Here is a 72,089-nt window from a genome sequence, read left to right as displayed (position 1 = left end):
AGGGTACCGTAACGTAGCGTGTAGTGCAGGGGATCACCTTCACTACAGTAGCAATCTCAATAGGGCTTATTTTCGGGGGAGGGCTTATTGTTAGAGGAATCTTACACAGTAAGGGGAGGGCTTATTTTCGGGATAGGTCTTATTATCGGGGAAACACGGTATGTAAAGGAGTGTGTATGTGTATATAAATATATATGTGAGTGTGGGTATATGCATGTTCATGTGTACATAGACAGAGGGCACAGGATGAGTTGAATAGGAAGGGATGATATCTAAAATATAAAATTAAGAGGTAAGAGAGAAATTTATTGGGAGAAGGAGAAAGGGAGAGATAGATTAGGGTAAATTATCTTATATAAAAGAGGCAAGAGAAAACTGTTACAATGGAGGGGAAGAGCAGGAAGGTGAAAGGACAACCTTATTTTGATTGAATTTGGCTTAAGGAGGGAATAACACACAGACTCAATTGGGTATCTTACCACAGGAAAATAGGGTGGTGGGGGATTAGATGGGGGATTATAGAAAGGAGGGCAGATTGGGGGAGAGGGTAGTTAGAAGCAAACATTTTTGAAAAGGCATAGGGTCAAAGGAGAAAATAGAATAAGTGGGAGTTGGGATAAGATGGAGGGAAACATAGTCTTTTACAATAAAACTACTACAGAAATGATTTGGGTATCTCCACATATATAACCTATATTGAATTGCTTATCTTCCCAGTGGGTGTGGGTGAGGAGGGAAGAAGGGAAAAAATCTGGAACTCAAAGTTTTACAAACAAATTTTTTTTAAATTGTTTTATTTACATGCAACCAAGAAATAAGATATACAGGAACTGGGGTATAGAAATCTATCTTGCTATCTACCAGAAAGTTAGGGGAAGGATGGGGGAGGATATAAGACAGAACAGATTGGGGGAAGTAGTATTCAGTAGGCTTGCTGTCTTTGGGTGGGGTTAGGAAAAATGTGGGGAGAAAAATTTGTGACTCAAAATCTTGTGGAAATGAATGTTGAAAACTAAAAATAAATAAATTTTAAAAATTAAAAAAGGAATACAACACTAAATTACAGCTAAAATTCACAAGTACAGCCTGCAAAAGTTGAAAGTAATCTACTTTCATTTTTATGCCATTGGATTTTAACTGATTTTGGAAGTATACTTTAAATGTGAGTGTGTGTGTGTGTGTGTGTATTTGCACATGTTAGTCCATGAATGCACACAGGTTTTTAATGAGAGTATGGTTTGGGTGTTTGTTGAAATGTTTCTACATTGTCATACATATATATATACACATATATATGTATATATATATGTATGTATACATACATGTATACACATATACACTTATATGTATATAAAAATTCACATACACACAAACTATGGGCACCTAGATGGTACAGTGAATCAGGTCTGGAATCAGGAAGACCCATCTTCATGAGTTCAAACCCAGCCTCAAACACATGTTAGCTGTGTGACCCTGGTCAAGTCATTTAACCTTGTTTGCCTCAGTTCCTCATCTGTAAAATAGGTTGGAGAAGAAAATGACAAACCACTCAAGTATCTTTACCAAGAAAATCTCAAATGGGATCACAAAGAGTAGACTGAAACAACAGAACAATACACAAAGCATCCTGTACTTCTCTCATGGTAAGCAAATCCTCCTAATAGTACATCACTTTACACTTTTGTAGTTTGTGTTGTATGTATTTTTGCAAGTATGAAATTATATATCTTATGTGTGCATGTGTAATTACTCCAAGCACATCTAACAGAAATATTCTTAGAGTATTACAAAGTTAAAAAACACATCTGTACAAGGGAAAAATGTCCTCATTATTGATGTGCTTGATACTTACCATGGTGTTATTGAATTCCCATTGGTTTCAGAGTCTAAGGACTTAATTTGGAGTCTCAAGACTTCTTTTTTTTCCATGAAAGGTGAAGTTTGTTACATCCTCAAATTATCCTCATACACTCTTCTTGTTTTGGTGCCCAGAGTCACAGAGCTAATCACCAGGGAACCAAGACTGTTGTACTTCTCTCTGAGTCTAAACATTCTCACTATGACTGTGAGACCCTGGGCAAGTATGTGACCTTTCTGAATCTCAGTTCTCCTCTGCAAAAAGAGGATGGTATTGACTACATCTCCTGGGCTTGAAAAAGGAGAAGACATTCTTACTATATCAATGGGAAGCTCCTATTTTTGCTAGTATCATTATTATTACTTTAATGTTATCTCAAGCCTTCACCCTGTCATCAAAATTTAAAATTATCCATTTGGAATAAACTCTCAGTATTAAGTTAATTCAATAAGTTAAGAAGGTAGGAAAAGGCCTTGCAAACATTTGCCATTCAGGAACCAGTCAGATAAGCTCTTAATCAAAAGGAAAAGTGGGAAGAATAAAGGAGATAATAAAAGGAAAATGAGAAAAAGATCAAGAAGTCTTTGTCGGACCTAAGGATTTTTCAGTAGTTTCATCAATAAATTAATGAGCCCCTTAGCCTCCATAATGATCAAAGCTTCAGAAAAGAAGGCATGTTTTGAGGTTGTTAGATTGCTCTTTTTATTTTTAATTTTTTGTAAAGTTCTATCTGGGTACAGCTTGAAAAGACCTCTTAATATCTCTTCCACTGCCTGCTTTTTTTTCTTAATATCATGTGTAATTGATGTCTTATTTAATACAGCATGACACTTGAAGTGATTAAGGGCCTGGTGGGGGCATTAACAATGTAAGACTTTATTTGCATTTACGCTAATGATTTTATAATGAGACTTTTATTATATTAATGAAGACAACTGGGAAGGGGGGAAAAAGGCATAAGGAATCCAAGAAACTTCACTCTGAAAAAATAGCTGCTTCCCCTCCCTCCTCTTTTGTTGACATAGGTGGTGATTTGCATGAAGGAAAACATAAGTGTTTGTAACTATTCATCATCCTCAGCTTGATGTACTCTGTAGTTATTACTAAATTAATTTGCCCATTATTGCTGAATTTGGGTGGAATATATTTTTCTCCCTTTCTCCTCCCTTCTCCCCAGCATGAAAGATATTTGCAATATATCTTTGGTCACCCTCCCAGGTACTGAGTTGGCATGGAATAGTCAGGTTTTGCACTGTTTGCCATCCCCACTCCCATTCCTCCACACACACATACACCTAGAGCAGAACTATTAGTTCCAGTTCATCCCATAGCCAGTCCTTGAATGTAGCAGAAGCCCTCATGAAAGTGAGAATTGCTAAGGAAACGTTTGCAAAGCTTTTACTAAACTCCACTCCCCCTCCCCACCCCCCATCTCTATTTGGTAATGAAGAAGCTATCTGAAATCCCTGCAGCCATTATGTATGGAACCCAACACAATTTACTTGCTGACAAACCCTCCTAATTAGAGAGATTCCATATAATCTCTGGCTCTTTTGCTCCCTGGAAGGCATGATATTGGGGATTTTCTGATAAAGCTGTACTTCGTTAAAAAAAAAAAAACATTTTCTAGATGCAGGGATTTCTGAGGATGCAAACAAATCAAAAACAAAACAAAACATCACCTAAAAAAAAGTATGATAAAGGATCAGTCATCCATACCCTCAAGCATACCATGTACAGGGGATATTGAATTTTGGAGCAGTGAAGAGAAGGGAGGGCAAGGGAGTCAGTGTTTTTGGATAATTGTAAGTTACACCCCTGTTTTCTAAAAGCTTCAGTGAATAGGAAATGGGCTAATTTGCTATGACTGTTATTCTTGCCGATGTGCCTCTTGTAAATAAGATTTCACACTTTAATTCATCTGAGAACCTTGTTGTGTTGAACAAGCTCTAATTACCAAAATTCTAAAATGTTTAATGAGACAGGTGAAGACCAAAACACAAATCCATTTTATAAGCAAGTAAATAGGGACAGGGAATCCAATATGCCCTGGAGAGAAAGGACAGAAGTAAAACTTGAGAGAGTTAGCTATAGTCTTTTATATTTCCTCTTTTCAGTTATATATTCACCATTCAATTCAATAACCATTTAAGCATCTATACTCTGTGGCAGGAATTGTGTTACGTTCTGAACATACAACAGCAAAAGCAAAGAGGACAAAAGAGGAAAAAAAGACAAATGTTGGAAGGGTTGTGGGAAAACAAGTACTGTTTGATGAAGCTTTGAATTGGTTCAGCCATTCTGGAAAGTAATCTGGAAACATGCCCAGAAAGCTACCAAATGTGCAAATAAACTTTGACCCAGCTAGGAAATGATATATATGTACAAATATATGTTTAGCAGCTCTTTTCATGGTAACACCAAACTGGAAACTAAAGAGGTATCTTCATATTGGGGAATGGATACATAAATCGTGGTATATGAAAGTAACAAAATGTTATTGTGCCTTATGAAATTATAAAACGGACAATTTCAGTGGAAACTGGAAGACCTTTGTGAATGGATGTAGAGCAAAGTGAGCAGAACTAGGAGGCTGATTCATATAACAAGGAAAAAACAAGTTTGAAAGATTTTAGATCTCTGATCAATGACAAAAAATCTCACTTCCTGACAAACAGGTAATGAACTTAAAATTCAGAAAGATACATTGTCAGACAAGGCTAATGTGAGTAATGTGTTTTGTCAGACTATGTTAATATGTATTAAAGGATTTTTATTTGCTTTTAATTTGCTCATGGGATAGGTGGAGGCACAGTAGTGGGACAGATTATTTTTTAATACTTCTTACTTGGAAAAAATGCTGCATATTTACATATTAGAAATTGGAATGGGGCATACATTTATTAATTAACTTAATAACTGCTCAAATCTTAGACTAAGACAGAAATACAAGAGGCTCTTCTTCTAATGCATGAATTAAATAGTATGTTACTTTTAAATTATTCCAGATACTTGGTCCTGTAAATCAGCATTATAATTTAGTACCATCTACATCTTATTAATTAGTATGGCCTTGAACTTGATCTTTAGCAACTTCTTACCCTGTTAAGAAATAATAATGGAAACTTTTTTATGCTTCCAAAGGAATTAAAAGCAGATTGCCATTGTAAATTGAGTTCTGTATTTTATCAAAGGTAAATGTTTCCAGTCTTTAAAAAAGATATCCTGTCAGTTTTCATTGATGGCTTTGGATAAGTTGGGCATTTGGAGTGGAATGTAAATGTTTCTTTCTGCAGAAGTTGGGAAGCTATATGACAATGAAATGTGTTTATACTGTCTTTCCTCCTGTTTCCCCCCACTCCACTCCTTTCAAAAAAATCTCAAGATTAGTTTAAAGTTCTCCAAAGACACTAGAAAGCTACTATTGAAGAAAATGAAAAAGAGGTGTGCCAAGCAAAATGACATTTCTGTCACTGTTAATTTGCTCTAAATTGCTGGGAAAAGCAGTCCCATTTTATGCTGCATTTCTCATCGGCTTAAAAACAACTCGTGAATATGATAGTTCATGAATTCTGACATGAAGTATATGGCTAAATATTCATCTTACAAATGAATCTGCTTACAGCCAGAAACTTGCACCTAGTGGAGAGAGTAAAACCATAAAGGAAGTCTTGGTTCTTTTAAAACTACTCAATTAAAGACTGGGGGTGGGGGGGCAGAGTATAAAACAAGAATAAAATAAAAAGATTCTTCCCAGTCTCATTTGATACACTTACAGTTTTCAAGGAAACCCACAACCTTTCCTCAAAATCACCTCCTGGCTGAGGCAGGTCTTTTAGGTAGATAGTACCCCTCCCTCCTCCTTCTTATTACTTTTAGTGGGGCAGAGTGAGCTGCATTGAATAAGCTGACAAAGAAGGGTTGAAATTTACATGATAAATCTCATAATCTTATTGATTTTTGCCAAATCTACCCCTCTTCTGGATTTCCCATCTTTTGTCAAGGACACTATTATCCTTCAAGTCCCCAGGTTCTCAGCCTCCTCACTATCCCTGGAGTACTCACTCAATTAAAATATATTTTTTAAAGTTACACACTAATCTCTCAATTGTCATTTCTGATGGCCATTAAAAAAAACAGTCCTTAGTCTTCTTGACTAAGTGGAAATTTACTACACAGATTTGAACAACAACAAAAATCTTTACATAATTGGTGGGTGAGGCTGAAAAAGAATATCATGATTTAGTAAGCTTAGCCAATGATACAATTCTTCCATTTGAATTTATCTATCTGTTTTGTAGTTGGAGATGTGAGATTGGACTTAATCTTATTAGATATGCCCCTCCCCCATTTAATGTAACTACATTCTTGTCTAGAAAAGTGGTCTCCAAACTTTTTTAATCATATACTCATTTTTGTAAACAAACATTTTTGAGTACAAATCTAATAGATACCTATTTACTTATGCATAAATGACAGATGTACTTCTGTATTAATAATTATGCATATTATATAACTTATATAAAACAATTTTAAAAGGATGAAATGGAATTTAATATTTTTAAAATTATATACATATATATTAATAGTACAAACATTTGGACTTACACTAAAAATTAATACCAATAATCATGCTTTTCTTTTTAAATGAGACCAATGTGATTGGATGCATTTGAGTATCTCTGACAATTTTGGCTTGACCCTTTGTGATACAGTAATTTGAATGTCTGGTTCTAAGTTCAGTTTATTTTATGCTTCATTTTGATAGCTGTCATAGAGAAAGAAAAAAAAATACCAGAGACAGGTCCAAATTTTTTCTTTGACAAACTAGAATTCTGGGCCAAATATAATAAGATTAAGTTCAATTTCACATCTCCAACTACTTTTTATTGATTTTGAACTGGACGTGTATTTTAAATTCAACATGTCCAAAAAGGAACTTATTTTTCTTCTTAAGCCCTCCCCATCTCCTATGTTGCTTATTAGCATAGAGAGCAACACCTTCCTCCTACTCCCTCAGGATCCTAATCTAGGTATAGCCATGCCTGTTTCATTTTGTATTTTTGGAGTTAATTTTCAGCACTTCTTTCAAGTACCTCCATTAGTCAGTCAATAAACATTCCTTAATTACCCACTGTGTGGTAGGCACTGCCCTAAGTATTGGGGGTACAGAAAGAGTCACAAGATCATCCCTGCCCTCAAAGAACTCACAATATAATAGGGGAGACACCAAACAAATATATATATATATATATATATATATATATATATGTATATATATATATATGCAAACAAGCTATATGCAAGATAATTAGGAAATAACAGAAATGAAAGACACTAGAATTAAGAGGGATGGGAAAAGGTTTCCTGTAGAAGACAGGATCTTATTTTAGTTTTAAAGGAAGTTAGAAAAGGCAGTATGTGATGATGAGGGGGAAGAGCATTCTAGGAGTGGGGGGAGGGGGAGAGAGAGACAGAGAAAATGTCCTCAGCTGAGAAATAGAATGTATTGTTCCTAGAACAGCCAGGAGGCTAGTGACACTGTATCAAAAAGTATGTGGACAGAAATAAGAAGACTGGAAAGGTCAGAGAGAGTTAGGTTATGAAATACTTGAATGCCAAACAAAGGATTTTGTATTTGATCCTACAGGCAATAGGGAGCCACTGAAATTTACTAAGTGGAGAGAGGGGGAGGATGGACTAGAGTGGAGAAAGACTTGAACAGGCAGGCCCATGAGTAAGTTATTGCAATATCCTGAACTGGAGTGACAGCAATATCAGAGAAAAGGTGGGGTGTATTGGGGAAATGTCACAAAGGTGAAGTCAACAGACCTTGGCAACATATTAGATATGGGGAAGTGGAGTGGCCAATAATGAGGAGTTGAGTATGACACCTAGGTTGTGCGCCTGAGGAACTGGAAATAAGGTGTTGCCTTCTAGAGCAGAAGAAATTTAAGGAGGAAAGACAATGAATTCAATTTAGGATATGTTGACTTTAAGATATACAGTTCGAGATGTCTGAAAGGCAGGTGTAGATGTGAGATTAAAGGTCAGTAGAGAGAAGCATAGGTCGATTTGAGAATATCCAACCTAGTGATAATAATTCATCCATAAAAGCTGAGGAGAACATCAACTGAAGTATTATAGAGGGAGAAGAGAAGAGGGCCCAGGACAGAACTCTGTGTATACCTTTGGTTAGAGGTAGAGATATGATCTGAGTAGGGATTCAGCAGAAGAGACTGAGAAGGAAAGGCCAGACAGGAAGGTGGAGAACAAGGAGGGAGTGATATCTCAAAATCCTAGAGAGAAAGATATCAAAGAGAAGAGGGTGGCAGAGAGACCAAGAAGAATGAAGATTGATGAAAAGCCAATGGATTTGTCAATTAAGAGATTACAAGGTCTCTGCTAATTTTGGAAAAAGTAGTTTTGGTGGAATTATCTCAGAAGCTGATTATAAGGGTTTAATAATAGAGAGATCAAGGGATAGGGTTTTTTTTTAATATGTGTTGAGAAACCATGAGCATGTTTATAAACAGTAGGGAAAGAGTCAGTTAACAGGAAGAAATAGAAAATAAGTAATAGAGTGAGGATGACAAAGGGGTCAGTCTGTTGAAGGAGATAATATAGAATGAGATCTATTGAAAAGGTAGAGGAGTTCACTTTGGCAAGACAGAAGGCCACTTTATCATGTGAGACAGGAGTAGAGGAGATGATAGTGGCAGAAGGCATCTAAGTGATAGAATGTATGGATGGAGAAGAGAGAGATCATAACTAATGGTCTCAATTTTTTTCTGTAAAATATGAGGCAGAATTAACAGCTGAGAGAGTGGAGACAAGGGGAGCCATGAGAGGTTAGAGAAAGGATGAACAGGTTTAGAAGAACTGCTGTGGGGAATGGAATAGTGAGCTCCCTTATATTATAAATTTTCAGTGTGTGACAAATTTATAGTGAATGCAGTTAGAAGGATTGTGTAACTATCTATACCTTCATTTAGTAAAATATGGGTAGGAGCAAAAGTGGAAAATGGTGGGAGTCTTCCAAGGCTGAAGCTTGGCAGGGTATAATCAGTGAAATGATAAGGGAGGTGACTAGGGACTCAAAAAAAAAGGAGGCACCAGAGAATTGAATTAGATCAAATGGGGAAAAGAGGAGGGAGTGGCTAGTGCATGGGGAGATAGTCTGGGAGAAAAATCAAGGGACTGGAAGTCGTGGTGTGGACAGAATAAGATTTAGTAAGAGAAGGCAGAAGTCAAGGTGGAAACTCAATAGATTATGGTGAAAACAAAACCAGTAGTAATGAATAACCCAAAGTCCCTTTTTCTGCTGGAGAAGTTTGAATACCAACTAGTGTCCATTTCCCTAAGAGTCTTCTTTACTCCACTTTCCACCACAAGCATGAATCAGCAACTGTCTCCAGGTTCAGATTCTTCACTCTCTTACTCCAGTGCCCAGATAAGAATCTTATAAAAATCCATCATACTTTACTGCCTAAGCACAAGTTGTCCCATTCCTCCAAGGCCCCTGTGACATACTCAAATCCACCCAGAGTTTAAATCAGACCTGTCTCCATCATTGTACCTGACGGCTTTATTTTGTGAGTTATCTTCCCTCAGGAAAGCTGGCTTGCTTGATTATTTTCTGAGCCCCGTGTTTCATTGTTCTGAGTGTTTTTTTGTTTGTTTTGTTTGTTGTGTGTGTGTGTGTGTGTGTTTTGTTTTGTTTTTGTATTTTGAATCTTCCTAAGTCTGTATTAAAATGATATGGATGGAAGCAATGGATGATTTTGCTTTCATCCATACTGATATTGGAATTTTCCTTAATTTTCTTCAATTCAATCATTCTTGTCCTCAGTTCTCAATGCAAAGGCAGCAGACCTCTACACCAGCTGTGCCATCTGAGGAAATGCAGTATATGAGTCATCATTCGGGATTCTCTTAAGGAGCCTGTGATTCTGTGAGGAGAGAGATGCATTGATGTCATACAAAATATTCTCAAGATTTATGGGAACTGTGATTGTGGTTGAGGGAGCCTGTTCAAGGGGACATAAATCTTGCTGGAAGAGTTAGTCAAATGATATAAAGACACCACTAGGAAAGCCACAACTGTCAAATGTTGTACTTATTAGTGTGACAATATCAAGGAAATCTGTAGATCTAGTCCTCATGTAAATACTACCATCTTGTTTTAGAACCTCATTGTGTTTAGCAACTTTGCCATGAAAACCAATGGAAGGTAAATATGGCATGATGACCAGAAGGACTTGATATCATGATTAAAACATGGGGTCAGGAGTCTGAATTCTTTAAGATGCTTATCAACAATGCTATGAAGACCTTAGATTTCTTCATGGCAATAATAATGATAAAATAAAAATAGTTAACATTTATATAGCATCTACTATGTCCCAGGCACTGTGCTAAAAACTTTATTATCTCATCTGATCCTCACAATAATCTTGGGAGGTGGATGCTATTACTATTCCAATTTTATAGATGAGGAAACTGAGGCAAACAGAAGGTAAATGACTTTGGCCAGGTCACACAGTTAGTAAGTGACTGAGTCCAAATGTGAATTCAATCTTCCATACTCCAGGTCTGGTATTCTATCCATTGGGCCACCTATGGGTCCCAATAGTGCCTAATGAGGTTAAATGGCTTGCCAAAGGTTACACACAAAATAAGTGGAGGGTCAGAATTTCAAGGTTAGATCCAATAAACTACAAATCCAGAATCATTTTTACTGTCATTTCACTATCTCTATCCTGCCTTTAACCTGCTAAATGATATTTAGAACAAAAATAATGATACTTCTATTGGACAAAATCTCACCACCCTTATAAATTATCAAACCATAAGTTTCTTCCATGCCTATCATTCTCTTATATACATTATCTCTTCCACAAAAATGTAAGGTCCATGGAGAAAAGAAGTGACTCTATTGTCACTTGGAACATGGTAAATGCTTAATAAACTTTATTCATTTATTAGTTTATTTGAAGGCAGGGTTGACAATATGTTTTAGCATCCTCAGTGTGGTCCTTGTGGCTTTTTCCACTGTTTTTCCTTTTCTTATCTTTTCAATTCTAAACTTGTTGTAAAGACTTCCTCTGAAATGGTGACACCGAAAACAGAGACATAAACTCCACTGTACCATGAGTAGCCATAATGCTGAGACACTGTGGAACAAAAGGAGAATTATTTCAGACTGAGGAGAATATGCTATGTTATGGACTACTATCAAAACTAGTGAAATCCAAGTCTGCTAGAGCCCCTTTTGGTTAATGGATGCAGTGAAACTGCTTTCTTTTTTTTTTTTAATAATAAGCCTTTAATTTGGATTCTATGCCACTTCAACCTATTTCCTTCTGTAAGCTTCAAGTAGGTGAAATCAAAATCCACCATCCTCTCCTCTTTCATCACCATCTGGAAGAAAAATACGAAGAAGACTCAGATAGATAAGTGGGTTAGTGGTGAAGTTGTTTGTCTCATTCACATCTCTGTTCTGTGTAAAATAATCCACATCAAGTCTCTACATGTGGGAATGCAGGAAAAAAATAATCTATGAAAAGGGATTGTACTGTGTCAGAATTTAATACAGATGACAAATTTCATAATTTATTTTATTCCATATTGATATTTTGTTTCAGATATTGAGCAATTCACCCCCTAAACTAAATCGGAACCTAGATGATAAGAGTTTGACTACAATGACTTTTGTTATGTTTTCAGTGACAGTGTAAGTATTTTCAGGCACACTGATCGCTAGTGTTCCACAAGAATTCTGTGGTCTATTTAGAAATATTTTTTCCTTCAAAATCACCAGAACATAAATAACAAGGACTAGGCGACTAGGCTAGTGGCTCAAAGTATAGCATTCCCAGTGACTAAATCACATATTTCACAGAATTGATTGAACTCCCTTGCTGGATAATTAATACAGTAGCACAGCATCTTCCTGAATGATTAAGGAAGAGAGTTTAATCTGAAAAAAAATTCATACCTTAAACCTGTAATGTGACTAATAGTGAATATTTCCTTTTGTTGTATTCAGGAGGAGAGGGGATATGTTTGAGCAGGCTCCTACAATGAACATTTCAGTAAGTAAGCCCAAGTTAAGCACTAAGGATACAATAACAAAAAAAGAAAAAGTCTATATACTTAAGAAGACATTTTTATTGTGAAGCAGAGTTAACTAAAACATATTTAGAGACAAGTAATTACAAAATCTATAGAATACTGCAAAGGACATCTTCCCTTTTTGAAGATGACGTGGTACATACTATTAATAGGTAAAATGGTGGGGAGGAATACTTCTTGGAGCCAAGATGGTAGAGTAATCAATAAATCACTGCAACTTTCCAATATTCCCCTCCAAACAAGCATAAAATAGGGCCCCAAACAAATTCTGGAATAGCAGAACCAGCAAAAAGACAGGATGAAACAGTCTTTTAGCCCAAGAAACTTGGAAAATCAGCAAGAATTTTCTATCCCACTTGAGTAAAAGGGGATCTCATTCCAGGACAGAAGCATCCCAACAACCAAGTAGCAAGCCCTACTTTAGCAAACCAGTGGAAGATCCTGAACCCCAGTGTGGTGAAGAAGGAAAATGCCAACACCAGGACCCTCCACATGCCTTAACACACCCAGGGGAACCTGCATCTTCCAGCAGCCAGACCTCCACCTGCTTCAGGGTAGCTCTGGGAAATACAGAAACACCCCACTGGGCCTCCGCACATGCCAGACAGCATAACTAGGACCACAGTTCAGCACTAGGTAAGCTGCCAGACCTCTCCACCAGCAGCACAACTGCTCCACACCACACCCCTTAGCACAACACCAGACAGGAGCATCCCCTGGGGGCCTCAGGAGAACATCAGGACAGGTAAAAAGTCAGAGCCTATAATCACTGGCATAAGAAATCTGAGACAGTGCTCCTACCACCGTAGATGCAGAGCTCAAAGTTAAAAGAGTAGGAAATGGCCCAAAAAAAAGGTGAGCAAAAAACAACAAAGAAGAAGTTGATCATAGAAAATTATTATGGTGACAGGGTAGACCAAGACACAAACTCAGAAGAGGACAAAAATGTCAAAACACCTAGTCGGTAATCCTGTGTATTTCTTTAATCTGAGTTGTGACCTTGGTCAATATCCTATTCTCCCTGAGAGTGTGACAAACTTGGATACAAGGATTCAGGAGGATCTGTAGGTGCAGTCCTCACTTCTCTATTCCATCCTTATATTAAATCTCTTTTCTTGGTACATTTTGTATAGTTCATTAGTTGGAATACCATCAATTCTTCCCAAATCTACCCCTATTTTCAATAGAGGAGTAAGCAATTCTTTTCTTGTCATCCTATTCTGACTTTGAATCCTCTGGGCATTTACTTTCCTCTCTTGAGGAAATTTATCTTTTTCCCATTCTCCTAAGTCACTTAGCTGTGAAATCTTATCCAGTACCTCTGAAAGAGGGTTCCCTATTTCACCAATTCTAGAGTCAGAATCAGGTTCTTATAAGCAGGAGGAGCCATCTTCACTATGATATTTCTATGTGAAACTGCTCAGGGGATGTTGGAATACACATTTGAAGCTCCAACCATGATAGCAGTTTTCATTACCTGCTCCTCTAACTTTTACATACCATCTCTAAGCGAGTACCAGGGTCTCTCTCCACTAGGTTACACAGAATCAGTGGGATACGTTTTATTGCATCCATTAGCAGCTAAAGCTAACAGATTGGTGAAATTATTACCTCCTTAAATATGGTAATCCCTAAAAGCTTACTGAACAAAAGGATTCTGACCAATGCCTATAATTTTTAAGCAATTCACAGTGTTTACCCATACTCCTCCAGCCCCTTCATCACTGATTTTCACCATCCATGACACTAAATATTCTCCCATCCTTTGAGTGAATCTTCTTAATATATCAGTAACCTCCTGCTGAGTGAAATCCTCAATTATCTCCCTTAACTTTGTTTTGCCTCTCTGGTTCTCCTTCTTTCTTCTTATTATGGGGAGAACTTATGCCCTTGTAAAATCTGGTCATGTAACTTTGTTTCATTCTCTGAGATAGTCTCCTGGCAGTAGTCATCATGGCAATTAAGTGCAGCCTCTGCCAAAACTGTATGAAACTTCCTCCTGTTACTTTTCTGCTTCTTTTTGAGGGCTGAATTAACAGCTTTTTCTTCTACCACATAAAATTTTACAGTTTGCTCTTCTAAAGGAGACTGGACACTATAACAAAGCCATCTTCTCATTCAAAACAGCTCATTTCTTTTCCATCTGAATTTTCTCTTGTAACAGCTAATCTCTGCTGTTACATACAATATGGTAAACCCAGCTTCTTCTACACATCCCTTCCAGTTCTCTCTCTGATTTATTGGTATTCCAATTCCAAACAAACATGTTTCTAAATCTCTAAGTTCTCCCTTCTGTAACCTCAGTTCCCAGTTTTCACAGAGCCCTGTATTTTTAGCCCACTCCCTTGCTAGGGAGGAATAAGATAACTCCTCCCACCCTGAAATATTCATTACTTCTTCTATATCACTTCTAGCTCTAAAAAGAGGTCTAATATTTTGTGATCCCATCCTCATCACCAAATTTAGTGCCAACACAATATTCATAGCACCGATGAGGACTGCAAATAAACTTGTATAGAGGTCAATTGCAAAATATAAGAGACTCTCCATATAGAAGACAGAAGCAAAACATTTATTCAGACACCAAAAAAACCAAATCCCCAAACCAGAAAGCCAAATCCATCATAGTAGCAAAGAAGTTAATAAGCCATAACACATCAGGGAGCCACACCATCTTTTAGCCTTCCCACAAACCAACTCTCACAAGACCAACTGTCTGTCTGGGTGTTATCTCCTCCCTGTATCTCTAACAGCTCTGACTCCCAGCTTCCTGTGGGCTCTGCTGCACCCTTTAGCAAAATCTTCCCACCATAAGCTCCATATGATTACATTCAGCCTATTAGGGGATAGGGAAGATCTTCAAAACAGAAAAGGTCTTCAAATTCCCTTAGGCTCATTAAGTGTCAGAGAAGATCTTCAAATTACCATTACCATTGCAAATGCCAATGGGAAAAATCCCAAAGAAAAAAAGGAAGTTGTCTCAAGCCCAGAAAGAACTCATGGAAGAGCTCAAAAAGAAGCTTAAAAATTATATAGAGAATTAGAAGGGGAAAAAAAGGAAAAAGAAATGAGAATGATTCAAAAGAATTATGAAAAAAGAATAGATAGCTTGGAAAACTGCTTAAATAGCAGAAATGATCAAATGGAAGAGGAGTTACAAAAATCCACTGAAGAAAACAAGTCCTTAAAGAGTACAACTGGCCTAATGACAAAAAAAAGTACAAAAGCTAATTGAAGAAAATAATACCATAAAAGTCAGAATTCAGCAAGATAGTGACTCCAAGACATGAAGAATGAGTCAAACAAATTAAAAAGAATGAAAAAATGTAAATGAAAGAAAATGTAAAATACCTCATAGGAAAAAAAATCACCTGGAAAGGAGATCAAGGGCAGACAATATCAGAATTACTGGACTACCTAAAAGTTCTAATCAGAAAGAGGGTCTGGATGGCACCTTTCAAGAAATTATCAAGGGAAACTGCCCTTATATCTTGGAACCAGGGGGCAATATGGGAATTGAAAGAATCTATCAATCACCTCAGGAAAGAGATCCCAAAATAAAATATGAAAAAATGGAAAGAAAGCAACAATTCAAATATTGGGGACGCATAAAAAGGATTACATAAGACTTGTCAGCTGCAACATTAAATGATTGGAGGTCATGGAACATGATAATCCAGAAGCCAAAGGAGCTAGGACTACAACCAAGAATCAACTACTCTGAAAAATTAAGCATAATACATCAAGAGGAAAATAATGATCATTCAATGAAATGGAAGGATTTTAAGCTTTCATAAGAAGACCAGAACTAAATAAAAAATTTGACCTCAAATATCAAGACCCAAGGGAAGCATAAACAGTTGAAAGGGAAAAAGAAAATATAAGGGATTCAATAGAGCAAAACCAGTTTTATTTGTTTATTTTAGCTTTCAAAATTCATTTCCACAAGATTTTGAGTTACAAATTTTTCTCCCTATCTTTCCCCTACCCCCACCCCAAGACAGCAAGCCTACTGAATACCTCTTCCCCCAATCTGTTCTCTCTTATATCCTCCCCCATCACCCCTTGTAAATTTCTAATAGGGCAAGATGGGTTTCTATACACCAGTTCCTGTATATCTTATTTCCCAGTTGCATGTGAAATTTTTTTTTAAACATTTGTTTTTAAAACTTTGAGTTCCAGATTTTTTCCCCTTCTTCCCTACTCATTTTCCCCCAAAGTGAAGATAAGCAACTCAATATAGGTTGTACATGGGGAGCTACCCAAATCATTTCCATAGTTGTTATATTGTGAAAGACTAACTATATTTCCCTCCATCCTATCCCACCCCCCACTTATTCTATTTTCTCCTTTGACCCTATCCCTTTTCAAAACTGTTTGCTTCTAACTACCCTTTCCCCCAATCTACACTCCATTCTATCATCCCCCCTCTTATCCCCTACCCCCCCATTTTCGTGTAGGGTGAGATTGAGGAGGCATTTTATTCCCTCCTTAAGTTAAATTCAATGAGAATAAGGTTGTCCTATTCCCTTTCACCTTCCTGCTCTTCCCCTCCATTGTAACAGTTTTTTCTTACTTCTTTTATATGAGAAAATTTACCCTGATCTATGTCTCCCTATATCCTTCTCCCAATAAATTCCTCTCTCACCTCTTAATTTTATTTTTTAGATACCATCCCTTCATATTCAACTCATCCTGTACCTTCTGTCTATGTATAAATGAACATACATATGCCCACATTTACATATATATGTTTATATACACATATACCCTCCTATTCATACATATATAGGCATATATACATATACATTCCCTTAAACTACCCTCATACTAAGAAAAGTCTTATGAGTTACAATTATCATTTTACCATGTAGGAATGTAAATAGTTCAACTTTAATAAGTTCCTTATGATTTCTTTTTCCTGTTTACCTTTTCATGCTTCTCATGCTTCTTGTTTTTGAAAGTTAAATTATCTCTTCAGCTCTGTTTTTTTCATCAAGAATGCTTGAAAGTCCTCTATTTCATTGAATGACCATATTTTCCCCTGTAGCATGAGACTCAGTTTTGCTGGGTAGGTGATTCTTGGTTTTAATCCTAGCTCCTTTGACCTCTGGAATATCATATTCTAAGTCCTTCGATTACTTAATGTAGAAGCTTTTAGGTCTTGTGTTATCCTGATTGTGTTTCCACAATACTCAAATTGTTTCTTCCTGGCTGCTTACAGTATTTTCTACTTGACCTGGGAACTCTGGAATTTGGCTACAATATTCCTAGGATTTTCTTTTTGTGATCTTTTTCAAGAGGTGATTGGTGAATTCTTTCAATTTCTATTTTGCCCACTGGTTCTAGAATGTAAGGGCAATTTTGCTTGATAATTCCTTGAAAGATTGTGTCTAGGCTCTTTTTTTGATCATGGCTTTTGGGTAGGGGAATAATTTTTAAATTATCTCTCCTGGAATTATTTTCCAGGTCAGTGGTTTTTCTAATGAGATATTTCACATTGTCTTCTATTTTTTCATTTGTTTGTATCTGCTTTGGAGCATCTTGATTTCTCATAAAGTCATTAGCTTTTAGTTGCTCCAAACTACTATTGAAGGAGTTATTCTCTTCATTGAGTTTTTGAAATTCCTTTTCCATCTGGAAAATTTTGCTTTTTAAGGAATTTTTCTCTTTACTGGCTTTTTGGGCCTCTTTTGCCATTTGAGTTAGTCTATTTTTAAGGTGTTATTTTCTTCTGTGTATTCTTCAGTATATTCCTTTATCAGGCTCTTGACTTGCTTTTCATTATTTTCTTGCATAATTCTCATTTCTCTTCCCAATTTTTCCTCCACTTCTCTGACTTGATTTTCAAAATCCTTCTTGAGCTCCTCCATGGCCTATAGCCAATTCATATTTTTCTTGGAGGTTTTTGATGCAGGAGTTCTGACTTTTCTCTCTTCCTCCTGCTCTATGCCTTGATCCTTTTTGTCCCCCCAAGAAAAGGATTCTATGATCGTTTTGTGCTTCCTCTGCTTGCTCATATTGCCAGTTAATTACTTGACTTTTGAGCTCTTTGCCATGGTAGAACTCTGCTTCTAGAATGGAGAGAGCTTTGTCCCAAATTGCTGGGGTTTTCACAACTGCTGGAGCTATTAGGAGGGCACCCTCTCTACAGCCCCGACAAGGTCTGGCAAACTGGTCACACACCCCAGGACCAGCCCCCAAGTCCGTTATCCAGATCTAAGCAGGTTAAAGCAAGAGTGATTACCCTCTGAATGGTCATTTGGTCCCCCTACAATCTGCAGGCCAGGAGCTCCTAAGGCAGCCATGTAGCGACTCACACAGGCCTGTGCTTGGCTCCCAGTATGCTGAGATAAACCTTTCCTGCCGGTCTACCAGGCTGTCTTCAGTGGAAGATTTGTTTCTCTCTGTCACTTTGTGGGTTCTGTAGCTTTAAAATTTGTTTAGAGTCATTTTTTACAGGTATTGGAAGTGATTGGAGCCAGAGCCCACAACCAAGTTTGTGCTTCTACCAGAGCTAAACTATTTACATCCCTACACAGGAAGACAATACTTGAAATTCTTTAAAAAAAAAAAAAGCTGTATCACTAATAGTACACCTGGAAGAAATACACATAGACAGAGGGTATGGGTATGAGGTGAATTTGAGAGAATGGCATAAAATGAATAAGGGACAAGAAAGAGGAGCACAATGGATGAAGAAGGAAGGAGAAGAATGGGGTGAATTATTTCACATGAAGAGACGCAAAAGGCTGGGGTGGCCGGTGCATATCTCTTGAACCTTACTCTCATCAGTATTGGCTCAAAGAGGGAATCAAATACATAATCACTTGAATATAGAAATATATCTCACCCGACAGGAAATTAGGAGGGGAACAGATGAAGTAAAGGGTTGTCTATGTACTGACAAAAGGGAAGGAAGATCAGGGGAGGGGTTAGACAGAAGCAAAACTCCGGTGAGGAGGGAAATTGTAAAAGATGAAAGAGGAATGACAGGAGGAAACATAGGATGGAGAGAAATAAACAAATAGTAATCATAACTATGAATGTCAATGAGATGAACTCTCCCACAAAATGGAAGTAGATAGTAGAGGGAATCAAAAAAACAGAATCTTACAAAACATTGTTTACAAGAAACACACTTGAAGCCGAGAGACATACACACAGAGTAAAGGTAAAGGGCTGAGACAGAATCTATTATTCTTCAGTTGAAGTAAAAAAAAAATCAAGGTGTAGTAGCAAGCACTTTAGCATACCCAGGATGGTTGCTCTCATAGGTTCTTTGATTTGCTTTTCTAAAGGAAAGCAACTCAAGAAGGCTTAACAATCTTGCTTTAATCAAACATATATAATGTATATAGTTTAGGGGGAAAAGTCAGCACCTTTATCTTCAGAGAATACAAACAGAAGTTACAAGAAGATAAAAAAAATACAGACAGAGCAAATACAATTCAACAGACAAGGCTTCTAACTGTCTGACTATCACATACGTACCAAAGAGAGAAGCATCAACATCTGGCTTTTCAAAGCTGGGAGGTTCAACAGCTGCCCAGAGTCTCATCTGGCCAAATCACATAATTCTTTCCAAAGTGAGCCCCAAATCAAAATCTTGCCTCAGAGGCAAAAAAATCCTTCTCCAGGGCCAGAGAACATCACACACCTCCTGATCCACTTGACTACAAAGTAACAAAAGTTGTCCCTTCCTGAAAAACAAACCTCCTCAAGCTAGCTTCTCCTGTGGGTTCTGCTTCACCCTTCAGCAAACTCTCCTCATGTGACCACATTCAGTCTATTAGTGGGCAGACTATATTTTCAAATCAAGGAAGGATCTCAAATTCACTTAGGCTTATTAAGGAGCAGGAAGATCTTCAAATTCCCATTATCATTACACAAGTTACACTTTGTCTGATCTCAGACAAAGTAAAAACAAAAATTGACCTAATTAAAAGAGATAAGGAAGGAAACTACATCTTGTTAAAAGTCACCATAGAAGATGAAGTAATACCAATACTAAACATATGTGTACCAAGTGGTACATCACCCAAATTCTTAAAGGAGAAGCTAATTGAGTTACAGGAAGAAATAGAGAGTGAAACTATACTAGTGGGGGATCTGAGCTGTGCCCTCTCAGAACTCAATAAATCCAACCGAAAAATAATAAATAAGAAAGAATCTAAGTAGGTAAGTAGAATATTAGACAAGTTAGATATGACAGACCTTTGGCATGGTTTAGAAATAAAGGGTTGGAAGAGTCTGTCTACCTGTCAGATATATGAAGAGGGGAAGAATCCATGACCAAAGAAGAGATAGAGAGCAAAACAAAATAAAAAACAGACAATTTTGATTATATTAAATTAAAAAGGTTTTGTACAAACAAAATCAATGAAAGCAAGATTAGAAGGAAAACAAAAAGGGGTGGCCAGGTGGCACAGTGAGTAAGAGCGCCAGCCCCAGAATTGGGAGACCTGGGATCGGTTCCAGCCTCAGATACTTAACACCCACACAAAATAACTGGCCATGTAACCTTGAGCAAGTTACTTAATCCCAATTGCTTAGGGGCGGCCAGGTGGTGCAGTGAGCAAGAGTGTCAGCCCCGGCATCGGGAGCCTCAGGATCGGTTCCAGCCTCAGATACTCGGCATCCACAGAAAAATAACTGGCCTTGTAACCTTCAGCAACTTACTTAATCCCAATTGCTTAAAAAAAAGAAGGAGGAAAACAGAAAAATGGGAAACAATCTTTATAGCAAGTGTCTCTGGTAAAGGTTTCATTTCTCAAAGATATACAGAACTAAGTCAAATTTACAAGAATACAAGTCATTCTGAGATACAAGACCATTCTGAAAAATGGTCAAAGGATATAAAAAATCAATTTTCAGATGAAAGCAATCTATAGGCATATGAAGAAGTGCCCTAAATTACATTTTTTTCCATTTTTTTGGAGGGGAGAAGGCAAGGCAATTGGAGTTAAGTGACTTGCCCAAGGTTACATAACTAGTTCTTAATCACTTTTAATTAAAGAAATGCAAATTAAAACAACTCTGCAGTATCATCTCAGATCTATCAGATTGCCTTTATGACAAAAAAGGAAAATTATAAATGCTGTTAAAGATATGGGAAAATTGGGACAGTAATATATTGTTGGTGGAGTTGTGAACTGATCCAACCATTGTGGAAAGCAACTTGGAACTATACCAAATAAATAACCAAACTGTGCATACCCTTTGATGCAGCAATACCACTACTCAATCTGTATCATAAAGAGACCAGGAAAAAGGGAAAAGGACCTACACGTGCAAAGATATTATTATAGCCCTTTTCATGGTAGCAAAATATTGGAAATTGAGGGGATGCCCATCAACTGGGAAATGAATGAACAAGCTGTAGTATATTAATGTAATAGAATACTATTGTGCAATAAGAAATGATGAACAGGCAAATTTCAGAAAAACCTGAAAAAGATTTGTATGAATTTATGCAAACTGAAATGAGAAGAATCAGGAAAATGTTGAAAATAAAGAGAAAGGTCTCATGAGTTACAAATATCATCTTTCAATGTAGGAAGCTCAGCTTTAACAAGTCCGTTATGATTTCTCTTTCCTGTTTACCTTTTCATACATCTCTTGATTCTTGTATTAGCAAGTCAAATTTTCTATTCAGAGAGAGAGAGAGAGAGAGAGAGAGAGATGGCACAGGGTGAGTTGAATATAAAGGGATGATATCTAAAATTATAATTAAGGGGTGATTGAGGAATATACTGGGAGAAGGAGAAAGGGAGAGATGGAATGGAGTAATTATCTCACATAAAAGAGTCAAGAGAAAAGGTTTCACAGTGGAGGGAAAGAGGGAGGAGGTGAGAGGGAAGGAGTGAACCTTATGCTCATTGGATTTGGCTTAAGGAGGGAATAACATACACACTCTTACCCTACAGGAAAGTAAGGGGAAAGGGGATAATGGCGGAGGTTGATAGAAGGTAGGACAGATTGTGGGAGGGGAAAGTGAGAAGAAAAACTTTTTAAAAGGGACAGGATCAAAGGAGAAAACAGAATAAGAAGGGGGTAGGATGGGATGGAGGAAAATATAGTAAATAAATATAGTAAGTCTTTCACAACATGACCATTATGGAAGTATTTTGCATAACTACACTTGTATAACCTATATTTAATGGCTTGCCTTGTCAGTGAGGGTAAGTGGGGAGAGAGGAACAGAGAGAAATTTGGAACTCAAAATTTTAAAAACAAATGTTAAAAATTGTTTTTACATGCAACTGGGAAATAAGATATACAGGCAATGGAGTAGAGAAATCTATCTTGTCCTTCAAGAAAGTAAAGGGGAAGGGGATAAGAGGGGGGCGGTGAGAGAAAGGAGGGCAGACAGGGGGAAGGGATAATAAGAATTCATGTCATCTCAGTGAGGGGGAGGAGAGATGGTGAGAAAATCTGGAATTCAAAATCTTTTGGAAACGAATGTTGAAAACTGAAAATTAATTAATTAATTATATTTTTTAAAAAGAAGATAGGAAGACCTAGGTTCAAGTCCCATCTCTAACACATGGGATGTTCAGCAAGTCCCTAGCAGTACTCAAGGCAACTCTCTCATAAATTGCTAAGGTGCAGACCTGCATTTATTTATATCATATTTTACTTTTCCCCAATTACATGTTAAAACAATTTCTTAAACATTTTAACAAAAAGTTTTGAGTTTCAAATTCTATTCCTCCCTCCCTTGGCTCCCCTGTCCCTGAGAAAGTAAGGTTCTTTCAGACCTTCATTGTTAAGAGGGAATTTCCTGACTGTGCAGCTCTCTATACCAATGAAATCATAGTTCTACAATATACACATACACACACACACAAACACACACACACACACACACACACACACCCCACACTCTTTATATTCGTCAGACTTTGTACAATAATAAGTTGGAAATAAATCTACTGAGACTTCTGTTCCTACAAAGAAGTTATAAGGAAACAATTATGTAAGGGATAAAAAGAGGGAACCTGGGAAGATTCTCATATTTCTATAATTATTATTATAGCACTTTGCATAGTGCTTCATACATAGTAGGCACTTAATAAAAGTTTCTCAACTGACAAAAAATACAAAGAATCATTGAATCCATTTACCACAAATCATTTAACCATCCTCCAATGATGGTCATCTACTTTGTTTCCAATTCTTTGTTCCTAACAATGAATGTACTCACACCGTGCAAAATCCACAAAGATAGGCAGCCTTCCTGTGATGTAGAAAGCAGATGACTGGATGTCTTGTATGGGCTTAGCAAAACATTCTGGCTCTAGGAAATATACTCTTAAATGAAAGAATAAATGCCAGACTTTAGTACCAACTTGACATCTTCTCTTGGAATAGTTTGGATAAGAAACATCATTGTCTTCTGTCTTATGTCCAGGATGCATCAAGCAAAGAACCACCACCATCCCCTGACCCCAATGGTATTCACATTCTTATTCCATTGTGTGGGGAAGACTGCTGAAACAGATTCTACTGGAAAAGCAGATTTAGATTCACTTATGTGACATCTTTTACTCTAAAATGGTGGTGTCAAACTCAAAATGGAAATGGGGGGGTGGTTATTAAATCATATATTTCCTATCTGGAGCAGTATTGATCTGAGATTTTAAAGTCTTTTCTGTTTTTTGTTTTGTTTTGTTTTGCTTTGCTTTTTTGGAGGGCAATTGGGGTTAAGAGACTTGGCAAGGTCACACGGCTAGTTTGTTTTTGTGTTAAGTGCCTGAGGCCGGATTTGAACTCAGGCACCCCTGACTCCAGGGCCAGTGCTCTATTCACTGCACCACCTAGCCACCCCTAAAGTCTCTTCTAAGGGATCTGGCACTAGAAGGACGTCTTCCTTGAGAGGAGTTGTCCTAACTTGTTTGTAGAATGAAGAATTAAAGATGTCATCTCAGTGGGAATTTTTTTTTTTGGCTTTTTGGAGGGCAATTGGGGTTAAGTAACTTGTCCAGGGTTACATGGCTAGTTTTTTTTGTGTGGGTGTTAAGTGTCTGAGGCCCAAACTGAATTCAGATCCTCCTGACTCTGGGGCCAGCACTTTACTCACTGCAGCACCTAGCCGCCCCCAGTGGGAATTTTTTTTAACTTTCTAACAAGATATGATGTAATTACCATTGACCTTGAATGTCTTGAAAGGCATTCAGACCCAAAGTATCAAAGGACAAGATCTAGAGTGAAAAGAGGGATATAAAAAAGCTAGTGTTATGTTAGACAGAAGGAAAAATCAACAGTTGTCTACCACATGGGGATGTTGTAAGATTTAATTAATTAGTACTTGTACATTGCTTTGAGGCCTTGAGTGAGACTTTGTTCATACAAAATTCTGCCATTACATTTGATATGGGATTGGTTATGAAGACACTAGTTATAAAGTAAGAAAAGAGTTAGGTTGTGAAACCTAGTCTGGGAAAGACAATTTTAAGTAAAAAAAAAATATATGGTAAATCTTTATTAAATTGTATTAAGACTGCTTTGGCATAACAAGTAATAATAGTTATAAATAATTAAATGATAAAACTAGTCTGGGTATGCATGTGCTGTTCAGAGGTTATTAATGCATGCCTTCAGAGAGTAATAAGTCACTGTGATGAAGCCGAAGTAGCTTTAATCAAGAAGGCTGCATTAATGACTTAGAAATTTAAGATCCTGCTATCTACTTATCACTATAATCATATAGACCTCTCCCTATTTCCCCCTACAAACAAATACTTCTTAAAGCACAAGACAAGGGAGAAAAGGGAGAAAAAAGCTCACCTGAGCTCTCCCCCAAACCCTTCTGGACACCTTTAAATAATGCCATAAAACAAATCCTGGAGCATCAGAACCCACAAAAGTTGGACAAAAAGTTGAAACAAAAAGTTTCCAGCCAAAGACAACTTAGAAGGTCAGTAGAAAAGGACTGTTGCACCTGAGTGATAGTGGAGCACAGTTCAGTGCAGACTGTGCCAGCACAGCCACAGCCACAGCAGACCTGGATCAGGCCTTGAGAGTCCCTGAATGAATAGTGACAGCAGCTGCTTCTGGAGCTCTCATTCCAGAGACAGTAAGGGGGTGGGGTTAAACAACTGGTCAGATGGAGATTATAGTGGTCTCTTTGATAGCACTGAGGCAGTACTCTGTTGCTTTGATTATACTCAGATCCAGGTCATAGTCCTGGGTGGCAGAGGAGCACTAGCACACCAGAGCTTGCAGCCACAGGGCAGGGGGGATCCCTTGTCACAGTTCCATATCAGAAAAGAGTGCTCATGGTCACTCAGACTAGAGCATAGGCCAGATGAGGAGTAAACACCTCTCCTTAGATTATACCACCTTAGAGAATTGAAAATTTACATGTCCCTAGAAGTATCTCTAAAAAACAGTTGAATAATGCCCCTGAAACTTAGGATAGAGTGCTCACCACCCTAGAAATAGAACCCTACTTTAACAAAGAGCTAAAAGTCAAGAAATTGGCTGGGAAAATGAGCAAACAACAGAAAAATTTCTGACCATAGAAAGTTACTGTGATGACAAGGAAGATCAAAACATACACTCAGAAGAAAAGAACAAAGTTGAAGCTCCTACATCCAAAGCCATGATCAGAAAAAGAGTCTAGACAGCATCTTTCAAGAAATTATCAGAGAAAACTGCCCTGATATTCTAGAACCATAGGGGAAAATAGAAATTGAAAGAATCCACCAATCACTTCTTGAAAGAGATAGCAAAATGAAAACTCCCAGGAATATTATAACTAAATTACAGAGCTCACAAGTCAAGGAGAAAATATTGGAAGCAGTAAGAAAGAAACAATTCAAGTTTTGTGAAGCCACAGTCAGAATTTCTAACATAAGAGTTAGCAGCTTCTATATTAAAGGATTGGAGGAATATAATATTCCAGAGGGCACTGGAACTAGGATTACAATTAAGAATCACCTACCTATGAAAACTGAGTATAATCCATAAGGGGAAAAATGGGCATTCAAAGAGACAGAGGGGCTTTCAAGCATTCTTGATGAAAAGTCTAGAGCTGAACAGAAATTTTAGAAAAAACAGAGAAGCATAAAAAAGTAAACAGGAAGGGGATATAATAAGGGACTGCTTATATTCTACATGGGAAGATGATACTTGTAACTTATAAAACCTTTCTCAGTTTTGGGGCAGTTATTATTATTGCATATACACACATTCTAGAATAGAATTTTCTTAAGGACAGCTATGGCTTTGTCTTTCTATCTCCAGGGCTTGGAAAAATGCAAAGTACTTAGCAAATGATTAATAAATACTTTTTTAATGGAACTGTGGTTTTGTCTTATGGTTTTTTTTTGTTTGCTTGTTTTAATTTTATTTATTTAATTTATTTAATATTTTGTTTTCCCCCAGTTACATGTAAGAACAATTTTTAATATTCATTTTTAAAACTCTGAGTTCCAGTTTCTCTCTTCCTCCCTCCCCCTATTCGCACTGAGAAAGCAAGCAATTCTATACAGGCTATACATGTGTAGTTATCCAAGACATTTCCATGTTAGTCATGTTATAAGAAGAAACTTAGGCCAAAAAAAAAAACCTCAAGAAAAACAAAGTAAAAAAAATTATGCTTCAATCTGTATTCAGATATCATAAGTTCTTTCTTTGATGATAGATAACATTTTTTGTCATAATCCCTTCAGAGTTGTCTTGGATCATTGTATTGCTGAGAATAGCTAAGTCATTCGCAACTTAACATCTTAGAATTTTGCTGTTACTTTGTACATGGTACATTTCACTTTGCATCAGCTCATGTAAGTCTCTCCAGGTTTTTTTGAGAGCATCCTGCTCATCATTCCTTATAGCACAATAGTATTCCATCACAATCTGTAAGGGTTATGGGATTTAAGGATTTTCCATGCCCCTTGAACTTGCTGACATAGCAGGAAAGGGTGGGGCAAGAGGAAGCCAGAGCCAAGCTAGAGGGCATGTGGTAACTAGAAGCATGGCAGTAGCAGCAGCAGTGGTGGTGGTGGTGCCTTGAACTTCTTTTTTTGAGCCAGCCAGAATTTCTGCTAAGGACTCCTGCTGAGGACTGCCAAGGATGGGAACTGCAAGGGGCCTGCGCTGCTGGGAGCAAGCTGCATGGACGCTGGGTGGTTGCTTTGAGTAAGGAGAGGAGGATCATTGCCTGAGGTAGCCTGTTCCTTTTTGAAGGCTTGAGAATGTGGGTGTTTACTACATTAACTACGTGTGCCAACTTCATAACTACTGTGATGGCTTTGACTTTCTCATTTTGGGAACTCAGTTTCATGGTATTTGAATAAATGTTCTAGCTTTATACCCCATGTAGAGAGCCTGGTACATTTTGTGATTAATAACCATATCAGCATATTTATAGTTATCATAGGCACTGTGAATATTGCATTGTTAATACATTTGGCAATGAGGATGGGATAAAGCTAGAGTGCTGAGCCTGGAGTGAAGAAAACTCATCTACTTCAATTCAAATCTGGCCTCAGATACTTATTAGCTGTGTGACCCTGGGCAAGTCACTTAGCCCTGTTTACTTAGTTCCTCATCTGTTAAAATGAGCTGGAGAAGCAAATGGCAAACCACTCTAGTATCTTTGCCAAGAAAACCCCAAATGGGGTCACGAAGAGTCAGACATGACTGGAACAAGTCAACGATAACAATATATACTTACTACATATGTATGTGCACATACAGATACATATATTCATACACACACACATGTACTGGGACAGGCAGAAAGGGAAGAAGCACTAACAAGTGAGTATATCAGAAAAGGTCACTCTAGCAGTTGAGCTGGACACTGAAGGGGACTAGCTATTCTAAGAGACAAAGAGGAGAACAGAGCATATTCCAGAAATTGAGGATGGTCCAAGGTTCAGAGGCAAAATAATGGGGAGCAGCAAAATGGACAAGTTTGTATGGAATCAATAGTAAATGAGAAAGAGTAACGTGAATTAAACCAGAGAGACCACAGCTAGGCTTTTAAATGCCAAAGAGATGAACTTATAAAGCAATGGGGAGCTATACTGAAGCTTCCTGAAGAGGAAAGCTTATCTAGCATGTTTCCAAGGCTGCTAAGGCTAGACATGAACCTGTCAAACTAGGATCAGCATCATGATGCCACTTTCTAATTATAAAATTTACATGCAAAATCTTTCTGCTTGGAAATGTATATTATGTAACAAAAAACAGAATATCAACGCGAGATCATTTCCAATACACATGTAACAAGATTAGCCTGTGGTATTGTTAATTATATCATGTCATGGACTCTCTTCCAAATTAAATTTCAATAGATTAAAATGTATAAGAATTTTAAAACATTCTTTTCTTCCTTTCCCATTATTTGAGCATTCTAAAATTGTTTATTCAAAGCATCACAGATTGATGTTTCAAATGAAGACAAGTTGGCATCATTAAGGCTTCCAAATGATTCATTCTCAGGAACTTGGGCTTCTAGGTTCAGTCTCATGTTCCAGCTGCTGCCAAATTCCCATTATCTTCATGGTACCTGGCACGAAACAACTGCATGATTAAGTCTGGTTAATATTCATGTGTGAGAGACCATCCTGGGGAAACTCATTAAATTCTGGAATCTCAGGGCTATAAGGGACCTCCAGGGCTAATCTGATCTGATCCCTGCTTATAAGTCTATTACCTTCCAGCCCAGCATTCAAGTCCTAAAAATGCTTGTCTTATGCCAAAGTTATTCTTGTTAGCTGTCACTGCAGGCACGAAGGATGCCTGGGGCTCTTCTTGTTTCTTGGAAGAACTCTTCTTGTTCCTTTTGCATTGGTCTATAGCAGGATCAACAACCTCCTAGATTATAGTGCAGAGTTCTTAACCTGGAGTCTGTTAAACACTCATATGAACATATACACATATGTATATTATATATGTCTATATATGTACATATACGGATATATGTATATGTGCATGTATATATTTATATACATATATCTGTGAATGTATAGCTTAAAGAGCAATTGATGAATTGATAGATGATAGGGAAAAAGAGAGAAAGATATAGCTGAAAGAGAAAAAAGAAAAAGAAAGGAAAGGAAAGGAAAAAGAGAGAGAAACAAAGAAAGATAAGCTATATTTCATTTGTAATTGGTTTCTTTTGCCATCCTATTAAAATTAAAAAGCATTATTCTGAGAAGGCATCCAAAGGGTTCACCAGACTGTTGCCAAAGAGCTTCATAAAACAAAAAAGAGTAAGAACCTCTGACATACAAGACACATCAAAAATTAGGAAAAAAGTAGGGGACCAGGAGTAAGTGGCCCCTACTCTTGGGTGTCTCCAGAATTTAGTAGTTTATGATTCTACATGACAAAGACATTTCATATGTTATAGATGAAACATCGAGGGACCCCAGAGGTGATGTGGTTAAAAACTTTCAGTTCATATGTAAAGAAGTTGAGGCCAAGAAAGGATACATAAAGGGTCCAAAGTCACACATGGTGTCAGTGGCAGTGCAAGTATTTAGACCCACCTCTTCTAACTTTGAGCCCAGTGCTCTCTCCACTGAACAGATGTTGGCATGAGTCAGGGTTATTTGGCACCAAGGTCAGTTTCTGCTGCCATGACACCATTATCTACTCCCAGTGAAAGTTATCAACCTCAGGGATTAGCTAGTGGCTGGCACACACAACCACACTGTCAGGAGTCATCAGTTGTTGACACCTAAGCTAAGAGAATCGGTAGTCAGGGTTCATTTTGTGCCCCTCCCTTACCTCAAGAAAAACCTTAGTGTGGGACTGGCAGCAGAACAAGAGCCTCACTTATTTTCCCTTCCCCTCTTCTGATATGCCAGATTGAAAGAACTAAGTCCATGGCACATTCCTTTTAGAAGGGTACTATCCTTAGCCCATGTAACTATGAAGATCCCAAACTAGGTTGAGGGAAAGTATCACCTCCCAGATCCTCTACTACATGAAGACACATAAAAAATAAGCAAGGCTGGGAGAGAGGGTTGGGTGGGAGAATGAGGGGCAGCGGAGGGGGTAGCCGACCTGGACATCAGGTGAGGCGCAGGAACTGTGGGGACCCTGTCTGGCCAGCTCCCCGACTCAGCCTCTCCGGGGGCAGTTGGTGCCGAGGCCTGAGGAGAACCATGCTGTGTCCTCCTCAGCCCAGCACAGCCTGACCTGTCGCTCCCACCCCCACCCCCACCCCGTGGCAGCAGGCACCCATGTCTGCCAACGTCTTCATCCAGTGGGACCAGAGCAGTGGTGCCCGGTGCCAGTTCCAGACCAAGTTCCCTGCCGAGCTGGAGAACTGGATTGACCAACAGCAGTTTGAAGAAACAGTTCATACTCCTAAATAACTTTTATGCAAAAGCAAAAAAGCCAATCTTACCTTGAAATCTGTTTAGCTTATTTGACAGCATATACTATCTTTTTGTGCATGGAAACACATTATGAGAAGGTTCTGAAGAAAATCACCAAATATATCCAGGAACAGAATGAGGAGATTTACTCTCCACATGACAGGACCAACTGAGAGAGGATTTTGTGTTATTGCAATGACCATTTATGAAGACAGAGGCATGAGCAGTGGGAGATAAGCCACAGAGTCTGAGTCTGTCTCAGAATGGGACTCTCTTCTGCAGGCCAGTCAACCGCACAGCATCCCCCACCTGCTCTCTGAGCCAAGCATCATTCATTTGTATCTGCTGGCAGAGCAACGGTGCCATTCTACTCCAAGGCCTAACTTTCTAAAATTCTGCTCCTGGGGTAAGTGACATCTAGTCATTCAGCATCCACTTTGTGTCTTTAAACTATGTAGAACTCTGCAATCTTTGTAGTTATTTCTGAGAAAATATAATGAAGTATTTCACTTTTCAAATTCAAAATAATTTAATAAAATGATCTGTGTAAATAAGCTCAATCCCAAATCCATTTCTTATCTGCCACCAAGACTATTGGTTCTGCTCAATATTTATGCTGTCATCTCTACTAGATGGTTTTCTTTTTGTTCATTTGTTTTTATTTTTAGTTTGGTTTTTTTGTTTGTTTGTTTTCATTTCAGCTAGTCACATCCAGGTTTGGTTTCATTTCCCCTGAATTAAAGAATTACTTTTTTTCCAGGCACAGTTTTTGATGAGGAGTAAGCTATGCCCATGGCCTGCTGACATGTTTCCCAGACCTCCAGGATTGCAAGGAGATATGTTTCTTCTGTTAGTTTCTCATACCTAAGCTCATTGAAAAGATAATGTATAATACTATTTGTTTTTAATTTAGCATTTATTACTAAAGTGAACCAGTATTTCATGTAATTCCCAGTTCCCTGATTGTTCTTGGAGAGTATTATGTCATTACTGCATTGCCATGAATGTTGGGAAGATGTAATATGTGATGCTTTTTTTATTAAAACTATGTAAGGGCTGCTAGATGGCCCAGTGAATAGAGCACCAGCCCTGGAGTCAGGAGTTCCTGAGTTCAGATCCAGCCTCAGACACTTAACACTTACTAGCCCTGTGACCTTGGGCAAGTCACTTAACCTCAATTGCCCTGCCTTCCCCCCTTCAAAAAGCAAAAAACAAAAACAAAAAAACTATGTAAGCACAATAAAGTGGATGTTAAACCATCAGACCTATAGACATCTTTGTCCAATCCCATGTGTGATAAGCAAGTATAATGAACATTTTCCTTATTAATATAACTTATGGGGAAAATAATTTGAGAGGAATATTATTGTATGTTCTCATTTTTAACTCTTTCCACTGGCAAAACTTATTAATCACAAACCTTTTTTGAATTCAGTATTCAGGATGAACACAGACCTTGTAATTAATTCAGGTAAAATAATACAAATATTTCCTGAGTAAAACTCCCCAAAACCTAAGTTAATATTTATTTTTCTTCTACCTACATTCTTCATGACAGTGTTTTCCAAGACCTTGAAATTAAATTAAACATTAGGGCCTGAGAGCATTGTTCTTTGGAAAGAGCTAAGGGATTTACTAGAAAAGAATAAAAGATTTAAAGTTCTACTTCCAATAGTATTGTATGTGCTAATACTGGATCTAATCATCCAGATTTAATTTCTTTTATGGATGTATTTGTCATTCACCTAAATCCCAGAGGCTTATTTATTATTTTAATTGGATAAAACCCTTTTGTGTTTTTTTTCTATAGTCTGTAATAGTTTGTCTGCCTTTCACACCCATTTCAATAACTTTGCCCAAATATTAATACACTAGTAAAACTTTTCTTAAATAAGCTGTCTCTCTGTTCTGTTCACTTTATTAAAAAGAAAAAAAAAAGAATAAGCAAGTCCCTACAACCTCCCCCAAGGCTCAGGTAATTGGAAAATGGACAGATGTTTGCCTCCAAGTTTCCATGAGCAAATTCTATGATAAATGCAGGCTGTCTCCTTAAGGGTCTTTGTCTCTCTCCATACAGCTTCCTGAAAGATGTGTTAACAAGATCTTTCCACTTTTCAACACTCAACACAATTGAAATTATGTCTAGGACACTGAGTTATGCATATGCAACAGTTTCTCTCCAGCTTTTCTTTGACTGCATTTTGTATATTAATCACAACATCATATTTCATTATGTGAGAAGGTTTGCATGTAGACCAACTGAATATACCTGAAAGGTTTGGAATAAAAAAAAAAGAAAAAAGGAGAAAAAATGAATGCAGCTTTAAATGGTAATAACACTGATCACATAATGACAAACTTTAAGGGAAGCTGTTCTGTTTGGCCATATGGCTTCAGATATGGTATGCTTCACTTTGCTAACTTTTTTTTTTAATTCAAAATTGGCCGAAGCCTCACATCACTAAAACATGGCAAGGCCTGGTAAAGCCTTGCATTTCAAAAGAATAGCTGTTTTTGAAACTGCAACCTAATTGCTGCATCATTGCTTGAAATATATATGTGATGCTGTGGGTGTATATGTGGAGGCTGAGAGATATAAATATTATAGTTTTAATTTGGGTTCTCATTTGTAATCTTTTAGGTGGGGGTTGCCACTACTCTCAGGAATACCCTGACTCCCTGAGTTCTTAGGAGAACATAATTGAATCCTAGGAAAAGATATGTTTTCCATTACAAAGGAATGATGCAAGCACATTCCATAGAGAAAGAAAAATGTATATGAGTCTATAACTCATAATCTAGAGTCTCCCTCCCCAACTCTCAGGTTCTCTTAAAATGGATCTGATTGTAAGGAACTAACCCAAAGAATGTCATGTTTTTGGTTTGTTGTTGCTGGTGGTGGTAGTTTGTCTTTTTGTGTGTTTGTGTTTGTTTGTTTGTTTTTGGCTTACTGCCTATAAGTGGAGTTTTTCCAAGAAAACTTCCTAACATACTTTTGTTTGTTTGTTTTACATGCCTAGGTGTCCCTAAATTTGTGCAACCAGATTCCCAGCGCTTACAGAAGCACTAAATGTAACAAACACATATCAGCATAGGACAAACCATTATGTTACTCCTCCCACCCCCAAGTACATAAGATGCAAAGGAATAAAAGGTGACCAGAAGCAAATATAAAAACTCATTTAGATGTCAGTTATCCCCAGAAGAGTTTTGAACTTGTAATTACCACTGGGGAAACACTTCAGTTGTTTCAGTCATGAAATTGCGCAGTTGTTTCAGTCATGTCTGACTTTTTGTGACCTCGTTTTCTCAGCAAAGATACTGGAGTGATTTGCCATTTTCTTCTCCAGCTGATTTTACAGATAAGGAAACTGAAACAAACAGGGCTTAGAGACTTGCCCAGCATCACAAAGTGGGAGGAGAGATTTGAACTCAGGTCTCCCTGATTCCAAGAATCATCTAGTGGCCTTTAACATTCTAGTAAGCTCTATTTCACAAGTACGCACTAATACACATACCCTCTAAAACTGTGATTTAGGTGGGAGGTAAAACTATCTTGGAGTTTCAAATTTATTTTTTTGAAAAAGTATATTGGCCTAAAACTCATGACCCATCCTCTACTTTTCTCCTCTATCCAAGCCCAACATTCAGGCTTACATGTGCTGGATCTGATTTTACAGGAATATTAAATCTCTTTCCCTTTAAACCTGCCCTGTCTGAGTTGCTTACTTCTTTACTCTGTTGATAGGAAATACTGTCCATCCAAGGATGATGGAGCCTTAAGAAATTCTTTTATCTCTCAAAAATGTCCATTGTGCAAAGCTTCAAGCTCAGGAATCTTAAATTTGGGGTTAACTACCAACAAGCTATCAAAGCTGGGACTCCACTTTAAGAATGAGTGGGCAGGTGCATCTGCTTCTAATGTGTATGTCAGCTAAAAACAAACAAACAAACTCTCAGTGCCTTCATTCTACCAGAGATTTGATGTGGGAAAATTCTCACTCAAAACTCTGGTCCTGAACTTGTGTCAGAAAGGGAAACAGAAAAGTAGCAGATGACCAAGAACTTGATATTTAGGAAGTCCCTTCTTGGGCCACTTGAGCCATCACATGCAACTTATCGTGCACATTTACTGATTATTGTTACCTGCTTCTGGGAGGAAGAAACTGTGCATGCATAGAGATATCTTCTCAAGCCAAATATATCCATCATGTGCCTTTATTACATGATTATATGAATCAATCAAATGATCAGTCAACAAGAATTTATTGTCCACATTTTACGTGTCAAAAATTGTGATAAGCTCTGGCGATGCAAAGAAAGGCAAAAACAGGTACTATCCAGGTAGGTATACAAGAAATATAAATCCCTCAACCCCACTTCTTTTTCTGTCTCTAGTGGAAAGCAAAAGGAAAATGGCAAAAATGGAGTTCTAAAGGTCAGAAAAAGGGAAAAGGAAGGTAGGAGCAGAATGTAACTCCCGTTTTATATACCACAGGGAAGGGTGGCTTTTATGATGAAAGTCTGACCCCCTGAAATTGAATTAGCCAATAATCTATCATAAGGTGCCAGTGGGTATACTCACATTTCATAGGGAGATACCCTTTAGATGCCTCCAAAAGCTTACATGCCTGTAAAATTATCAAATTGATTAACTTCCCTGAATCACCCCAATTGTAGGCATAAGAAAGGTTTTTATATTGGAAAATTAAGGAATTTATAGACTTACTAAGGCAAAAAAAAAACACCAAAAAAATTCAAACAGACATCATCTTTCTTCAGCAGTACATGAATTCCCTAAATAAATGAATGATCCTTCATAAGATCTCTATGAGAGGCCCTAAAAGCACACAACCTTGTCTTTGTTTAAAACTGAATACAAAGGGATATGCCTGTAGCTAGCATTAGGTGAATGTGATTTTATTCTAGGGTTTTGACATTGGAGCTGGAGGTAGGGTGGGAGCAGGAGTCTTTCCCATGATGCCTGAAATCCTTTGCCATCCTCCACCAGCCTGATGGAGCACAGTTACGTCCAGGAGGCCCCATCTGAAAGCCTCTCAAAATACCGCCAGTCCAACTTCCCCCACAACTCTCTGCGCTATATAACTTCTCACCACCCACCCTACTCATTTTCACTCTTTTTTGCCTTAGGTGAAATAGTCTCTGTGATGGTTGAAAAAGGGGAATAAGATAGACAGTTTTAAAAATGAATATTGGTTGGTCTAAACATTTAGACACTAGTTAAAGATGAGACAATCATCTATTTGACATTTAACAAAATTTGCAGATTTTCACCAAAGCCTTATGGTATAGATTGAAAACAGTGAGTTCTTAAGAGAAATATAATTTTCCTGTCATCGTTTGGAAAGAGATTCAGTGAAGCAGTTCTGAAAGAACCGGGGTAGAAGATAATTATCCTAGAGCAAAGACATAACTGTAGGAGAGATGAGAAAAAAAAAATGATCAGGGACAGTGTGATACCAGAAAATAATTAGTTTTTGGCCAATAAGGCATGATATTTCTTGGCCATTACAGCTCACATTGTGTCTGTGATATCTTGACAGCAGGTTCAAAATAAAATTTTTCCATAACCTTTACTCATCTATCTTCTTCAGATGACTTGGCTTCAACAAAGGAGTTTAGCACTGGTCTCCAAAATGCATTTCCTGGAGTATTCTATTCTTATTAGAAAATAGAATCAGAACATGATGTGATAGTCAACTTGTACTCTAAGAGCTAGCTCAAAAGGAAATTCTGAAATTCCAATAATTTTCCCTCGTGTCCCCAGATTTCTTTCTCTAGGTCCCTTTCCCACTTCAGAGTCACCTTTCTCTACTCCAATTACTAAATTATTTAGAATACGTTTGTCCCTAGAAATTAAAAACAAACAAAAATCTCTCAGTGAGGTTTTGAGCTCAATTCAACCCTATCCCCTCAACATAATCTGATGATTTCCTATTTACTCATTTTTTTTTCAAGGCAACTAGGGTTAAGTGACTTGCCCAGGGTCATACAACTAGTAAATGTCAAGTATCTGAGGTCGCATTTGAACTCAGGTCCTCCTGAGTTCAGGACCAGCACTCTATCCACTGTGCCACCTAGCTGCACCCTATTCATGCTTTGTTTTTGTTTTTTTAATTAATTAATTAATTTTTAGTTTTCAACATTCACTTCCATACAATTTTGAGTTTTAAATTTTCTCCCCCTTCCCCAAGAAGGTGTGCAATCTGATATAGGCTATACATATACATTCATATTAAACATATTTTCACATTAGTCATGATGTAAAAAAGAATTAGAACCAATGGGAGGAACCAAGAGAGAAGAAACAAAACAACAAATAAAAGAGAGCAAATAGTATGTTTTCATCTGCATTTAGACTCCAAAGTTCCCCATATTCATTCTTAAACATCAAACAAAATCCCACCTCTTCCATTGAAACCTTTCTTGATAACCCCAGGCAATAATTATCATCTCCCTCAAACACTGCACTTTATTCTATATCTTTAATACACTTATCATGTTAAGTTGCATATTTTAGTGATTTGTGTTGTGCCTTATCCTCCAACTAAACTGTAAATAACAAGAGGGCAAGGATAGTGCCTTTTCTAAACTGTATATCTCCATCATCTATCACAACATTCTGTATACAATAGACACTTAATAAATATTTGTTGGCCGACAGGGAATGATTTCAAGCTAACAAAGTATGATTGATCATAGTTTAAACTACTACCTTTCCTACTGTAACATGCCATTTGTCAAAACTTTAAAACTAAAGAAAAAAAATTGAAATAGGGAAGAAAAAATAAAACATACTTACAGAACACCAGTGGATTCTGTGTGTGAGTGTCACTAAGGCAGATTCAATGATTATGGTAATACTAATTGCCACCTTCTTTTCTCTATCCCTTCCCCCATCTTGTCTCTGGAGATTTGGTCAGCACCTGCTACAACAGTTATATTTATTTTTAGCATAGAGGTATGATAATGGATACTCTATTCCACATGATCCCCTTCTCTACTACTTTATGGAGTTTATATTAAATAACTGTTAGAAATAAAATCACAATCTCTCAGAGTACCCTATTAGAAGAAGTGCTAACATTTAGGCAGAGGTTTGGTTTCCTACCTTAATTTAAATTTATGTTTGTCTCTAGCCAACTCCTGACCACTTTATGGTTGAGACTAAATTCAGATTACTGGAAATGTCTGTCAATGAACAGGCATGAGGAGTGCCTGCTCTTAGGGAAATAACAGAAATCTTGCTGGAATTTTCCCCAGTCCTTGAAGAGAGCATAATTTGTGGTTTCCACCAGAATCTTTTGCTGTAAACTACCTTTAGCACTGGTTGCTTTCCTTGACCTCTTCTTGTTCCATAGTTCAGCCCTACGTTTCCTTTTTCCTTTCTACTCCTGCCCCTGTGCTATATTGTTCTTTTTGACTCAGCTCATTAAGTCTTCAGCAGGACCAGGGACTAGGCCCATTGATGCTGCAACTGCTCAGCTACTAAGTTCTCTAACACTTGCACTCAGTCTATCTTTCCTAGAATGTGTGTTCCTGTTTAAGAACTCCACAGCATGACTCATCTATACCTTCTGGTTCAAAGTTCCTCATAGTTCCATATGGCTTTTCACATTAGAGAGGTGAACACTTGCCCCGTGAACTGGAACTTCCAAGATGTCAATTAGTTCTTGAACTCTGATTATGTCTATTTATACAGTATCTATAAAGCTAGGCACTATAAAGAACAGCAGCTATAATGTAAGGAGAACAGTAGAGATGGACCATAATTCAATAGTGATGAAACCAAAGAAAGGAGGCACCATTAAAACAGCATTAAAACTAATGACGTTAGATGTCTGTTTACAAATGCAGAAAGGCTAATAAACAAGACAAAGTAAAATTCCAAATGATCTAATGAGAGGCAGGAAACAGAATATATAAGGTAAAAAACCAACACCTCTCCTTGAATCCTGATAGGAACCACTAAAGAGCCCTGGGAATAGAATAATACCGCAGACTAAGGGCCTTGTTTCTAGACTATCTCCTGTAACTGTGGAGAAAAAGCTCATAAGGGATCTCTACCAACTATCCATCAGTCATTTCCTCCCACAGGGCCAGAAAATGAGCCCAGCCAAAGAAGCAAGGCAGCCTAAGAGAGAGACATGATTCAGTAAGTGCCAAGGTTCAAAACACTACTGCCACTTCAACCACTACCTCTCTTAGAGTTTCTAAGGCAAACAACATGGGTCACTGAGCCCAAGACAAATGGCAATGGCAAACATCCCCCTGTTGCCCCCTCTGCTTCTAGAACAGCCACAAAAGCCATCATTTAAAGGAGTAATCCTTGTGCATTTGAAACATGGCAACACCTTCCATGGGCTAAGTCCTTGTCCCCTCGGTAGTCGTAGGTACTGAAGACAGAAAAGAAAGCTTGCACCATGAAAGCCTTGACACCATTAAATGATTCAACATGAGAAATGGATACAGTTGATTTTATCAGTGGAAATAACATTAAAGAAGATGTGTTACCCTTTGCTTTTTCTTTGTCTAAGGACTATGGGGTCCTCTCTGACTGACAGCTGAATTCTCCTATATGTGTTTTCTAACATAGGTAATATTGTCATAAGAGTATATGACAATATTAAATATTCATAAATAAATCATCCGAACAGAAGCATGAAATAGACAAAGAGTTAAGAAAAAAGATGATCTGCATATTATGGAAGCATGATAAAGTGGTGGTGGTGGTGGTGGTGGTGGTGGTGGTTGTGATTGTGTTGTTCAGTTGTGTCAAACTGTTCATGATCTCATGGACCACAGAACACCAATACTGCCGTGGGATTTTCTGACCAAAGACACTGGGGTGCTTTGCCATTTCCTTCACCAGTGGATTAAGGCAAAAAGAGGTTAAGCGACTTGCCCAGGGTCACACAGTTAGTAAGTGCCTGAGGTCACATTTAAACTCAGGACTTCTGACTTCAGGTCCAGCTCTCTATACACTGAGTCACCTAGCTGACTACTATAGCAGTAGTAGATGACTTCAATTATCTGTAATAATTACTTTTGTACTGAAATGATATGATGATATCATTATTTTGTACTGAAATGCTATGATTTGATCAGTGCAAATGATATGATCACTACAAAATAATCAGAAAATCACAAAATTTGAAAGTAAGAAGGAACCTCAACAACTATGTAACAAAGGAATCTCTACTGTACCATCTCTGTCAAACGGTCACCTTGCCATTGTTTAAGGAGCTCAGAAGAGGAAAACACCACGTCCAGAGGTACCCCATTCCACTTTTAGTGAGCTCTAATTGTTAGGAAGTTTTTCCTGACATTATTACGCTTAAAGTGGCCTCTTTACAAGGTAGATTAGAGATGTCTATAGATTAGATTTAGAGCCAGAAGGAACCTCATAAGCAATTTAGTACAACCCCTTCTACAGATGAGGAACTGAGACCCATAGATGTTAAGCTATTTAAGTGATTTACATAAGTTAACATGGGTTGTTAAACTAGGGTTTGAAGTCACTGGGCCTGGCTCTGCCTTCCATGGTTAAATAGAATAAAACAAATCCTCTTGCACATGACATCCCTTCAAATACTGAAAGCATCAATCATCTTCCTCCAAGTCTTCTCTTCCTCATTGTCTCTGACCAGTCGTTATATGCCATGGACTTGCAGTCCTTCACTGTGAAGGCTGTACTCCCCTGGACATGTCTCAGCTTATCAATGTCCTTACAGCATGATGCCTCAAAACCTAACAACTTCTGACCCCTAATAAACTTGCAATCTAATTTAAATCCCCAGAATTTTTTTCCAAATAAAATACTCTGTGGGATGTTTCCTACATATTATATTTGTGACAATGAATTTTTTTTACACCTAAATGCAACAATTTACATTCACCTCTATTGAAGTTCATCATATCATTTCAGTACAAAGTTCTAAGCTGTCAAGATCATTTAGGTCCTGGCATCATCCAGTATGTTGTGCATCCTTCCTCACAGAGAGTACTAGGCCTGGAGTTAAGAAGACTTAAATTCAAATCCAGCCTCACACACTTGATAGTCATGTGAACTTCAGCAAGTCACTTAACTTTTTTGCCTCAGTTTCCTCAGCTGTAAAATGGGGGTCAAATAGAACCTACTTCCCTAATAGGGTTGCGATTAGGGTAAAATACGATGGTATTAGTAAAGTGCTTAGTAGCACAGTACCTGGTACATACATAATTTTGTTGTTGTTGTTTAGCCTTTCAGTAATATCCAACTTTTCATGGCCCCATGGACTATAGCATGCAAGACTCATCTATCTTCCACTGTCTCTTGAAGTCTGTCCAATATCAATGATCATTACTTCCATGACACTATCTCATCCTCTGCCATCTCCTTTTACTTTTTTCTTCAAGCTTTCCCAACATCAGGGTCTTTTCCAAGGTTTCCCATCATCTCATTATATGGCCAAAAAATTTAAGCTTTAGGTTCAGTATTTGTCCTTCCAGTGAATAGTCTGAATTAATTTCTATTAAGTATGGACTGATTTGATCTCCTTGCTGTCCAAAGGAATCTCAAAAGTCTTCTGGAGCACCATAATTCAAGAGCACCAATTCTCAGCTCTCGGCTTTCCTTCTAATCCAACTCAAAACCATATATTGATACTGAAAAGTCATAGCTTGGAAGATATGGACGTTTGTCAACAAGATGATGTCTTTGCTTTTTAGTATGCTGTCCAGATTTATCAGAGTTTTTCTCCCAAGGAACAAGCATCTTTTAATTTCATGGCTGTAACTGCTATCTACAATGATTGTTGAGCCCAAGAATATAAGATTTGACATTGCTTTCATTTCTTCTCCCTCTATTTGCCAAGAAGTGATGGACCCATTGCTAAGATCTCAGGTTTTGTTTTTGTTTCTTTTTGTTTTATGCTTCAAGTCAGCTTTTAGACTCTGTTCTTTCATCCTCATCAAAAGGCTTCTTAATTTTTCTTCACTTCATGCCATCAGAATGGCATTGCCTGCCTATCTGAGATTGTTGATATTTCTCCTGGCAACCTTAAAAGCTTAAAAGCATAAGTGAAATGAGAGCAATTGTTCAGCAATTTAAACAGTGCTTGGTATTGCCTTTCTTTAGTATTGGGACATAAACTGATCTTTTTTCCGTCCAGTGGCTACTGTCAAGTTTTTTCAAATTTGCTAGCATATTGGGTGCAGAACTTTAACAGCATCATTTTTAAGGATTTTAGCTTACCTAAAATTCTAAAATTACCTATAATTACCTAAAATACCTAAAATAGCTCACCTGAAATTCTCTCACCTCCATCAGCCTTATTGTTAATAATGCTTCCAAAGGGCCACTTGATTTCAGTCTCCATGTTGTCTGTCTTTAGATCAATAACCACACCATTATGGTTATTAGTGATGTTAAGGTCTTTCTTATATAGTTCTTCTGTGTATTCTTGTCACTGCTTTTTACTCTCTTAGTAGACTTTAGTCTCAAAGTAGACTTCTCTTAAGTCCCTACCATATTACCTTTAAGCTTGCCCATTTTTTGCCAGAAACATTTCTTTGATATTTCTAATTTTCTTGAGATCTCTTGACTTTCCTATTCTATTGTTCCATTTTTTTGCATTAATTATTTAAGAAAAACTTGCTATTCTCTAGAATTCTGCATTTGGGTATATCTTTCCATTTCTCCTTTCCCTTTCCTTTTTTCCTCAGCTATTTGTACAGCCTTATCAGACAGTAATTTTGCTTTCTTGCTCTTCTTTTTCTTTGGAATGTTTTTTTTGTTGTTGTTGCCTCCAGTTCAGTATTATAAATCTCAGTCCACAGTTCCCTAGGTACTTTATCTGCCATATCAAATACCTTACATCTATTCAACACTTTCACTTCATATTGATAAAGGATATTATTTAGACCATACCTATATAGTCTGATGGTTTTCCCTACTTTCTTAAATTTAAGACTGAATTTTGTAATAAGAAGCTTGTGATAAGAATAAGACATAATAAGAAGTCATAGTCTGCTCCATATCTTGTTTTAACTGACTGTATAGAGCTTCTCTACCTTTGGTTGCAAAGTATATAAATTTTGATATTGGTTTTTACTTTGACTGGTTTTGACACTGACCATCTGTAAATGTCCATGTGTAGAATTTCCTTTTGGGTTGTTGGAAAAGAATTTTTGCTATGACCAGTGAGCTATTGTGACAAAACTCTATTTGTCTCTGCTCTGTTTCATTTTGAACTCCAAGTCAAATTTGTCTCTTATTCTAATAATTTTTTGATTTTCTCCTTTAGCATTCCTATTCCCTATGGTGACAATGAAGTATTTTTTGGGGTGTTATTTCTAGAAGATGTTGTAAGTCTTTAAAGAACTAATCAATTTTGGCTTCTTCACTATTAGTAGTTGGAGCACAGACTTGTATTACTGTGGTGTTGAACAGTTTGCCTTGGATTTGAACAGATATCATTCTGTCATTTTTGAGATTATACCCAGGTACTGCTTTCCTCACCCTTTTATTGAGTATGAGGACTACTCCATTTCTTCTAAAACTTTTCCCATAGGAATATATATATATATTCACATTCCTGTCCACACCCAAGATGTCAATGTTTATTTTTTATTGTTTCCATCTCCTGTTTGACCACATCCAGCTTATCTTGGTTCATAGATTTTATATTCCAGGTTCCCATGCAATGTTAATTTTTATAGCATTGGACTTTCCTTTTGTCCCAGATACATCTTCAATTGAGCTTCCTTCCTTTCAGTTTGACCCAGACTCTTTATTAGTACTAGAGCTACTTGTAGCTGTCCTCTGTTCTTCCCTAGTAGCATGTTGGACATCTTCCAAACTGAGGGACTCATCTTCTGGTGTCATATCTTTTATAATTTTAAAAACTATTCCTGGGGCTGGCTAGGTGACACAGTGAGTAGAGCACCGGCCCTGGAGTCAAGAGGACCTGAGTTCAAATCTGGCCTCAGACACTTAACACTTACTAGCCGTGTGACCTTGGGCAAGTCACTTAACTCCAATTGCCCTGCCTTCCCCCCTCCCAAAAGCAAAACAACAACAACAACAAAACTATTCCTGGAGTTTTCTCAGCAAAGGTACTGGAGTGGTTTGCCATTTCTTTCTTCAGTGGATCACCTTTTGTCAGAACTCTATACTATGACCTGTCCTTCTTAGAGAACTGCATAGCTTATAGTTTCAGTGAGCTACATAAGCCTCACCTCCACAACAAGGGTGTTGATTCAGGAGAATACATAGTAGGTACTATAAAATATTTTCTTCTTTCCTTTCTTGCTTCCTTTTTTTCTTCCTTTCTTCCTTCTTTCCTATGTCTTCTAGAATTCTGTGGCCAAAGTAGAGAAGTTAATGAAGCATTGACTAGGGTTAATACTAATTTTGTTCTTCAAAAAAATTCAGATTTGAAGCCATAAGAGGAATTTCTATTCTGTATGGTTCTAACCCATGAAGAAGAACTGGATGTCCAGTATAAATGATGGACAGGGGAAGGCAAACAGTGCTGGAGAAGGAAAGAAAAAAAAAACACGTATATAGAGAAGGTCCCAATAGGCAAAGACCCTGTTCTGTTTTAGTTTGTCTATTTTTTATTTTGTTTGCTTTTTTTTCTAGACTACATCTCCTATAACTGTTTGGGGCCCATAAAACTGTACTCCTTGGGAGAGGATCTCAGCATTCTAAAGAAGCCCATGAGTGGTTAATCTCCGAGTGTTGAAGATTTTAAAAGAAGCTCAGAAAAGAAACCAGAAGACTATTGTGGCTGCCTTACCTCATCCCTACTAAAAGCACTATGGCAGGAGGTGGGGTGAGGAAAGGGTACATAAGTAAAAACAACAATAACAGGGTGTTCAGATCTGATGTTGGTTTCCCCTTTGGGATGCATTCCCTTTAGCTGTATTATAAACCTTGCCAGTATGGTCACAGATAGAATCAGATATAAGAGTATTTTATTTCTCTATTTCTTTTTTCCCTTTATTTGAGTTATTGATCAGAAAAACTACATCGCTGTCTTTAATGCTTCCAAATTCTGGTGCTAAGACTCTTAGCACATTTCAAGAGTTGTAGTCAGATTTATTTTTTTAACCATCTCCTGTGAGTTACTGAGAATGATATCCTTTCACTGTGCTGGGAAAACAAAAGGGCTATTTGGTGCTATTTGTGAGTCTGCAATTCCCTGTAAATTGCCTAGGTTCCTCTCCCAAGGTCCAAAAAGTCAATGGGAGAGAATTGGGATTGGATTTGTGATAAGGAAGATGTCTGATTTTCTGTGGGAATCTGTGGGAGAATGTATCCCTATATAAATGGAAAGAAATTTCCTTTTCATCTATTTTTTCCATTCTGTTTAATAAATGTCTTTTGCATTGAACAAATTTATCTTCTAGTTGGTCTAATAAATGATATTTTAACCTTTCTTTCTTGTTTTTGTGATATGAATCCTTGTTCAGTCTAATGAAACCTATGGACCTTCTCAGCATAATTTTTTTCTAAATATATACAACAAAATAAATAAAATTTATATTCATATACTATAAGGCTCAATGAAGAAAAACATACTTTAAAAATTAGAATTGGGCAAGTGGAAACTAGATATTTATTTCAAGGAATTATAAAGGAAAACTGTCCTTATTTCCTAAAACCAGAGGGTTAAAACCGAAATCGAAAGACGCTAATGTCTCCAGGCAACATCAGAAAACAATACATGAAAATCAAGAGTGAAAAACTGAAGAAAATGTAAAACATCTCATTGGAAAAGGAACTGAACTAGAAAATAGAACTAGGAGAGATATTTAAGAATTATTGGACTACTTGAAAGCCACAATTAAAAAAAGAGCCTGGATATAATGTTTTTTTCAAGAAATTATAAAGAAAAACTGCCCTGATACCCTAGAAACAGAGAGTAAAATTGAAATTGAAAGAATCTACCAATCATCTCCAAAATGAAAACTCCCAGGCATGTTATAGCCAAATTCCAGAGCTCTGAGGTCAAGGTGAAAATATTGCAAGCAGCCAGAAAGAAACAATCCACATGAATTGTCAGAATTAAACAGAATTTAGCCACTTTCACATTAAAGGATCAGAGGGCTTGAAATACTATATTCCAGAAGAAAAAGAGTTTAGATTACAACCACCAAGAATCACCTATCCATTGAAGTTCAGCATAATACTTTCTTTTTGGGGGGTGGGGGGAGGGTAATTGATTGAAATAGAAGACTTTTGAGCAGTCCTGCTGAAAAGACCAGGGCTGAACAGAAAATATGATTTTCAAATACAAAACTCAGGAGAAGCACAAAAAGGTTAAATTGTTAACATCCTTACACAGGGATCTGATACTTGAAACAATTAAGAACTTATCACAGTTAAGGGTGGTTAGAAGTATACATAGACAGAGGACATGGGTATAAATTTATTTTGATTGGATAATATAAAAAAAAAACAAACAAAATTAATGGGTGAGAAGGAAGACTGCACTGTGAGAAGAAGGAGAGGAGAGGTAGGATGCAGTAAATGTCTCACATGAAGAGGTTCAAAAGACCTAGAACTGTGGAGGGAAATATGGGAGGTAGTGAATCTTCCTTGAACCTTACTATCGTTGGAATTGACCTAAAGAAGTAATAGCATACACCCACATTTTTTAGCATTCAAAATCAAATGTAATTTGCCTCTTAAAGGAATGTAAGTTTCCCAAGCTGTTATGGACAAAAAAAAATATTCAAAGATGAGGTAGAACACACCATTTTCATGCACCCTTCAGGGTTTCATTCATGTTTCTTTGATTTTTCAAAATAGTTATGAGAAAGATCATTTTATGAATAACACAATGAAACATAAAATGTTTGCTGCCTTAAAAATATTCAAAACGCCATCTTTTCAGAAGTTTTATAAAAGCTTCCTGGTAGACTAGGGATATTTTATTTTTTCCTATCAAGAAACTTTAGATCATATTGAAGTTAATAGAAGCTGCATTTTATAAAGGAGAGATTCATGTCCTCTAGTACTCTGCCAAGTTCATAGCTTCTGTGTCCCTGGGAAGGGAGCCATGATAAGTTTCCAAGATTCTGGTTCCAAATGTAACAGGATTACTTTTGAGTTTAAACTGCATGACTTATTAAAAAAAGTTTTGCAAGTTTAATTTTCTGCCAAAAAATGTTTAGACTTAATGTTATAGAATCTACACTTAATGTTGCAGAATCAACACACAGTTGAAAAGTGTAGGAAAGGGGTTTTGCTTGCTAACCACTAGTTTTTGATGCTGATGACACACATATCCTTTAATTTGACCCATGTAAATGATACACTAAAATGCAATGAACTTCATCAATATTAACATCTTCAAATTGCATGAATTTTACAGCCACTAGAAAAGCTTCAAGCTGATGTGTTTTGAGTAATAAATAAACTTTCTTAAAGAGATTTCTAGAGGTACTGGTCTTCAGCTTCAGAAGAAAGGAAAATACCACAGTGAATAAAGTTTCATGTTTTGTCAGAGCTCCATTCAAGAGCAGATTTCCTACATTCACAGCTTTGGTAACTTCCACAAATTGCATAAGATGATACTTGTTCCAAAGCTCCACTGTTGGCATATGGCCCAACAGCATTTTTACTGGCAGCAGATATATCAGTATCATTCTTTTATTTTTCTGACTTGTATGGTGACAGTGCTCAAAGGCAAAAGATAGATATTCTTCAGCTTGCTTAAAATCACTGTCAAACATCTCCGCGCAACCAACATAGTACTTGTATATAATAACTCTGTGCTGTGCTGTATTCATCTTTCAGATCTGAGCTATTAATGACTTTAATTAAGGGCTTACAAAGATGAATTTTATTGAGCTTAAAATAAATTTCAAATAGTTGATTGGCCAGATAGCATTCCCCACTTCTTAGAATCATCTATACCAGCACTAGTATCTATAACACAGACTTGAAAACAGCTCATCAGCAATTCAGCTGCTTTTTCCAACATATCACTAACTTTACTTCTTCCTTTCTTCACCAACTGTTGGTCAGCATAATTAGCTAAAATTTGAAGGTCAAGTACTATAGTATGCATAACAGACAAAGTCCAATCTTCTTCTTTGTGGGCTTCAAATGCTTACAGGAAAGACTGAACTATCACAGTCTGGCATTTGTATGCTTCAATGAAATCATGGTTTCCCACTGCATAGGTATACTTTAAAAGAGTTACAAACATTTCATCATATGGAGGTTTCAAAACTTGTTTACACTTCCATTCTGGAGAAGGAAGCTGAATCCAGGGGTTTTCAACATGAGGAGGCTTAAAAGATGCCAACTCTGGACAAGATAATCCATCTCTGGTATCAGTTGCTTCATACACCTGATGTTAATACTGGTTGATGGTGATGTGTGACGTGGAGGGGATGGCTCAAGGGAAACAGGAAATAGGCCCAAATGAGGAAGGGGGTGGGCAAGGAATAGAGAGAGGGAGCAATGTCTGCAGCCCAAACCACTGGTTAGTAGTCATACACCTTCATTTGAGTATAGAAATATATATATATATATATATATATATATATATATATATATATATATATATATATATATACACACACACACACACACACACACACACACACACACACACACAGAGTTATATAGTTATGGAACAGTAAGAAGATAAGGGGATAAGAGAGGAGAAAGGACTGATATAAGAGAGGACATGGGAGAGGTGGTGGTCAGAAGCAAAACACTTGTGAGAAGGAAGGTTGAGAGAGAGAGAGAGAGAGAGAGAGAGAGATGTATAAACAGAGGGAATGTAAATGGTTAAATTAACCCATAAAATAGAAGCTGCTGGTAGAGTAGATTAAAAATCAGAATCCTACAACATGCTGTTTACAAGAAACACATTTGATGCAGAGACACACACAGAGTAAAGGTAATAGGCTGGAGCAAAATCTATTATGCTTCAGTGAAAGTTTTTTTTTTTTAATGCACAGGTATCAATCATGATCTCAGATAAAGCAAAAGCAAAAATCTAATTAAAAAAGATAAGGAGGGAAACTATATCTTGCTAAAAGTTACCATAGACTATTAAGTAATACCAATACTAAGCATATATACACCAAATGGTATAACATTCATATTTTTAAAGAAGATAAATGACATGCAAGAGGAAATACTAACTTCTAACAATAAAAAAAAAATAAACAAGAAAGAAGTTAAGCAAGTGAATAGTAATTAAGAAACATTAGGTAAGATTAACCTCTGAGGAAAAAAAATATACTTTCTTCTCAGAAGTACATGGTACCTCCACAAAAATTGACGTGTTAGATCAAAAAAGTCTCAGAGTAAAATGCAGAAAAGCAGAAACGTTAAATACAAATACAAATTACATTCATAAAGGGCCATGGAAAGATAGATTAAAAATTAATTGAAAACTAAATAATCAAATCCTAAGAAATGAGTGGGTCAAAGAACAAATTATGGAAACAATCAATAATTGCATTAAAGGGAATGACAACAATGAGACAATATACCAAAATTTATGGGATGCAGTCATAACAGTCCTAATGAGAGATTTTATGTCTCTAAATGCTTACATCAATAAAATAGAGAAAGAGCAAATAACTGAATTGGGCAAGGAACTGAAAAAAAACAGTAGAAAAATAACAAATTTAAAATCACAAATTAGACACCAAATTGAAAATCTCGAAAATCAAAGGAGAGACTAATAAAATTGAAAGTAAGAAAAGCATTAATGCATTAAAAAAAAAACAACTAGAAACTGGTTTTGGGGGAGGGGTCAGGGAGAGAATAAAATAGCTAAACCAGTGGTTAATTTGATTTAAAAAGAAAACCAAATTACCAGCATCAAAAATGAAAATGGTGAATTCACTACCAATGAAAAGGAAATTAAAATCATTATTAGGAATTACTTTGCTCAACTACATGCCAATAAATCTTACAATCTAACCCTTATGGATAAATATTTACAAAAATATAAATTGTACATATTAACAGAAAGCGAAATAGAATATTTAAATAACTTCATCTTAGAAAAAGAAATTTAACAATCCTTCAATGAACTCCCTAAGAAAAAAATCCCTTGGGTCAGGTAGATACACAAAAGAATTTTACCAAACGTTTAAAGAAAAATTAATTCTAATACCACATAAACTATTTGGAAAAACAAACAAATAAAAAGTTCAATTAAATTCCTTTTATAACAAAGTATGGTGCTGATACCTAAACAAGGAAGAACCAAAACAGGGAAAGAAAATTATAGACCAATTTCCCTAATATATATTGATCCAAAATTTTTTAGATATAATACTAGCAAGGAGATTACAGCAATATATCACAACATATACACACAGTATTACCATGAGTGATTTATACCAGAAATACAGGGCTAGCTCAATATTACGAAGCCTATCAGTATAAGTGACCATATAAATAACAAAATCAACAGAAATTGTACAATTATCCCAAAAGATGCAAAGCAAAGCTTCTGACGAAATAAACACCCATGCCTATTAAAAACACTAAAGAGCATAGTAATAAATAGAGCTTTCCTTTAAATGATAAATAGTATCTATCTAACCAGCAACCATTACCTATAATGGGAATAAGCTAGAAGTCTTCCCAATAATATCAGAGGTAAAGTAAGGATGCCCACTGTTGTTCAATATTGTCCTGGAAATGTTAGCTACAGCAATAAGAGAAGAAAAGTAGATTGAAGGAATTGGAATAGGCCATGAGGAAACAAAACTCTTGTCCATTACGGATGATATGATGGCACACTTAGAGTATCAACTAAAAACTAGATGAAATAATTAACAATTTTAGCTACAATAACATCATATAAAATAAACCCACATAAATCATCAGCATTTCTTTATATTACCAACAAAGTCCAGTAGCAAGAGACAGAAAGAGAAATTCCACTTAAAATAACTAGACTATATAAAATACTGAGAGGGCTACTTGTCAAGACAGAGACAAGAACTATATGAACACAATTATGAAACACTTTACACAAATAAAGTCAGATCTATGGCATTATATGGCTGTTGTCCTTCATTCTCAAAAAGGACCAGAATGATACCACTACATTAGAGTCAAGTTACAGTGTGTCTGACTATAGCTGATCAGACCAATACAAGCTCAGAATGCCCATATCACAGGCAGGGCATAAATAATCCATGTGAACATTTAGGGTGTATTCTCTCAATTTGCGCCTCTCACATTTCTTTTGAGCTACTTAAATTCTGCTTTGCTCATAGAGCATAGCACCTTCTCTGATGAGGGCAGGCCATACTGAGCAGTCCTGTGCCAGTGTCTTACATGTCACACAATAAATTCCAAAGTTCTTAAGAGCTACCTTGAGAATGTCCTTGTATTGCTTCTTCTGACCACCATGTGAACACTTGCCTTGAGTCAGGTCTTCATAAAATAGTCTTTTGGGCAAGCAAGTCTTACGTTTTGCATTTTAACAATGTGATCCGTCCGTTGGAGCTGCACTCTCTTCAGCAGAGTTTGAAAGCTTGGCAGTTTAGCTCAAGAAAGGACCTTAGTGTCTGTTATCTTACCCTGCCAGGTGATCTTCAGAATTTTTCTAAGACAATTCAAATGGAAGCAATTCAGTTTTCTGGCATCTCTCTGGTAGACTGGCCAGGTTTCAGGGGCATACAACAATGAGGTCAGTACAATGGCTTTGTAGATCTTCAGTTTAGTAGTCAGTTTAATACCTCTTCTCTCCCACACTTTCCTTCAGAGCCTCCCAAACACTTAACTAGCTCTGGCAATGCATGTGCCAACCCCATTATCAATGTGTACACATCCCTGGAAAGTATACTGCCGAAGTAAATGAACTTTTCCACAGTATTCAGAACTTCTTGATTTGCTGTAAATGATATGGATGATGTGATGCTGGCTGACAAAGCACCTGTATTTTCTTGGTGTTAATTGTTAGGGCGAAATCAGCATGAGTAGCAGAAAATCGATATTTTGTTGCATTTCAGCTTCAGAGACTGCATTGAGTGCTCAGTCATCTATAAACAAAAAATCATGCACCACTTTGGTCTTGGTTTGCAGCCATTTCAAGTTGAAGAATTTACCATCATTGTGGTAGCTAAGCTTAAAACCATCCATGTTCATCCTCACTGAAGGTGCTTGGCAACATGGCTGAAAACATCATGCTAAAAAGCATGGGAGAAAGGATTCTGGTAAGATGGTAGAGTAGGTAAAAAAAATTCCAAGCTCTTCAGATTTCCTCCACAAACAAGACAGAATAGCACTTCAAGGTGAATGTAGAGCAACAAAAATAAATAATAATTAGGGCAGAACAGTGGACCTCCTGGGATAGCTGGAGAAGATGCAAAGAAAAATTCTAGGCTGGATGTTTGGACTCTAGTGAAGTATGAACACCTCCAGGTTACTTCCACTGAAATAGCAAACAGTAAGCCCTAGGAGCAGCTAGATTGGGAAGTAGCCTCGACCTCAGACACAGGAATTTTCAGCTCCCAAACAGTGTCAGGAGTTAGGCATCTGAGTGGGGAAAGACTGAGGGACCCTCTGCTGACAACAGATACAAGACCCACCTGTGCTGCCAAAATGCAGTCCTGGAAAGAAGGAACCAGCACACACTCCATAAATGCAGAAGCAGTAGGGAAGGGATGCTCCTAGCTGTAGAAACTTACAGAACAGTTGAGTTCTTGGTCTCAGTTTCAGGCCAGAAGGAGAAATGAAGGTCATAGCCACTGAAAGGTTCTCAGAGAGTAAGAGCATTTCCAGCATAGTGTGCCAGGGGGCCCTACCTGTGGCTTGGAGGGGGAAAGGAGTGCAGAGGTTGGACCCATGACAAAGTTCAAAATATAATAGCAAGAAGGACCTGAGGTCAGAGGCACTATCCCCAGGATTAGTGGTGATTACAATAACAAGCTGCTATTTTTTTTTAGTGAGCAGGCAAAGGAGGAAGAACCCCAACCACAGAAAGCTACTATGGGAATAGAAAAGACTCAGGTTCATCTTCAGAGGATGATATTGAAGCAAAAAAATTCCTTGAAAATTAGAATTGGGCAAGAGGAAGCCAGTGAAGTTATAAGAGATGAAGAAATTAAATACACATATATATTTATTTATACATAATATATATTCTATATATGTATATAGAATGAAAAAATAGAAGAGAATGTGAAACATCGCACAAGAAAAAACAATGGATCTAGAGAACATATCAAGAAGAAAAAACAAGAATAACTGTACTACCTGAATGTTCTAATAAAAAAAGAATCTTGATACAATAATACAAGAAATAATTAAAGAAAATTGTCCTGAAGCATGAAAACAAGAGGGAAAAGTAGAAATAGAAAAAAATCCACCAATCACCATCTAAAAGAGATCTCACTAGAAAAATTCACAGGAATATCATAGTTAAATTCTGAAACTTCCAAACCAAGGACAAAATATAATGAGCTACAAGAACCAAAAACTATATATTACCTCAATTAGAATCACATAAGACCTAGCATTGGTGACAATAAAAGACCACAGCTCTTAGAACACTATATGTTGAAGAGCAAAAGAACTGGCCCTCCAGCCAAAAATATACCCAGCAAAGCTAAGCATAATTTTGAATAGAAAAAAAAATGGACATTTGATCAACTGTCAGATTTTCAGGATTCTGTTAAAAAAAAAAACCTGAACTCAGTATAAGATGTGACAAACAAGAGCCAAGAGAACTATAAGGTACATACCAATGAACAATTACAAGGAACTTAATAAGAATAGAATGTTTATCTTTTATGTATGGAAAATGTAAAACCTATGTCTAAGATTGTTACTAGTAATTAGGTAGCTTATAAGAAGATTGGGGTAGAACTGAGTATGATATGATTTTAAAAAGTAAAACTATTCAAGAACAGTTAAAATACTACTTAATTCTATACAAATGAGGTGCAAGAGGAAGAACCAATACAGAGGAATTAGATGGGAAAGGGGAGCTGTTAGTTCTGAAAACTACTTCAATCAGGAATGGGTTCAAGAGGGGAAAATACATATATATCCGGAAGAGTATAAAAGTCTTCCAAATTTAAAAAATAAATAAAACTCTAAGGGTATGGGAGGGGGGAGAGGATAAAGGAGGGATCTTTAGAGGGGAGGGTAAAGGAATAGGTTAAAAGAAGGATATAGAAGGGAATGGGAAGAAAAGGGAGGAAGCTTTAGAAAGGAGGGGGATGGAATAGGTGAAAGGAGTGTACCAAAGGGTGTTTAGATTTAGGGGAATGGGAAGGTAAAGGAGGGATTGCTGGAGTGGGGGTAGGCTAAGTAATAGGAGAGCAAAGTAGTAGGTAGAAATAAAGTAGAGGGGTTAGGAGGAATAGAAAAAAAAGTAAATATGCACAAACATAAAAACAAGGTTAGTAGTAAAATCTCTTAGGGAAAGTGTGTATATGTGTATATACACACACATATATAAAATATACACATTTTATATATGTATGTATGTGTATATATGTATATGTACATGCATATATCAATACATATATATATATATATATAAATACATCCATGTTCAATTGTAGCCTTGGGGTGGTGGTGGGGGATAACAAAGTAAAAAGTGAACAGCAGAGAACAAAAGAAAATCTATAAGGAAGAAAAGATGACGAGTTTTCAACTTAACACACAGCATTTAATATATAGACTTTCTTGAAATGATAAGTTATTGCTATATATTTTGAATCCTCTATTTTTCTGTGCACATGACATGTTTTTTCTTATTTTATATTTGTTTATAATATTTCTTTTTATTATCATGTATTTAAGTTTTAGTATTTGTCTAAAATAAAAAATTTAAGAAAATAATATTCTTGGGACTTTTTATTTTGGAATCACTTTCAGGAAGTGATCAGTGGCTTCTTTCAATTTCTATTTTACCCTCTATTTCTAAGATATCAGGGCAGTGTTCTTTGATAATTTTTTTAACTATGATGTCCAGGCTTTTTTTTTTTTTTAATCATAGCTTTCAGGCAGTCTAATAAGTCTTAAACTATCTCTTCTTGATCTATTTTCCAAATCAGTTTTTTTCCAAGGAGATATTCCATATTTTCTTTTATTTTTTCATTCTTTTCATTTTGATTGATTCTTGATGTCTCGTTGAGTCATTAGCTTTCCCTTGACAAATTCTAATCTTTAAAAATTGTTTTCTTCAGTGAATTTTTGTACATCTTTTACATATTTTTTTGCTTCCATAAAGGAAACAAGGTGTTGACCTTTTTTCATGATTCTCTTACATAACTCATATTTTCCCAATTCATCATCTATCTCTCTTATTTGATTTTTAAAATCCTTTTTGAGTTCTTTTAGGAATTCTTTTGGGACCTAAAACCAATTCACATTTCTCTTTGAGACTTTGCATGTAAGCATTTTGACACTGCTATCCTCTTCTGAGTTTATGTTTTGATCTCCCCCGTTGCCATAGTAGCTGTCTATGGTCGGGGTTTGTTTCTTTTTTTGTGGGTTTTCTTTATCATTTTCCAGCTTATTTCATGATTTTAAAGTTGATCTCTGCCCTTCGACCTGGACCTGGCCCTTGTCCTGCAGTGTTGGGGTCTCCAGGCCTATCTACTCACCTACCTAGCTGGGGCCACCAGGCCTGGCCATTCACCTGCTGTGCCAAGGACTGGAGGCCTCATCATTTGCCCATTGTGACACCAGCCAGTAGCACTGGAGCCATGGGCCTAGATTACTGAACTGTGCTGAGGTTAGGGACCTCTTGTTGGCTTGCCCAGACACTGCTTGTGCTGGGCAGCACTTCCCTTTCACTCTAGTAAGACATACCTTTCCTGCAGTCTGTGTAAGTTTTCTTGGGCTGGAAAATTGCCCTGCCTCTTCCTTTCATAGGTTCTATAAGTCTAGAATTCATTTTGAGGCATTATTTAAAGTTGTTCAGAGGGAATTTGGTAAAGTTCAGGAAAATGTCAGCCTTTTTTCCACCATCTTAGATCCACCTACCTTTTTTCCTTTTCTGAAAGAATTCCTAATCATTAAATCAGCTAACACTGGATTTAGATAAAGCACTGGTCAATATGTCTTATGTTATCTTCATGGACAGGATTAAAAGATGTGGTCTAAGTGATAACACAGTAATGTGCAAATAATGACATAGTAGAGAGATCATTTGGCCTGTAGTCAGGAGGGCTTGAGTTCAAATCTGGTCTCAGATATTTACTAGCTTTGTGATTCTGGGTAAGTCTCTTAAGCTCTGCCTTAGTTTCCTCAACTGTAAAATGGGGATCATAATAGCACCTATTTCCTAGGGTTGTTGTTAGGATCAAATGAGAAAATATTTACAAAGTACTTGACACACAGTAGGTCTATCACTAAATAAATGTTAGATATATTATTATATCTGTTGCTATTGTAGTTGTTATTATTCTGTTTGAATAACAAACTCAAAGAGTAGTTATTAATGGTTCTTTGTTAGCTCCATGTGGTGTTGGAGTGGTATCAAACTGCAGTGCTCTGTTCTTGGCCCTATATCATTTGGCATATTTAACAATGCTTTGAATCAATGTTTAGGTGGCATGTCTGTAAAATTTAAAGTCAGGTCAATAAGCATTTATTTGGCACCTGTTATATGCCAGGCACTGTGCTAATTTCTGGGGTTACAAAGAAAAGCAACGGATAATCCCTTCCCTGAGAAGCTCGTGATCTGTTAGGGTAGAACAAACAAACACATACATACGCATAAGCTACATGTAGGATAAACAGGAAAGAACTCACCGTTAAGGCACTAGAACTAGAAGTGATTGGGAAAGATACAACAATAGCACAACCCTGGAAGTTATCAACTAATAAACCAAGAGAGGGAAAACTTTTTAAAAAGTATCTTGATAGCTTAGACCATTGAGTCAAATCTATTATGAACGCATTTCATAGAGACAAATAGGAAATGTTAGATTGCTGCTGTTGAGTTCTGTTTGACTTTATGACCTCATGTGGAATTTTCTTCGCAGTGATACTATAATGTTTTTCCAGCTCCTTTTATAGATGAGGAAATTGAGGCAAAGAGGGTTAAGTGGCTTGCCTAAAGTCAAACAGCTAGTAAATGTATAAGGCCATATTTGAACTCAGGAAGATCAATTTTCCTGAGTCCAGATCCAGCACTCTATCCTCTTCACTACCCAGCTATCTACAAAATGTCATATTCAAGTTCAAAGAAATCAACTTTACAAGTAAAAATGGAGGAGCATGAATGTATGAAATCTCATCTGTGAAAAGATCTTAGAGTTTAAGTGGATTGCAAGGCCAATGAGAGCCAACAGTGTGATTATGACAGCGAAAAAACAAATTAAAGAAGTTGTCTCATGTTGCACTGAGATGCATTTTATAGAAAACAGTTTTTCTCTTGTTCACATCCCCCATTGCGGGGTAATATATTACATTATGGTTGCCATGTTTTAGGAAGGATATTGACAAACTGGATGGCAGCCAAGGAAGGATAACCAGGGTGATAAATAGCCTTGAGACCATGCAATAGGAGGATCATGTGAAAGACATGGGGATATTTAACCTGAAGAAGAGAAGACTTACAGGAGATAGAATAGCTTTATTCAAGTGCTTTAAGGGCTATCATTTGGAAGAGCAATTTGATTTGTTCTATTTGGCCCCAGAGGATAGATTTAGGCAGAATAGGTCTGAGAGGCAGATTTCAGTTCAATGGAACAGGAAAAAACTTCCTATTAGTTGAACCTACCCCGAAATAGAGTGGATTGCCCCATAAGGTAGTGAGTTTCCCATCAGTAGAGATATTCAAATGATATATTAACAACCATTTGTTGTAGAGAGGTTTCCAGGTCAGGTATATTTTTAGACCAGTGCTTTTTAAACTGTTTACAATTTAAAAAGCACTGACAGGGTTGCAAGTATAAAAAGTTAAAGAAACCCTAGTTCAGACCTGATAACCTTTGACGACCCTTCCAACTGCAGGACAGTGGTAAAACAAAAGAATAATGGAGGTGAAGAAGACTTACTGGTGCCCCTGAAATTATACTGTGGAAACAGCTTCTTCTATTACTTGCTGACCCAGATCTGTTTCGTGGATGACCAACATAAATATTTAATTATCTTCCAAATTAATATTTAGCCTTTTGAAAAGCAGTGAAATTTTATCAGAAAAAAAATGAATACATATGTAAGATATCTGAGATGCAACTAAAGTCAAAATGGAAATGTTTACCAAATCCCATTACTATGTCTTTACAGCAAAGTTTCTCTTTTCATTTGTGTCTTGCAGGGTACAGAAGGTGTAAAATCTATCTTTCCTCCCACTTCTTTATTCTATCTTCCAACCAGCCTCCAAGTACTGCTTTCCTTCTGGAGATGTGGCTTCAATAAGAAAAAGTAATAATAGAAAAGAGTGTAAATTCAAGCTTCAATTCCAACACATGGATTTTCCTTGTACTGTCATTCTCCAGGCTCTCTGCCACAAGATTCTTTTTAGTTATGACATATGTAGGATGGAGAAGAGCTGGCGAAATTATTCATGACTTAGTAGCTTAAATTAGCTCTACAGATAAGCTGCCCAAAACTGAGGAAAATATGGAAAGTGAAAAAGCAAGAATCCTGTGCAAGAATTGCTTCAACTTTTCCTGGGAAAACCTTAGAAAATTAGGCTGATCAGTGATCTACCTGATATTATGGTACTACATTTCAGCTCTCAAAGCATCATTGAAAAAGGTAATTCTAAATATTGTAAGTACTATCAGTGGTACTAAAAGTTGTATTTTAAGTAAGCAGGTCTATCCCTTGAATATTGATGGACACATACCAACAACCTACACAAGACCCAACCTACAAGAACACATTTCACCTCTACTGAGTACAGCCTGATTAAGTGACCTTTTTCTTTCTCATATTTCTGTGTGTTGCAGGACTACCTCTTGCTAGTCTGCCTCTACCACCATTTTCATTTCAATTGCTCTCATAGTCAATACCTCACTGCTCAACTTCACGAGATGGGGAAAATGCCAGCTATCTTTTGAGATCTCACAATGCCCTGGACCAAAAGAACAAAGAAAAAAACAGAAAACAGCCCAATATCTTTGGAGATGCTGAGTCCTGAACTTGCTACCTGATGGGCAGAAGGGCAACCCCCTCTCATATCTCCAGATTTCAGAGTTGTCATTGTATTTCCAAGACAGCAGATAGAAGTGACCTCAGAGGCAGAGATTGCCCCCTTAGTATTGCCACAGAATTCAAGTTCTGCAGCTAGTTAAAGGACCTATAAAAAGTAGTCTGATAATAAGAATTTGCTAGGGTGGGGAGAGAAAGTATCTTTCTATCACATATCCCTAGGGGGGTGCTCCTTTCTTATAGCCCACTTCATGCTTTAAAGTATGACAGACATATGAATTTCTACATGAAGGAGCAAAGCTAAGCTATAGACCAAGTTCCAGCATGCAATAATATCCATTTATTAATTGTCATATACTATAATTCTCATACGACCCCCATCTTGGAAAAAATCCCTTTCAAAGGAGAAAAAACATTTGTAGCAAATGTAATATATTATTGTCACATCATTATTATTTCTGCTTTCACATTAAGTAGTAATAATTTACTTGGAAGCATAAAATGAATTCTTGTAACATGTGATCCTATCTGCTAAACATACAATAATTTTCCTCCCTTTGTAACTGTTGTGAGAAACCTTACTGCATAGGCCTTGCATCAGCTTTCTCCACATCCACCCACATTCTAAGATAATAATAGGTTCTTCAAAGTTGTCCTCAGGAGAATTATGAGAATCTACACTAAGTGAGGTATCCATCTAGTGACAAAAGACTCAACTCAAGTTTGCTGATTATGTGCTCTGGCTAAGCTGCCCCAAAGAACAATTGTGAGTTCAGAAAGACTTTACATGAACTTATTTATTTGTACCTTGGCCAATCAGTGCTTGCAAAAGCTTTCAGGTCAGAAAAAGGTGATTCTTTACTGACAAACTATGGCAGAAGTGAAACTTTCTTTTTTCTCCACATAAATAAAACAACCCAGTCTCTGGTTTTACTGGATGTCCACCAAGATGTGTAAGCTTGCTGGATCTTTAGAAATATGAAGCTCCCCAAAAGCTAAAAAGGAATATCAAAGGCAGTCAGATTCTAGCACCTATCTCTATCATCTTGGAACATGGCTATTGTTATGGGAATGGAAATCTGAAGATCTTCCCTGACCTTTGATAGGTTTATGTGACTCTGAGAACCTTCCTTGATTTGAAAATATACTATTTTCCCTAATAGCCTGAATATGGTCACATGGATCCTGTGGCAGAAGGCTTGTTTTTCAGGAATGCCCATATCTTGTTGCTTTGTGATTGGTCAGTGGGTCAAAAGAGTTGTTACATTCTCTGAGGCAAGAGAAGGCTATATATGCCTGATGTGAGGTTTTGTTTTGGTGCTCACTTTGAGAAGAGCTGTGCGATTTGACCAGATGAGACTCTGGGCAGCTGTTGAGCCCCTTGGTTTTGAAAACCCAGATGTTGGTGTTTCCCCTCTGGTAACTGAATAGGTATGGATATAATGGTCAGACAGTTGGGAGCCTGTCTGCTGATCTGTTTATCTGTTTGCTTGTAACTTGTTTATATTCTCTGAAGTTCGGGATGCTGACCTTTTCCACCTGAACTAGGTAAATGACATATGTTTGATTAAAGCAAGATTGTTCATTAATTTTGAGTTGCTTTCCTTTAGAAAAGCAGATCTAAGAACCTGTGTTGGCAGCCATCCTGGGTATGCTGGGGTGCTTGCTGCTACAGCTATACATACTATATAATAGATAACTCCTAGCTGGATATATAAGTTGTGTGTTGGACTCTAATATCATGCCCTAATGATGGAAATATTTACCACATATTTACCACATCATGCAATTGGAGAACATTTGCTGCTAAATGTTGAGGAGGATCCCTGTTGTAAAAGACTTTGAATGACATGGAGAAAACTTTATATTTGTTTCTGTAGGGTTTAGGGAATCACTGGAACATTTTGAGTGTGGGATGGTGGGAGAGTAAGGCATGACATTGATTGGTCACCTCTCCAAAGTCTGAAATGTAACCTTTAAACATAAGACAACGCCCTTTTCTGGACTTCTGTTTCATATTCTGTAAAATGAGAGCAGACAAACTTGATTATATTCAAAATCCTTTCTATCCCTAAAATTCCATGATTCTATGATCCTATGACTCTCTTACTGTCCTATCAAGAATTCATTCTCCCTAATTGCCCAGAATGAGACTCCCAGAATTAAAGGTAGTCTATTTGGTTTCACACAAACCAAGATGGGAATATTGAGGGAGAAAAGAGTAAGCATTTATTAAATGTCTACTATGATTCAGACCCTATGCTAAATGTTTTTAAAATATTATTTCTTTATCTAATTCACATTTAAATATGTTACCTAGAAAGAAAGATAAGAATTTGATTAGGGTTCAGTAATCTAATTCTCTAGGCTCCATCTGTAAAGACAGATTAAGTTATAAGAAAATCTAATAGTCACTTTGGACACAATTTACAAGCAAGAGTGAGAGAGAGTCTTCACAAGCAAAGACTGGATGACCACTTTTTAGGTATGTTATCATATTATTCCTTTTTGTGAAAGTGGTTGAAGTAGGTGACTGCTAAAGTCCCTTCTAACTCTTAGATCCTTTGTTTCTGTGAGATAGAGATAAAATATCACAGAATCACAAAATGGCAAAGATGAAAAGGACCTTGCAGGTTATCTAGTCCAATACTCTAATTTTACAGAAGAAAAAACCGAGTCCCAGAAGAGAAATAAAACTTACCTTGGGTCACATTTAGGAACTATATTAAATATTAGAACTAGAAATAAATTCTGTTGATGCCTACCCCAATGAGCTAAAGTGCTTTCAATTATGCCATTACTCTTCCAAGACATCCTCACCACCACCCCTCATTCCTTTATTCATATAGGAGGTAAACAACTTATCTTCAACTTGCATAGCAAAAATAGAGCAATTTTTCTACATTTTACCATTAGGGCTCTATAAGGATAGGTAGGTCCCAATTAGTGTAGATAAAATGAATCCCATAAAGAGGTCCTATTATTCAGATTGGCACTGAATATTTTCATTTAAATTGAGTCAATTGCCATTTTTAACATGATTGTTACTTCAAATAGGGAAAATTCAAATACATGTGACCTCATCACAGCATTCATTACTTGCACTAATTACAATCTAACTGTAAACAAAATAAAGATAGTGCTAAGTACTACATATGTTTTGCATGTGAATAGAACCCCATTTCTTATCAAAGGGCAGTAGAAATGTCAATTGGTTTCAAAATACATAAAATAGATTTTTCTGTTTTCAAAATACATGAAAACAACTTGGTAAGGCATCTGTATTAAAATGAGAAGTGAAAATACACAAGAGGAAAAGTCTTAGTAGATTTTGTTCTGTTTTATTGGATCTATCACAACAAGATACATATTTGACAACAGATAAATTGGCAAGAAAATTGAAGCTGGAATATCCTCTGGTCCCTGTCTATAGTCCTGGGAGAGTTTTAATATTGCCACTGCAGCATGTGGGTAATTTCAATCAAAATACACTATTAAATTTTTGAGAGCCAATCAGGGATAGGCATCAAGACCTCACCTTCCTCTTAAGGAGTCCCTAAGCAGGTGCCTTCACACCTGGATGTTTTATGTCTGTGCTAAGTTCAGCTGTTTTGACAGAAAATGCATAAACTGATAGAATCAGTACAGCATGTAAAGCATATCTTTAGACCTTGTCACTTTCATTTTTTTTTTTAGGTTGTTTGCTCGGAGTTTTGAATTGTGAGCAGGAAAATATATTTACCAAGGGACAGATGAAATCCTAGGGAGAAACACATTACAACCTTTCACTTACTCAAATACTCCAGTGAATCTGTGATCTCATAGATTTGGGTCTTCCCTCCAAAGACTCAGAAGTCAATCCTTCTAGGCCTGCCCATCCTCTGAGACTCTGATCCATGTTATCCTTTATGTTTACTACAAGGAGTCCACCCAGTGAGTTGGAGCCTTTCCTCACTTTCTCCTGTCATCATATCACAAGAATATTAAGACAACAGTTGTGTCATCTCCCTATGAGGCTTGGCTTCTGCCATGCAATCAAGTCATCCTCATTTCAAGCATATTTGCCTCATTTTATCCTTTACTCCACTTTTTATTTAGTGTCCTTATTTATTATATGCTGTAGCCTACTAATACCCTCCTTATACCTCATCATTGTCCTCTAATGGAATGAGTTCTATGACATGTAACCAAACAAAGACACTAATAAATAATCTCACATACTCAAATGACTCCCATCAATTCAGGAATTTCTCCCCAAAATGCAGATCACAACCCATTAACAGCGATCCATCTTGTGAGATTCTTATCTATGTTTCCCAAAAGTTTGCCATACAAGGTACATCTAACACCACAGGGGTCTTTTATTCTTTCTCCTAATGTCATAAAGGCAGCAGTGGAGTACTCTGTCTGGCCAGCTTGTTATTCCTCATTCTTGCCACATGACTATCTTTTCTTCCAATCATATAATTCCTTGATGGTGTCCTTTATTCCTGTTTGTCTTTTATCTTCTTCGCTGGTTAGGTTATAGCCTCCTCACACCATTGCCCTTTGTGTGATACTTCTTACCTCTATTTTTCCACATTTATTTATTTTGTTTTTAATTTATGGAATAAAAGAAGCATTTCTATAACATAGTATAATTAAAAAGATGATTGCACATGAAACTACAAATCTGTTATGTGCAACTTGCTATTCCTTTTAAATATATAATAAAGTTATCACATAAAGAGACAATGGTGTTGCACACCTCAGTGTCATGTAACAACACTGGAAAATTTGAGTGTTGAAAAGATTGGCTTTTCTATTCTGATCAAGGCAAAGATCCAAGACAATATGAAAGGACCCATGATTAAAAATTCTATCCATCTTCAGAGAGAACTCATGAACTCTGAGTGCCGATTGTAACATGCTCCTTATTTTAAACTTTATTTTTCTGTGCAAGTGGTTTATTTTGCAACATGGCTAATATGAAAACACGTTTTATATGATTTGATAGGTATAATTGATATTGTACTTTTGCCTTCTCAAAAGGTGGGGGAAGAGCAGTAAGGAGGGTGAGAAAATGGAACTCAAATTTTAATAAAATGAACATTATGCTTTTTACATGTAATTCGGGAATGTTTTTTAAAATAAATAAAAATATAATGATTAAGAAATTAAAAGAAAATATTGGATTTTGAAATCATGGAATCAGTAAAAGTTTTTCAACTTCCTGAAAGCAGGAAGTTTTTCTCCCCCTGTTTAATCCGAGGAACAGATCATTGTTCATCTGCACTGCCTACCCCAGACATGCTTTCTTTAGGATAAGTTCTATAAGTTATACATCCAAATGGATGTAAAAATTTGGTCAAAAGACATTTTTCATCCACTTAATCGCTCTTATGTGGATAGATGGGCCAAATTTCTTTGAATTTTTAAAAATCTCTTCTAAGAGATTTTAAAATGTGTTGGATATTGATACAAGAACAATCTGTCCACATGCAGGGACATCTGAAAGATCTCTCCATGTATAAGGAATCCCTCTTAAACCTGAATTCTTCTGTGACTCTTATCTATCACAATGTCAAATATCTCTGCAAGCATATATCTCCCTGCATCATGTCTCCACGGGGGGTAGTTGAACAGGGTTATTTATGTTCTATTTTTAAAAATCTTAGATGATTTTGATGTATGGGTGGGAGATATCATGTAAATCCAAAATCTATAAGGTAGAGTTTTGTTCTACTGAGTCAAAGGCTTTTACTTATTCTACAAGCAGTAAGAATAATGGTAACTGGCGAATATTTATTGTATTGTCAAATTCTGCTTAAAAAATCCAGGTATTGTCTACTAATACCTTCACTGAGAATGCTTTCAGTTCTTTAATAGATGACATATATATTTTGTATAGTAGAGAATGCAAGCATATAGGGCAATACTTACTGAGTTCACTTATTCACTATTTTTAAGTATTAAGGTTTGAGCTTTATTTTGTTTCTTCCCCATTCTTACAGTATACTCCTCTCCTACTGATTATTTTTATTTATTTTATGTTGATTTATATTAGTCCCTAAATTACCTCATAATTATGTCATATCTAGCACAGTTATTACAACTCAATAAAATCCAAAGGCTCTTTATTACCTCCAAGACCAAATATATAGCACTCTCTTTGGCATTTAAAGCCTTTCTAGTCTTTTTTTTTTTAAGCAATCGGGGTTAAGTAACTTGCTCAAGGTTGCACAGCCAGTTATTTCTGGTGTGGTGCTAAGTATCTGAGCCTGGGATTCGATCTCTAGGTCATCCTGACACTGGAGCTGGTGCTCTTACTTGCTGAACCACCTGGCCACCCCTAAGCAATTGGGGTTAAGTAACTTGCTCAAGGTTACACAGCCAGGTGTTTCTGGGTGGGTGCTAAGTGTCTGAGCCCAGATTCAATCTCCAGGTCATCCTGACACTGAAGCCAGTGCTCTTACTCGCTGTGCTACCTGGCCGCCCCCAAGCTTTTATAGTCTTATCATACTTTATTCCCAATTTTCATGCATTCTACACTCCAGCTATGCTATGTGCCCTTCTTCAAACACAACATTCTGTCTCCCCTTCTTACTGACAGTATCCCATGCCTACAACTCATTCCCTCTTCCTTTGTCACTTAGAATCCCTGCTTCCTAGTTCAAATCCCAACTTCTACAGGAGTCCTTTCCTGATCCCCACTGCGGCTAGTACCTTCCATCTGAGATTACCCTTCATGTACTCTTATATATCATGCATGTACATATATATTTGCATGTTGTCTCCTTCATTCAAATGTGAGTTCCCTGAAGGCAGGAGTGTTTTTTGCTTTTCTTTGTACACCCAACATTTAACATAGCACCTGAAATATACAAACATTTAATGTGTTCTTATTGATTTTTTTTTTGTTAAAAGTGATATTAGCCAAGTTCTCTGGCAATAGGCTCACTATTAGCTATTAAAGAAAGATCTTCACATTTTTATCAGCGAGTCAGATTGAAGTTTGCAATTCTTGGCTTTCTCTCATACCCTTCCCACCACTCTACTATTATTGCAGTACTAGAAGGAGGTTATGCTGAAATATAAAAATGTAGTCCACTTTCTTTTTCATGAGTTACAACAGAGAAAAAGTTCATCACCTGTGACCAGCCTATTGGAGGATGTGCCTTGGTCAACTATTTTTTTTTTAACGTAGGCCACTATTCCTGGTAGAATCTTGGAATCATTAAAGAAACTTTATGATGATCTGGTCACTAACTGTGCATTTCCGTCCATACTACTTTCTTCTATTTATCATTTTCTCCCTCTTTTTATCCTCTCCCTCTTCTAAAGGCTGTCTTTTTTTTATTTTTTTGCTTTTTTTGGGGGAGGAGGAAGGCAGGGCAATTGGAGTTAAGTGATGCTCAAGGTCATACAGCTAGTTAAGTGTTAAGTGTCTGAGGCTGGATTTGAACTCAGGTCCTCCTGACTCCAGGGCCAGTGCTCTATTCTCTGTGCCACCCAGCTACCCCTAAAGTCTGTCTTTCTTCTGACCACTTTTTCCCCAATCTATCATCTCCTTTCTTCTCATACTGTTCATATCCTTCCTCCTCTATCCCTGATTGAGTAAAATAGATGTCTATACCCAACTATGCATGTATACACATTCTTCCCTCTTTGAACCAATTCTGATGAGAATGAGGTTTAAGCATTGCCCACCTCCCCACCATTTTCCCCTCCACCATAAAATCTCTTCCTTGCATGCTTCCTGTATGTGAGAAAATATGACCTATTCTACCCCTCCCTTCTTCCTTCTCTTAGTGTATCCCTTTTTTCATCCCTATATTCTTTTCTTAGAGATCATCCCAATATAATCAACTCATATCCATGCTCTCTGTCTATGCAGACTCCTTCTAACTGTGCTAATAATGATAAGTCTTAGAAGTTCCATGTATCATCTTCCCATCTCATAATGTAAACAACTTAACTCCACTGAATACCCTATGATTACTCTTTACCTTTTTTTGTGTTTCTCTTAAATATTCTGTTTGAATGTCAAAATTTCTATTCAGCTCTATCTTTTTATCAGGAGTTCTTGGAAGTCCTCTATTTCATTAAATATAATTTTTTTCCCTGAAGAATAATATTTAGTTTTGCTGGGTAGGTTGTTCATGCTTGTAATCCTACCTCCTTTGCCTTCTGGAATATTATAAGTCCTCTGTTCTTTTAAAGTAGAAGATGCTAAATCTTGTGTGACCTCAACTGTATCTCCATGATAACTGAATTGTTTCTTACAAGTTTCTTATAGTATTTTTTCCTTGACTGGGAGCTCTGGAATTTGGCTATACTATTCCTGAGAGTTCTCATTTTGGGATCACTTTCAGGAAATGATCAATGGATTCTTTCAACTTCTATTTTACCCTTTGCATCAAAGGCATCAGGGCAGTTTTCCTTGATAATTTCTTGAAATATGATGTCCAGGCTTTTTTTTATCTTGAATCTTAGGTAGTCCAACAGTTCTTAAATTACCTCTCTGTGATCTATTTTCCAAGTCAGTTGCTTTTCCAATGAAATATTTCACATTTTCTTCTGTTTTTCATTTATTTAATTGTGTTTTGCTGTTTCTTGAAGTCTCATTTAATCCTTAACTTCCACTTGCTCAATTTTAAATTTAAAGCAATTATTTTATTCAGGGAACTTTTGTACTTCTTTTTTTCCATTTGGCCAATTTTTCTTTTTAAGGCATTCTTTCCTTCAGTGATCTTTGTACCTCCATTTCCATTTAGTCTATTATGTTTTTAAAGGTTTTTTTTTCTTCAGAAAATGCATATGCCTCTTTTACTATTAGGCCAATTCTGTTTTATTTTTAGGTAATTTTCTTCAGTATTTTTGTACCTCTTTTATCATGCTGCTAACTTTTATTTTTATAATTCTCTCGCATCACTCACATTTCTTTTCACAACTTTTCTTCTACCATTCTTATCTTTTTCTTTAACTCTTCCAAGAATTCTTCCTAGTCTTGAAGCCAATTACCTTTCTTTTTTTTTTTGAGGTTTTATTTGTAGATGTTTTCACATTGTTATCCTCTTCTGAGTTCCTATCTTGGTCTTCCCTGCTGCCACAGGAGCTTTTTATGGTCAAGTTCTTTTTTTCTTTTCTTTTTTTTTTCACTCAGTTTTCCAGTCTATTTCTTGATTCTGAACTTTCTGATAAAGTTGGACTTGCTCTACTTGAAGTGGGGAGGCACTGTGTCAAGCTTTAGGGTTTTTTCAGCTTCTGTTTTCAGAGCTAGTTTTGGGGGTCTGCAAGCTTTTTGTGCTTCCAAGTTATTGCTTTCCTGGGAGATGTGTAGGTGTGGTCACTGTTTTCCTGTTCTTCGCTCTGGTCTTTACCCAGGAAGGGATCCTGTTTCCTTTCAGCCAAAAGAGTACTAATGTTTCTCTTATTCCTGGAATCATGTCCAGGCACCCTGTTTTCTAGCAGCTGCAAGTGTTAGCACCCCTCTTGGCCCTGGCATTGTGAGCAGGCCCCCTGATTCCTTGTGATTGATTATAAGCATTCTTCTTTGTCCTGGAACTGCAACGCAGAACTGCTTATGGGCAATTGAGTTGCCAATCAGCACCAGCTGCACCCAATGCCAGGAAAGGATTCCCCTGTAATCTCTTTCTGACCAATTGTCTAACCTCCTTAACATGTCTGGGCTGAGAGCTACCAAAGCTGCTGCTACTGCTGCTGCTATTGTAACCACCTCCAATGCCCACCAATGGTGCTTGCTCCTACCCCAAAACCTCTCTCAGGAAACTCCTAAGTTGTCTGAGACTGGAAAAAATGTCCCCCTCTGACCTTTTGTTGGCTCTACCGCTCCAAAACATGATTTGCAGTGTTATTTTTAAGTTGTCTGGAGGGGAATATTGGGAGAGTTCAGCTCCACCATCTTGGCTCAGTCACCTTTATTTTCCTTTCCAAAGAGAATCTGAGAGACAATCTTCCATTTTACAGTGGTTTACTTCTTTCTTCTGATTTTATTTATAGCAAGAAAGACATGATTTACATGATTTATGTTTTCCAGCAGTATGTCTATTCATTCATCACACTGAACAAGCATATCATGCTTAGACTATCTACCAAGTTAAACTATGTGCATGGTTAAAAAGTTGTGTGATTCTTTATCCTCTTTCCCCTCTTTTCCCACAACTCTCTCCCTTTCACTAGAGAACAAGAGGAAGACTACACAACAGGAAAGAAAATTTTTGATTTTTCTTTACTTTATGGATTGCCATAGGATTCATTATTTGCCAAGGAGACCAACTATGGTGATGTGCCTCCTCTCAATAATAGGGAAGTTCCTTTCTCTAAATATAGACACAGTTCATTATTGGACAAAAATAATGTCATTTTATGGGACAAAGAAATAAGGGCAAATTAATGTAAACCACGTCAACATTTCCTGCCCTTCAGGAAGATGAGTGCCTGTCAGATGTAAACTCATATGCCAGATTGTGAAATCACGAGCTTGAGACTGTGTGAAACAGCATCAGTTAACAGAATGTGTACTGCATCTGGAATAAGAAAATCTAAATTCATAGTCCTAACTCTGTTACTTTTTTACTTCTGAGAAACTTTTAAAAAGTAACTTTATCTCTCCAGGACTCAGTTTTACCCCTAGTTCCTCTGACCTTATGAGTTCTCAGAGCAGAAGTCGTGACCAAAGCAGTCCTCACTGGCATCTCTGGTCAAAGGGTACTAGGCTTCAAGAGAAAAGTCATTTAAGAAGCAAAGAGAGGTTAAGTGACTGGGTCCAAGTTACACAAAGAGTAACTGGTAAAATTGGGCTTGAACCAAAGACATCCAACTCCAAATTTAATGGTCTTCCCACTGTCCCAAGCTACTTTTCATACTTTCCTTTTTGCAAAGAGCAATGGTCTCTTCCTTGTCAAGTGCAATGTCCTTGCAAAACTGTTTTCATCCATACAATGATAACAATTAATAGTATTTAGCCTTTAAATAGCCCTTTGAGGTTTGCAAAGTGCTTTGCATATATTATCTTTTTTAATCCTCACAACAACCCCAGGAAGTAGATGCCTATCATGCCCATTTTATAGATGAGGAAACTAAGGCTGAGAGAGAAAGTAGTGACTTGCCAGGGTCATAAAATCCTGAAACAGGATTCAAACACAGATCCCCAGGACTGCAGTCCAACACAATCCACTGCACCAACAATTTATCAATCCTTTATGATATCTTGTATGTAGAGAATGAATACTTCTGGCAGGATTCCGTATATAAAAAGGACTAATTAAATAGTGTTCCCTAATAGGGTTGCTTGTGTGTACATGGAAGGATTTTTTTCCTTCTTTGTCTTTTTCCTCCTCTTGCTAATTCTTCATAATTTCTTTATCTTAAGAAGGCATGTCAAATCTAATTCTTATTCTCATCACCACATAAAAGACATTAAGAGAAAAATAGTTTCTATGGAAAGGAGAATTTAAATGAATAATAAGTAAAATAGCTGGTCTGATATTTTGGTTCACAAGCAACATGTATCTGACTTGAAATTAAATGATCAGACAACTTACTAAACTTGAATCTTGAGTTTTTCAATTGGGTAGCACAATCTGTTATCCTAAATTAAATTTCCAAAGGAGTGTGTCTTCAGATATTACATACTTCACAGCTGACAGGGACACTATCTAATTAGCTATTTATATGCAAAGCATACCAAGGGATAATTAGAAACATGGATTATGCAAAGGCAATCATCCTGACAGGGGGCAAAAGAAACTCCAACATATTTAATCAAATGTATCCATGATTCTACAGTTGATCATCCTTCACTTGTCTCGTATCACATCTATGTATCATTTGACATCTTATGAAATAAATGATAGGGAGACAGTGTTGAAGAATAGAGGGCGAATGTGTCTCAGAGCTCCAAAGTCCATGGTTCAAGGCCTATCTCGTACACATCCTGGATTTGTTGTAGTTCAGTCATTTTAATGGTGTCCAAATGGAGTTTTCTTGGAAAAGACACTGGCATGGTTTTCCATTTCCTTCTCCAGCTCATTTTATAGTTGAGGAAACTGAGGCAAACAGAGTCCCATAATTATGAAGTGTCTTTGCCAGATTTAAACTCGTGAAGATATATCTTACACTGGCACTCTATCCTCTGCACCACCTGCCACATAATGACTACACATCCCTGAACAAGTCATTTAAATTCTCTAGACACCAAATGGTAAGTTGCAGTGAAGAGATTCAATTATATAGCAAAGCAAGTTTCTTACTGGGAGCTACTATCACCAACAAAATCAGAGATCCATTTTCCATCTTTATCCTAAAGTAAATGATTCTATGATCTGTTGATTGCTGTATAATGCAGGGTCCCTCTGAATGAAACTTCCTGAGGCCAGACACTATTTTCTTTTTTGTTTTTGTAGCCTTGTACCACAATGCCTGGCATATAATAGGTTCTTAATAACTGTTGTTTGTTGCTGATAACTGAAAAAAAGAATCTTTTTAAGTGTTCTGTTAACCCATACTCATAAGGCACTGGGTGGCAGAAAAGACTTTGGTTTGGGTATAATTTGGACTAGACAAGCTTTTATTTCTCCTAAGGTTGTGATCCTGTGATTAAAGTTTCCAAGTCAAGTTCCACAAAAATAGAAATGCATTCTTGAGGAAAATGGCTGATGTGTTTTGAACAGTAATATCTTGTTCTTTAGATCTTTGAGGACCAAAATAGTGTTCCATACATTTAAAAAAAATAGCTAGCAGGTTGTTTCTCTGGGGAACATTGGAGGTGTGGGGAGGTGAATAGCTCACCTCCCCATCATCTATCAAAACACTTACTTAAACATCAATATTGCAGCATCTTTGAGAAAACCAAAGCAACTAGATGTTATTACTGTCAGTAAATCCCTTAAGTTATTAGGGCAATGAAAAATGAATTGCAGACACCTAGCCAAAATTAATGAAGTGTTCCTTTTAATATTACAAACGTGCCCAAGAATTTAGATTCTTTGCTATGTTGATATAATTAATATGAGTTTTATTTCCTTGAAATCATTAGGTGAAAGGTGTAATGTAAATGAGAAATATTTTGCAGATGGAGAAGGAGATGCCTAACAAAATCTGATAACACCCTTGTGAAAAGCCAGCTGCTGTTCTCGATAGCACTACACACCTTGTATGCCCCAGGAGTGGTTGAGGTGAATCTTAGGGAAAACTGAAGGTGATAGCCTGTTCTATATGCTCTGTGGCAACAAAGAAGGTGCCTTAGTCCTTCTCTTTGTCAACTTAGCTTCCTTTTCTCCCACAGTTTTTAACCAACTTTGTTTCTGCAGACCTAGCACAAAAAAAAATGCCAGAGCCATAAGCCAAGTGAGTAACCACTGACGTGCTGATTAGGCACTACTGATTAACTGTACAGTAAGTCATTTAAATGACTATAGCACAGATGGGCAACGTTTATTTAATTGTTTAATAACATGAGGTATAAAATGAGCAAGCTGGAGGATTCACCTACAACTCAGAAATAACATGACTCTTTCCAGAAAACATTAACCCACCTGCTTTGCATAAACTAAGCAGATTTCATTTGGATAAACTTTCAAAACTTTGCTTTAGATGTCACCATCATCAATCA

At 36.9% G+C, this 72,089-nt stretch overlaps 2 pseudogenes; one reads left to right on the top strand and one right to left on the bottom strand.

Annotated features, from left to right (window-relative positions):
* Positions 1 to 29,997: 29,997 nt before the first annotated feature.
* On the top strand, positions 29,998 to 30,579 carry LOC138145819 (golgin subfamily A member 7 pseudogene; annotated as a pseudogene).
* A 15,974-nt stretch (positions 30,580 to 46,553) lies between these two features.
* Positions 46,554 to 51,490, bottom strand: LOC138145818 (PCI domain-containing protein 2 pseudogene; annotated as a pseudogene).
* Between the last annotated feature and the right edge of the window lie 20,599 nt (positions 51,491 to 72,089).

The sequence above is a fragment of the Petaurus breviceps genome, unplaced genomic scaffold, assembly GCF_028583685.1.
Source record: "Petaurus breviceps papuanus isolate PSGF00001 unplaced genomic scaffold, PetGlider_PUasm1.0 90750, whole genome shotgun sequence".
Taxonomy (NCBI): Eukaryota; Metazoa; Chordata; class Mammalia; order Diprotodontia; family Petauridae; genus Petaurus; species Petaurus breviceps.
Note: the sequence above shows the minus strand (reverse complement) of the source record. Positions and strands in the feature narration are given on the sequence as shown.